The sequence below is a fragment of the Phacochoerus africanus genome, chromosome 11 (genome assembly GCF_016906955.1).
Source record: "Phacochoerus africanus isolate WHEZ1 chromosome 11, ROS_Pafr_v1, whole genome shotgun sequence".
Taxonomy (NCBI): Eukaryota; Metazoa; Chordata; class Mammalia; order Artiodactyla; family Suidae; genus Phacochoerus; species Phacochoerus africanus.
Window position 1 is genome coordinate 73,482,687 of NC_062554.1, and position 72,089 is coordinate 73,554,775.

At 36.9% G+C, this 72,089-nt stretch overlaps 1 protein-coding gene across 1 annotated transcript; it reads left to right on the forward strand.

Annotated features, from left to right (window-relative positions):
• The first annotated feature begins 4,538 nt into the window (after positions 1 to 4,538).
• Positions 4,539 to 40,339, forward strand: COL1A2 (collagen type I alpha 2 chain). The gene is made up of 52 exons (XM_047752035.1): positions 4,539 to 5,077; positions 7,558 to 7,568; positions 8,161 to 8,175; positions 8,807 to 8,842; positions 9,959 to 10,051; positions 11,582 to 11,635; positions 14,440 to 14,484; positions 14,572 to 14,625; positions 14,717 to 14,770; positions 15,079 to 15,132; positions 15,661 to 15,714; positions 16,237 to 16,290; positions 17,832 to 17,876; positions 18,170 to 18,223; positions 18,325 to 18,369; positions 18,742 to 18,795; positions 19,346 to 19,444; positions 19,559 to 19,603; positions 19,712 to 19,810; positions 20,211 to 20,264; positions 20,424 to 20,531; positions 20,901 to 20,954; positions 21,064 to 21,162; positions 22,066 to 22,119; positions 22,567 to 22,665; positions 23,048 to 23,101; positions 23,594 to 23,647; positions 23,806 to 23,859; positions 24,088 to 24,141; positions 25,108 to 25,152; positions 26,616 to 26,714; positions 27,950 to 28,057; positions 28,718 to 28,771; positions 29,724 to 29,777; positions 30,481 to 30,534; positions 30,633 to 30,686; positions 30,783 to 30,890; positions 31,242 to 31,295; positions 32,215 to 32,268; positions 33,265 to 33,426; positions 34,147 to 34,254; positions 34,923 to 35,030; positions 35,421 to 35,474; positions 35,564 to 35,671; positions 35,808 to 35,861; positions 36,240 to 36,347; positions 36,821 to 36,874; positions 36,997 to 37,104; positions 37,436 to 37,694; positions 38,100 to 38,284; positions 38,866 to 39,108; positions 39,880 to 40,339. The coding sequence occupies exons 1-52, from the start codon at positions 5,008 to 5,010 to the stop codon at positions 40,024 to 40,026; spliced, it is 4,101 nt and encodes a 1,366-aa protein (XP_047607991.1). The 5' UTR covers positions 4,539 to 5,007; the 3' UTR covers positions 40,027 to 40,339.
• The last annotated feature ends 31,750 nt before the right edge of the window (positions 40,340 to 72,089 follow it).

The window sequence follows — 72,089 nt, forward strand, 5'->3', positions numbered from 1 at the left end:
AGTGGTTGTCTATTTTATACTTCTAAACATGAAAAATGGGCACTCCAGATGACTTCTCCAGATTAAACTGGGATTCAAAAACTATGACTTAAATTGATTGGCTACACATTTTAAAGGCAGGTCCTGAAAAAAAAGATGATCATTCACTACCAAGATTTTTTGGGTTTTTTTTCCATAATCTGTAAGCACTTAAGTGCTCCTTGTTTCAATACTAAAAAGCAAACGAGGAGGAATATTATGTAGGAAACCTAAGGAAGGAGAAGAATATTTCAATGGAAGGCTTTAAAATGGGACTTGTGTTAAAATCAAACACCTGCTTAGGAGGGCCTCATTGTAACATACATAATTCTCTTCCATATTAATCCCAACATCACCCTTAAACTATATCCCAGCTCTCTTCTGACTCCTATTATATTCCTGATGTAACTTAAATTCTACTTTAGATGTGTTTATTTCTTCACTCTTCCACTTTCTCTCAGCAAGATTCCACTTCACTGAAACCACCCTCACCAAGGTCACTAATGAACACCAACTTGCTATTTTATGTCATCTTTTTCACCTTTACTTGACTGACTTCTCTTGTTCTCCTCCTCCCAAACAACCTTTTCCCTTGACTTCTGGGATGGAGACACTATTTGTTTTCCTCCGTTCTATGTGGCTGCTCCTTCCTAGCTGCCTTTATGGATTTTCTTCTTCTACTGTCCACTGCTTCCATGCCGGAGCTCTTCAGTCTTTTGTCCTGAGGTTTTATTATTATTTACTTCCATTCACACTTACAACCTGGGGGATTTCATCCACTCCTGTGACATCAGTAATCTGCTGGCTTCCTTATTCCTAAATCTAGGCCAAGTATAAGTTTTGGACTTCAGACCTAAATATCTGAACTTCAGTGAGCCCTATCCACTTGAGTGGTCCATTTCACCCCAAACGGAACACACTCAGATTCGACTTCCTCATACTCTTCTCCCTCACCCCAAATCTCCTTTGTTCAATGGATGTTACCTCCAGGCAGCCAGCTGCTCAGCCAAGAAACCTGATGATGCTCCCCAAGTCCTTCTCCCTCACTCCCTGCAACCAAATGTCAGTCTTTTTCTTCTACTCACAAAATATTTCCAAAGTCTACCACCTTCTCTCCAACTCTACCTCCACTACCATAGGACACCATCATTTTCCTTCAGAATTACTACTGCAGCCTCCTAATTGGTTTCTCCTTCTAATGTTTTCCCTACACTGCTGCCACAGTCATCTTTTTTTAAAGCACTCTCTCATTACACAAGTTTTCTGCTTAAAATCATCCAAATTCTCCCTATAGCATGGTCAAGAAAACACAAACACCAGAACACCTGAAAGGGTGCTTTTTGATATGAATCCTGCTAAAACCAACAATCTCATCTCCAGCTCCTTCCTCTGCTCTCCCCAGTTCCCTCCACAAACCCACCCTGGTGAAATGCTTTTATTCCTCATAAATCCCAAATTTTCTAATGGCTCTGTGCCTCGATCTCTCCCTCATCTCTTTAAATCCTATTCGTATTTATGCCTTGAGCTTGTGCCATCCTCTAGGAAGCCCTCTTTGATGCCACCTACCTAACTCTAGACTAGGTATCCATCTTAAATACTCCCATAAATAGGTAAGAACCCTGTACTCCCCCATCCCAGTACTCCTCATATTGTTCTCTTAATCTCCAACACACTATAGGCCCCCTAAGGGCAATAACCATGTTATATACCCACCAAGCAGCACAATGCCTGGTACAACACTAAACAGTACTTGAATAAATATTAATCTGGTCTTACATAATCATGGAGAATTGGATGACCCAAGTGATGTGATGCAGAGCAGGCATCTCCGAGCCTTCCAAATAACTCTCACAGAGAGAAGTCAGACGTCAAATCTTCTCAGCTACCACCTTAATTATCAGCTAATACCATCTTAGCAAAAACCCAACTCAACTAGAACTAGAATAAGAAGTGTGGTATTAGCAATTCCCACAGGGTAGAACCTCAGAAATGCTTGAAAGGAGATGTCAGTCAGATGCTAAACTTGATCAAAGAAAAGAAAGGAATGAAAGCTTAAAACAGCAAAGTCTTATCAGGCTGTTCCACATTTTTTAAATCAGTGGAACGCTCAATCCTCCTCTTGCCATACTTCAAGGTATAGCTCGGTTTGTAATCCATGAGTTGCAGTAAGCTGAAGAGAGAATGATTTAGGAATAGGAACCCAGGTGTTAAATGTCTAATAGCAAAACATGGAGGTCTTGATCTCTTCTTCCTTCTCCCCACTCCTCCACTCTCAGTCTCTACCCTACTCTATTCCCTTACTCTTTTTTCCGCCTATTTAGTCTCCAATCTCCTCTCCACCCGAGTCACCAAGGCTTCCCCTACACTCACACACATCATCACAGCCATCCCCCAAACACTCAGTTTAGGCTTTGGGTCACCTCCCTTCTTAGCCCCACCCCTATCCACTCACAAAGCCTCTCACTGTTTGGAGGCACAAAATATTTAAGAGAGACCTAAACGTAAGCATTAAAGAAGCCCTCTGATAACACAATTAGTTAACTATCTTCCCCAGTAAGTGACAAGTAAGAGAAAGAGAAGATCAAAATAATGTGTAAAAATTGCTGGAATGAAAATCTGTCTCCCACTTAAAAAAAAAAAAAAATATTCCCTTTCAGTTTTCTCCATTTTCATTGTTTCCTCTAGATCCAGGGCCTCCCACCAAATGCAGACAACTGACCTAACTGCCTGCTTCAAACCCTGCCACATCAGCAGGGAGGGAGCCCAGCAGCATTTGGTTTGGTATTTCCATCAGTTTCCAGGAATGCTTTCCCAGTTATCAGTTTACTCTGCAGAGATATTTTTCCTTTAGTTTATAAATGGGTGCTTGAATTTCTCTAATTCTCAAAAATTGCTGAGCATTTTGTTATGCTAAAAGTGAAATTATAATCACATTCCCAAAAAATGTTCTACAATTTCAAAAAGTCTTTCAAAGTTATCTCCCAAATCAGTGCTCTTAATTAGAATAAAAGAAAAGTTAATTACAATTTTTGGTTGTTGTCTTTTGTTTCTGTTAATTTTTTGTTTGTTTTTAAGCTTAGAGGAAGAAACTAGCTTAAGAATATTAAATCCCTTTGGTTTATAGTAGCTGCTGATAGAGTTAATTTAGGCAGAAATTCTTCCTTAAAGTGTGGGGTGGGGAGGGAAGAGATGGGGGAAAGAAAGGAAAAAAGATTAGCGAAGAGCTACGGCCCACTCATTTCTATTTGGTGGCAATGAAACTGACCTAAAGATGCCCTTTTGCATTGACTTCTGGGAGAGAATGGCTGCCTCACTTGGGGTGCTGGGCAAGCAGAGGCACAGCCCCAGAATGATGGCCTTTCCGCTGAGACTGCTGGAATGAATCTCAAGAGGGTTGGGAAAAGGGCCATCCACTGAAGTTGACTGCACTCAGTACTCTGGATTCTCAGGAGCTCTGGCCTCTCAATTCCAGTGCCTCAGGGTCAAGGGCCCAGTTCCTCCTCTCCCTGCTGGGGAACAGAGTGGGAAGGGGAGAAGGAGGCTGGGTGTTAGGGAGAGAGCTAACAGCCATGCTGGTGGGAGTGCTGCTTGAGGTATTACCAGACAAGACTCCCTGTATCCCAAACTCAAATCAGAAGTCCCTCTATACGGGCTAAGCTCTCTCCTCAAGGTGTGGAGAGGAGCTGGAAGGTGCTTGGGTGTCTCCTGTAAGAGTGGGGTAGATGAGTTGGCAGAGGGGACGAGAGTGATGCAGGGACTCACTGGAGACTCATCTGAGTCCAGCTCAGGATGGAGCTGGTAAACCCAGACAAGATGTCTGGGCAGAGGAGGAGTGGGGAGATCGGAAACCTGAAGGGAAGGGGCTGGATTTTCCATCGCAACCTCAGAAACACTGCCAAGAGAGGTCTGTCTCGGTTCATCAGGTGCAATCACTTGGCAGGGCCAAGTAATCCCCACTGCCTCAGTTTAGAATCAGTCTCAACAGAAGGGAGTGGGGAGGTTGCAGAATTTCTCCGATGGCATGGTCTAGTCGGGCATTCCCAAAGTACATCCACCCTGATGGAGGATGCAACATTGCCCCTAGCCTGCTCCCCTCCCCATCCTCCCAACAGCGGGCGTCCTCAGACTCCCAACTCAACCCTCCACAGATAGAACCCCCACCCCCACCTCACCCTTTCCTGGAGCCAGAAGAGAGAGGGAGCGTTACTGCTGAAAAAGTGGGTGCGCACACGACCCAAAGCTGGAGAAAAGCTGGGCGGGGGTGGGGGGCGGGGTGCAGGGGGCGGAGGGAGGGCGGCCTCCGGCTGCGCCACGCTGTCGGATCCTTGCTCCCTCTTCCCTAGCCCCCTCCGCGCCTGCCGGGCGCTCCACCCTGCCAGTGGCCCGCAGGGCACAAGGTAGGTAGGGCTGGACAGCTCCTGCTTTGATCTCTGGGCTCCCTTCCCCTCTACAGCTGCCCTGCTGCCCCGAGATCTGCAAACTCTGCCCACGTTGGTGTCAGCAGAGCTCTCCGACGTGTCCAAAAGTGTTTCCAAACTTGGAAAGGGCGGGCGAAGGCCGGGGGGATGGGGAGGGCGGAGGTATGCAGACAGCGAGTCAGAGTTTCCCCTTGAAAGCCTCAAAAGTGTCCACGTCCTCAAAAAGAATGGAACCAATTTAAGAAGCCAGCCCCTTGGCCACGTCCCTCCCCCCTCCTCCTCTCCCTCCTCTGCGCCCCCGCAGTCTCCTCCCAGCTGTGGCTGCCCGGGCCCCCAGCCCCAGCCCTCCCATTGGTGGAAGCGCTTTTGGAGGCACCCTCCGGCCAGAGAAACTTTGGCCGTATAAATAGGGCAGATACGGGCTTTATTATTTTAGCACCCAGGCGGCAGGAGGTTTCGGCAAAGTTGGAGGTACTGGCCACGACTGCATGCCTGCGCCCGCCAGGTGATACCTCCGCCGGTGACCCAGGGGCTCTGCTACACAAGGAGTCTGCATGTCTAAGTGGTAGACATGCTCAGCTTTGTGGATACGCGGACTTTGTTGCTGCTTGCAGTAACTTCGTGCCTAGCAACATGCCAATGTAAGTGCCTTCAGCTTGTTTGGGGCAGTCTGGGAAAGAGTTAGATGGGTGGGCATCCTGGTCTGAAAAGGAAACCTTAAACAAAGTTCTAGATACAGCTTGGAGGGAAGGCTTTCTGGCATGTGGAGGAAAGCTGGCAGTGATGAAAAACATGGAAAAGACTTTAGAAATGAAAACAAAAAAGGCTCGACTCTTGCCAGAAGTTAGGTTACTTTTAACTCAGAGACTGTTAACTTGGTCTCACTCTTCCCGTTAATGAAGCTCAAAGGCTTTTCCTTAAGAATGAGATATTAACTGAAGTGATGAAGGCAGGCAAAGGCCTCCGCCTAAAACTGCACCGATGCCCACCTTGTGAAACTTGGGGCTTAGTTTACAAAGCCCTTTAATTTAGTAATTAAAAACTCACCCCCTAAAGGCTTTTTCTCTTCAGGGTGTTTTAAGACTAGTCTGGATGATGACGACTCTGAGGCGCCCTCTGGAGGGAGGACAATGAGAGCGCTGGGGCCGAGACTTAGGGCTGATGGAACCCCATTTAAAGACTGCAGGTTTATACTGAGAATGATCTTCATTTCTCATTGAAGCCAATCCAAATAGCTAGTAAGTGTATCCTGGGGAGAAAAATGGATACATTCTGAAAAGTAAAATTAACTTCTCAATTCATTATCTGGTCATGGAAATGGTAACATTATTTATCTAAAATCTGCTCTTTTATTGAGCCTGAGAGTTATCTCTTTAACATGGTCCCAATAGCAGACATCCTGAACATACCAAGTTGGGAAATGTCAACACTGATCTGAGACTCATGGGACTGGGGTTTTTCCCATGACTTTGCCACTAATTTATCATGTGACCTTAGGCAAGTCAAACTGAGCCTTTCCTATAAAATGCAGGATAGAGATTAGATGGGCTCCAAGGCTGCTTTCCAGCTGTAGGTTATAAAACCAGATTTCCAGGTCTAGATAGAATGAAGAGTCTGGTTTTGTCTTGAAAATGGCCGACTAATTACCAGACAAAGATATTGGCTTGATGGGGTAAGAGGAGTATCTGGCCACACCCAACAATTCAAAAATGTTTGCTCCACCCACATATGCCACGGTGTCTACCATTGCATCATTACTTATGTATTTCTGTGTGCGTGTTTTCTCCCTCCATCCACTTTTAGTATACACACTATGAATACTAAACAATAACTGCTTTGAACAAATTCACACTACCAAGTTCATTTTTTATGAAATGAGAGTGAGGGGTAAAGAGTTGGCTTCTAGAGAAAAGATGAAAATAGACCTAGGGAAGTTTGAAGGTACAAAGGGCAATGGGAAATTCACCTTCTGATCAACATCCAGCCACGGTCTGGAATAAAAGTTACCAAACACACATTCTTCAAAATGGCTCAGTCTGAATAATTAAAAGGCAAATTTCCAAAATCATAAGGACTTCCATTAATCAAGTCCAGGCATAATTATTCTTCCTACTGATGAACACAATGAAGTAAACATATCATTTTCCTAAATTAAAAGTAATTCTCATAAATTGCCCTTAAATGTCAGTGCTGGATGTGGTCCACCCCCCTGAATTGTGACTGTTGCAACAGATGTTCTCACTCCAAATGACACAATTCTTGGCCACTTTAATTAGAGCAATTTTTAGGGGTGATTCATTTTGTTGCCAGCTTGGCCACACGTATATCCTGTGTTAACCTATAATTTTTATACCGTAGGTGAGGAATTCAGTCTTTAAGGACTTATAGCAATTATGGCAAAGGGGGAGGATATGACTTTAGTATTTTTCCCATTATTTTTCTAGATCTTTAATCCACAGTTTTTCCATTTATACAGAGCAATTCTTTATCACAGACAAAAGTGATACATATTGGTAAAATGACCTTACCTAATTTAAGTGAACTATTTAAAGCAAAATTTCAGATGTCCAAATGAATCAATTTTCATGGTGACTAACTGGCAAATTAGGCCTTTTGAAAAAGGACATTAAGAATGGTACAAACTCAGTAACTTTAACGTTTTATGAAAAACAGAGCCTACTTTAGGTAACATACTTTCCTAAAATTTCCCCTTTTTAAAATTTTAAGTATCAAAAATTATCTAAACTACAAATAATTTTCTCATCAATCTCCTGTTTTTGCTCACATTCAATGATTCACCTGTGCAATTTACCATCTTAATTACTAAGCATTAGAAATATCCTTTAGACACATTAATATTTCACAGCATTTATATAATTGTAAATAATTAATAATTTAATTCAAATATATTTACATATTAATATTGAAAAAAATCACCCCTGCTGATCCCTGCCATAATTTTGACCTGCATAATTTCTAAGTCATTAGAATATTCTTAATAAAAAATAAAAATGGTTCTTTAAATCAATTTTATAAACTAATATATCCATTTGTTAATCACTGCCAGTGGTCAATGAAATAATACTAATAATTCTTTCTTTCTTTCCCCTTTCCTCTCTAGCTTTACAAGAGGTGAGTCAAATTATATTTAGAAATTGTTATTTTAAACTTTGATTGCCTTTGCCACAGTAATGTCTTCTCAGGGAAGGAATGGGAGGCTATATCAGTATTGACCAACCTGAATTTTCAAAAAAAATCATCAAGAGTTATGGCAGCCAAACCTCTCTGGCTGCCTTAGAAAGTACCCACCCCAATTTCCCAAATGGGCAGGGCCACTGAATAAGACCACCCTAAAATGAACACCAATAAGAGAGTAAATAATCCAGTGGAAGTTTGGGTTTTAGCATCAGCTACTACAAAGTAGAAGACTTCACCACACTAGAGAATCTTATCGCTCCCTTGGAATCATTTGCAAGAGTATTATGAATAAATTCTTAGCTTGTGAATTGAATTTGAGGCATAATTACAGATAAGTATATATCTTGGTTCTGTGCATATTTAATTTAATAGTAAAATATGAAATTATTAATTTGAAATATTAAGATAATAGTAATACACAATATATATACTCTGTAGGTATGTTTGTATACTATACAGAAATGGGAGCCATTTTAAAATGTACATATACAAATCTCATAATAATCTTTTATTTATTCTTTTGTAGGCAACTGCAAGAAAGGTAAGAGTCCATTATTTTTCCATAATATCTAAAATAATCAGAGATAACTTAGAATTCAACTAAATTTATAGTAGACTACGAAAAAATACTTTAAGATTTTGCCAATATGAATGTGCATTAGCTAAACCATGAGATAAAGTAGCTCTGATGATTAAGATAACAAAGCTTTATTATCTTCCAGAATCATCTCTAATTATACTTATACAATTGGTGCTTTACATGCTAAAGGGAGAAAAAGACTTATTTTTTATTCTAGAGATAGAATGAGTATTATGCTAATTATGAATAGTAAACAAAAGTTTATTTTAAAGGGCATTGACTATGTAAATATATTGTTATGAATGTTACAAAATGACTTTATCATAGAAATCATCTTTCTAAAAATTGTGGTTATAATATTGGCCTAATGCTAGAGACTACAGCCTCCAATCTCCCAGTTTAAAAAAATTACACGTAATTATAATAAAAACAAAATACTTTCATCTATTGTCTTGTACCATTTTTATAGCTACTGTCTCATAATATTATGGTTAGATCAGCCTTACCAACTAATTATTATCAAGAATGCTTTGCTCATTCACTGGAAATTGCTTAGACATTTATTATTGTGCTATTTGTATCTTCCTTGTAGGGCCCAACTGGAGATAGAGGACCACGCGGAGAAAGGGTGTGTAATTTTTGAACTATTAAAGGGCTCTGGCCCATATTTTAATAACTACATATTAGAATCTACAGGAGACTGACAATTTATAAGAATATTATGTATCCAGATAATTGCCTACCTTTTAAGCAGATAATGCCTTACAGAAGAAGTGAATGAGCATTATTATATATAATCAATATTCTTTTTAGGTCAAGATTATCCTTTAAAAAAGCAGAACTATTATAGACAGGCATATTCTTTGCATGGTCTATCTTTCTTTGTTTTTAGTTGACCTATCCAACATATACATAATAGAAATGTATCTACCTACCACCACATGGCCCTTCTCTTTTTAATGTGCTTTGTTTGCTTTTCAAGTAAGATCTCTTATGTAGGCTAGGAATAATAGTGAAACAGCAGTCAACAATATGTTTCTATCTAAAGTAATAAATGTACAAGTTAGGCTTACATTTTCTTCATGGTATTCTTAGATCTCCGTGCTACATTCATGTGGCATGTTCAACCATATGGTTTTCATTATATGACACTTTTGTCAGTCTATAAAAACCTATATCTTGTATCTATTGAAAAAGAACAGACTTAAATCTCTTCTACTCAAGCAATCTGTTAGAGGTAGGATTATACCAGTAAATTACTTTAACAACATAAATAGGGCTAATGGTAGGAAATCTGCAAGATTTTCTACCCTGTGATGAAATAATTATTAGTTAACAATTAATTTACTTTTCACACATAACATACCAAAACAATTAAGTAGTCAGAAGCTGATAATCAATATATACAGTACATCACTGTGCACAAATTTGTAACTATAAATTTTAGCTATAATTGTTATCTTTATTTGAATACTGGAGCTTCGATATGAATTAATATCAAATGGCTAAGATATTCCTATTCTAAGAGGAACTATCTTGTCTTGCATCTTCTTCAGATATGAGTTACTAAACCTCCTTCTCAAATAGACCCATGTCAATAGTGACAAATCTGACATTTTAAATTTCCACACCACTTGCGCATTCTGACCAACTAATATTACTACATGTATTCTGAGGTCTCTTTTTGGAAGAACAGGTTTCTACAAGTCTGTCTAATGCTGAAAATTCACTTTTTACCTAACAGGGTCCACCAGGCCCACCAGGCAGAGATGGTGATGATGGTATCCCAGGCCCTCCTGGTCCACCTGGTCCTCCTGGCCCCCCTGGTCTCGGCGGGGTAAGGTGTCTTAAGTATTGCTAACATTTAGCTATCTTCAGCTTCTCATACCTCTATGGAAGAAGACTTACTGTAGAAATTATTTTTAGTGGTTTTAAGGGAGAGTCTGCTATTTGGATATTAGTATAGTTATTTTATTTCATTTCTTTGCTTTCTTCATTCAAGATTCTGCTTTGCCCGATCTCTTTGTGAGCCCTTGTCAATTACAGGACAGATCTTTGTGTTCACTGAAGGTAGCTGCAGTCCTCACGACCTTTATTTAATTTGGGGATTTAATATCTTTTATCAGTAGGGCACAAATAAGAGGTGTTGAATTATTAAAGAGTTTGATTAGATTGAATTATAAATGAAATCCCTGATCTTAAGCAATTTCACAAACATCCTACTCTTTTTATTCTCCTTGGCTTGAAGTCTGATGAACCAACATTCAAAGCAGTTTTTGGTTTAATTTGCCTGAAACTAATTTGAGAAAAGTACATTTCCTTTTTTCATTAATATCTTCTTTTAGCTTTATGTCTTTAACAATGGTATGAGTGCCAAATGGCCTCACTGCAGGAAGGAAAACATATTTGCTTAATTGGTTAGCACTATGAATCAGAAGCCTGATTCTAATACCCAACTGTACGCCAGTAAAATAAGACCTTTCTCCCCCAAAGATCTTATTATGATTGCTTATCTACTGAGTGCATTAAAAAGCACCTTCTTTAATAGATCTACCACTATAAGAAAGATCTTTAACAGTAAAGCCATTACTGTGAACTATTTTTTAAAAGTTTAATCTTCCAAGGGGCATTTTAATTTAATATTCCTCTAAACTTGAAAAGTCTTTATATCCTTTTTGAAACTCTAGCAAGAAAAAGGTCTCTTAGTCATTTTGTGTAGTTCTGGAGGAGCAGGGCAACAGGTAGAAATGCAAAGTTGTCCTCTTGGTTTCTGCTTAATTTATCAGGGGCCCTCACAGACTCTTAAAGTTTAGAAAGCTCTCTTCTTCCGTGTACAAGCAGGGAGTGGGGATTTGAGTGAGCGCAGGAAACGTTTCAAAAATAAGGTAAGAAAACTTCCTATTTCAAACTAGGTGTGGACTAAATTTTAAACATATTTCTCCTGAATTTTTAGGAATTTAGCTCAATATGGAATTCTAAGTTAATAATTATGTCAAAAAAATATTGCTCTCTCTTTTTTTTTTTTTTGTATTTTTAGGGCTGCACCTGCAGTATATGGAGGTTCCCAGGCTAAGGGTCGAACTGGAGCTGTAGCTGCCAGCCTACACCACAGCCATAGCAACCACAGGATCCAAGCTGCGTCTGCGACCTACGCCACAGCTCACAGCAACAGCAGATCCTTAACCCACTGGGTGAGGCCAGGGATTGAACTCACGTCCTCATGGATGCTAGTCAGATTCGTTTCCACTGAGCCATGACAGGAACTCCCCTATTGCTCTCTTTTAAACAATAGAAAAATCTTTAGAAGTAGAATGAGGAAATGAACTACATGGCCAATAGTTACTATATTTTTTTTTCTCCCATCTAGAACTTTGCTGCTCAGTATGATGGAAAAGGAGTTGGAGCTGGCCCTGGACCAATGGTATGCTTATCTCTTTTTATTTTAGCCAAAAAGTTACTGAAGAGAGAATTTACTTTATATATTGCCATTTATTTAGCTATCTAGATTAACACCCAATACTTAGATCAGATAAAAACAATTATTTTTGTATTGAAATCCATAAACATCTAAGCCTAGGTTGGTGGGTTTAATTTTCCCTATCAATGTGCCTCATTAGGATAGATTAGATATTTATATCCAAGAAATAATCACTGGTTATAGTAACCATAACTTAGGTAAATCAATTTACTTCAGAAGAGTGATCACTTGGATTATTTTTTAAATTAACATTTTAACTTTAACATTGCCTAGAATTATAAACAACTCACAGAGACCCAGAACTAATAAGTTCTATAAACTTGCTGGAAAGGATCAGCAAGTTCTAGTCTAGCCTGTTTATGTTCTTTGTAGAGAGATTAAGCCCTTTTCCAAGGTCATACATGTGGTTAATGACAGAACTAGGACTAACCACCAGGCAAGTTGTCTGATATTCAAGCAACATCATGGCTCGTGTATCTAGTGCTTGAATAAAACCTTACTTTGTTCAACAAATATTTACCAGTTGTCTTCAATGAAACCCAAACTGCATTATGCATCTGGGATATAGCAGTGATATGACAGATTCTCACCCTCCCGCGAGGAATTAACAATATAGGAAATATTTCTTTTTATCCATGTTGATAAACATTTCTTTTTAAAGCCTGATTTATTATAAATCAATATAGGAGCGAATATGATAATGATGGTCTATCTTTAACAAGTGAACCTTCTGACAAGTATTAATGAGATGTGTTGGGGGAAAAAACTGATAGAGGCAAACAAAATATATACTAGTATATATAGAAAAGAGGAGAAAATTGCTGGAAGTAAAAACGTTAAGTTGATTAAACACTGCAGTTTAGCACATACCTGCACATAATTTAGTGATTTTAATTATTTCCAAACACAGGTATTTATTTGCCTCAAGTTAAATGTCTTTAAAATATAAATTTTACCTGGACAATGAATCCAGTGCTCTGTCTTCAAAAGATGTTCTGCTGGAGCTAATGGTCCGCAATAAGCTAATACACTGTAAGGACAAGACAATATTTTCTGTAAATTAGAACTTTCACTTGAGAAGTAATATGCCTTTAATTGATGATTTCCAATTTCCTTATTTTGCATGGTAATTTTAAACATTCATATCTTCAATGAAGAAGTAGAGATCTTCTTTTGGCTTTGTTTATATTGGATATTTGAAATTAGCCATTTCAGCTAACACTGGACATTAGTCAGTTTTAAAGCAGCACCTATATCTCAAGAAGAAGCTAAAAAAGAAAAAAAAAGTAAAGCATTAATAAAAAACAAAAAAGGCACATAAGCCTGGAAAATTAATATGGATTTCAGATTTCCCTGACTTTGGAACATCTCTCTGGGGAGCATAAAGCTGAATGTTTTACTTTTAAATATCAGTGAAATATAATTTAAGCTTGCATATCCACACACATTCACAGACATATGTAATCAACAGATATGTGTTTCACAAATAGGAAAGATAGGCAGCAATAAAGCATTAAAATAATTTTCCATGTTGGAAAATCAATAACTATAAAACCCCACAGGGTTCGTCTCTGAATTAATGAGTAATCATCATCTGTCTCACAGCCTCCACAAAATAAACTACCTTTTATGTAAATGAAATTGTTGCAAATACATGGAAAAATGAATAAATATAATTAAAATTCATGATGTCAAGGAAAATTATTTTTAATGTATACCTAAAATATTATTTTGATGGAAAAGTGACAGTTTCTTCTAACATGTAAGTAATTTATAAAACCAAATAAATAATTCTTGTAATTAGGATGATGTGCTTTTTAATAAAATCCGCATTATTTCATTTTAGGCATTAACACAATGGGGCAGACTGCAGAGTCCCCATGGTTGATGTGTCATGAACAAATTACCCAAGACTTGTCTGTGCAACATTTGCACCGTTAGAGGAATGGCCCCTACAGAAGAGTTTGCACAGGCACTGGTTATTGCAAAGAGGACTCAAGAACATGTATTTAGCTCCCCAATTAGAAACACTCTGTTTTACTCTGTGAGCTACAGAATGAAGAACAAAGGGGAGAACAATTGCTGTCATTTGAACCATATCTTCAATAATAGTAGCATATAATAGATTCTTTCAGTAGGATGTTTCAATAACATTTTATTTTTCCTTCACCCCTCGCTACATCCACTTTTGTTTGACATTTTTATCAGTCACCAATAGCCCTTAAAGGAACTATAAGGTTATAATAGCCCTCCCTTTAATCATTAAGAAAGACTTTTGATCCTTTTTGATTTATGCTTCTTGTGGCAATAAAAGTATCAATTTCTTAACTAAGTATGATATGAAGAGATGATATGTGATCAAGTGAATCCACATGGAGATGCTCTGTCAGCTGTATGGACAGCAGTTGTATATCCCATACTGCGCAAAGACTGAGTCATTTCATTGCATTACAGCAACTTCAATATGCCCAACAGTGTATATCTTTAAGGAACTTGTGCCCAACTCATCCAAATGAGTTCTGATTTGAATTAGGAGAAAAGGTGAAAGAAAAGGTAGAGAAACAGTGGAGGAAATTTGGGTCCTTAAATGCTTCCTTGGGAGGAACAAAAACTATGAAATTAAACCAGGACAATTCTGTTCATTCGTCCATCACAAAATGTCTATGGCACCACTAAGCAAATCCTGTCTATCCCAATCCTAGGTCATGCCAACTTGTCAGTGCTAACTATATCTGTCCTCTTTACAGGGTTTGATGGGACCTAGGGGCCCTCCTGGGGCAGTTGGAGCCCCTGTAAGTACCAAAATTTGTAATCTCTCTTATGTAAAAAGATGAAGAATTAAAGAAAAGCTTGAAGTGTGACATACGGTTCTCTTTTAGGGCCCTCAAGGTTTCCAAGGACCTGCTGGTGAGCCTGGCGAACCTGGTCAGACTGTGAGTACATTTCTCCCTTTCTAATAAATATTTTTTCAAGAAGTTTATTAACAGAGTATTAACACAATGAGGGGGTCTCTCATTTTCCTAGGGTCCTGCTGGTGCTCGTGGTCCACCTGGCCCTCCTGGCAAGGCTGGTGAGGATGTGAGTATTTACTCTTAAGCATTTCCAAATGCCATTTAAATACTCTTGCCTCAAATGGGAATTTCTATATTCAAATTAAGTATTCTGCCAAAAGCTGAATATGCCTGACATAATTCTCCCCATATGGAAAATATCACTGTAATGAAATAATTTTCTTATATATAAGGAAATATAATTGTTAATTAAATATATATTTGGATCCACATTTTTATGATACGTTTCCCGCCATTGTAAAAACCAAGATGCCTCTACTTTCATTTGAGGCTTTACCAAGAAAACATTCATCCTATGATGGTTTCATGTTTTAGGGTCACCCTGGAAAACCCGGACGACCTGGTGAGAGAGGAGTTGTTGGACCACAGGTGAGATACTTTACAACAGTACATAGTCCAAAGATCAGAGGTATCTCATATACAGGATAGCTGCTAAAACTAGAATCAGTCTAAGTGGCAACACAGACATCTGCACACTTAGAACATTTGTTGAAGGCATCTGCCAAATAAAGGAGCCTAGTTAAGAATGCATATAGTTTTAACTGAATCACTTTGCTGTAGAGCAGAAATTAACTCAACATTATAAATCAACCATACTTTAATAAAAATTTTTAAAAATTATTTTTTAAAAGAATGCCTACAGTTTTTATTAATGCAAATACTATAATATTAATGACAGCAAGCATACTGTAAACAACTAAACTGTGTGTTCTACAAATACCATAGTATTAATTATCAAATTAGAGCCACTTATTTGGGGCTCGGTGCTTAAACACATACTAGTCTTTGATTCCAAGCTTGGACTGTGATGAGGAGAAACACTTTAGAGGGAAGAACTCATTGTCTTTTTATTTAGGACAAAAACATTATTTGACTTCTTCTGTGTTTCTTTTTAAGGGTGCTCGTGGTTTCCCTGGAACTCCTGGACTTCCTGGCTTCAAGGGCATTAGGGTGAGCACATTCCTTACCCACAGGAGAGAACATGTTGATTAGTTTTAGTAAATTCCTGGAATTTGACTAAATAGAAAGTGAATTAATGAGTAAAATGGCTGGAAAGTAAAGCAGGGTGTAGTCTGTTTTTTTGTTTTTGGTTGGTTTTTGGGTTTTTTTGTTTTTTGTTTTTTGAGTCTGTTCATGGTTTCCAAGAAACAAGGATCCCTACAGAGAAAATTGTATAAAATTGGTATAACTTAAGAGGTATTTAAAGCCCTCTGAAGATTGTAGAATTATTAAAGATGGAAAGACTGTGAGAGAGCATCTTTATCCTTCCCTTTCAAGTTCAGGGAGGTTTAGCAACTTACCTAGGTAGGGCAACAGAGGGAATTTGCCCAGCGCTGGGGCACTTAGGGCTCCATTCTACTGAAGCAGTCACAAGATTTACCCAGGGGATAGTAACTGCAAAGACAGAAGATGTTTGAGTTGACCAAGCACTGTAATGGAATAGCATTTTAATAATATGGACTTGCCTTTCAGGGTCACAACGGTCTGGATGGATTGAAGGGACAGCCCGGTGCTCCAGGTGTAAAGGTAAATATTAAATCAAAAGCATTTTTTTAAAACAATTGATTATGATTCGCAATCACCATCAGAAAGTATATTTTTACTGAAGGCTACACATATTCTGAAGAGTATCTTATTTCTTCTTCAACACTTTAATTCCCTTAATGTGAGGACTATGGGATTCTATAACAAAAGGCCAATTATTAATAATATTTCTTTAATTCAATATCCATTAAACAATTGAGATAAAAATGTCAATAGCTTCTTCTTCCATTTCCTTTCCTTCTATAATTTCAGTCAATCTCTGCCACCAAAATAAAAGTAAATAAACATATAATCATATATTAGAACACTATATTATTTTAAACCGTAAATTCTCCTTTGCCATGCACTAATTAGATAGGTACATTCATGTCACAATACACTTTTCAACCTCTTTCCTGTGATTTATCTGTGCACACTCAAAAAAATTTTAATTAGGTAATTAAAGTCTCAGAAGTGTGTTATCTCTTGGCTGGGCTCTTCTCTGACAGCGTTTTCAACTCTAAAATGTTCTCTCTCCTATTAAGGAGATAATGTGATATTAAAGTGAATACCAACGTAATTACAAATTAATGAGTAACGAATACTAGCGGGACCAGAAATGAACATGAATATGGAGAATCTGTTCTAACTTTCCAGCTGCCACACAAATGGATAAGGTCAAACTCATTCTCCCTAGAGCCTAATATAATAGCTCAGACTACTAATCACAGCATCATAAAATGTTAAGAGCTGCAAGGAGCTTTGGAGACTCTCTCATTTTGCAGACGAAGGAAACTAAGGCTTAGAGAGAGCGAGTGACTTGCCTAAAGTCACACCTCCAGTACTTAGAAGGGCACAGGCTAGAAATCCTTTCTCCCACTCTAATGCTTATTCATAGAGAATACACTTCAGATAAAATCCTAGAAATGAAGAGTCTAATGGCCTCCCAGTTTTTTTCTATATCTGAATTAGATTACCTTGAAGGAAAGTTCTTTTTCATGTGCCATTGTATTATATTACCACCTCCACTGTCCTCCACCATCACCAAAATAGTTTTTACTCAAGACAAGAATAAAGATAGCAAATAAATGACAGTTCTATAAAATATTATGAAGCTTTAAATTTTATACATATTTTATGAAAATGAAAATACTGAGTGTTCAAAATAACTTTAAAGAGGGTAAATTGTTATGGTTATGTTGAAAGCAGATTATCCTCTGGCATTTCTTTCTATGATATCATTCCTAATATATAAGTCTGGTCTAAATGATATCCAAAATCTATGGGGAAAATTGAGGAAAGGGTAAATAACCCTCAACCACTCCCTAGTACTGTGATATTTGGTATTATCTCAATAAAAACCCATATTTTATAATTTTTCTATAATTTTTAAAAATTTACATGACTAGCATAATGGAGAAACAGTCTATGTAAGAAATGTTACAAAATACATAAATGGTTGAAACTAAAGTAACTGGATAAAAATTATCATAAAAAATCAATATAGATAATGAACAAAAACTCAATCTTTCGTTTCCATATAGGGCGAACCTGGTGCCCCCGGCGAAAATGGAACTCCAGGTCAAACAGTAAGTATTGATTACTTTATTGTAAATCAGAATGTGTACACTCTTTGCAAGCTGGAACTTCTTTAATGTTTTTGCTAATTACCATTTCCCTTGGCATTGTATTCTTTGATATTTTTCTAATAGCCTTCTGCATACTTAATTGAAATCCATTACCTTTTAGTTGGAATTAGAACAAGATCTATTTATTTTTAGTGGATTCTTGCACATGTTGGAAATTGGACAAAGCAAATGATGCCTGTAACTTTTTCTTAAATTAGCATTCTGGATTTCATTGGAAATATTTCTGCTTCTAGGGAGCTCGTGGGCTTCCTGGTGAGAGAGGACGTGTCGGTGCTCCTGGCCCAGCTGTGAGTGCTTCTACTTTTGTTCATTTTTATTCTTTTTCAGAATTTCCTAATATGTGCCATTTAACTTCCTACTTGACTTTTTTTCTTTATTTTCTTCAAAGGGTGCCCGTGGAAATGATGGAAGTGTGGGTCCTGTGGGTCCTGCTGTAAGTTTTGATACTGAAGAATCTGGAAGGGGTTGAGAGTGTGGGGTGGGAGAAATCTTCTTTATTAATTACCTATGAAATAATATCATTTTAGACACCTTACCAAATGTTCTGTGAGGTCATCTGAAGGTTCAAGTTATAAAAACTACTATCCCTGAGGCTTGTATTGATATACAAAGTAAAATCTACCTCATCTTAGAGACCTAGAATGTCTTCTCTTTGATAAGATACCAGTGACAAGAAACTAGCTGTCAGTTTTCTCTTTGCCAACATTAAGTAAGATTAAGCCACTCTTAAGCACTCAATCTTCTGTTGTTGTTGTGTTGTTAATAGTGGGAGGAAATTTCTTACCTCCTTCTACTTTGATTTCAGGGTCCCATTGGGTCTGCTGGCCCTCCAGGCTTCCCAGGTGCTCCTGGCCCCAAGGTAAAAACACTGGTGACCACTGTCATCATCTTGATAAACTTTTTATTATCATGTGAAAGATAGAGACTGTGTTCGCAGATAGGTAATTATAGAATAGGCTGCTTAATTAGTCCCTCCTTCAAATGGATGTAGAATGACCAGGTTTCTCACTCCCAACTTGAAATAGAGACTCTCTCTGAACCTGAGCACTATGAACAAAGATATAGATGGCAACATAGAAATTGATTCTGTGAGACCCCTCTGGGATATACTCCCAAAACTAGTTGGGACTGACAAGCTGAGAACCAGAGTCTCTGAGAACCAGGCCAGGAATATAGGAATGCAAACCCAAATCTTGTGGTTCCAGACCAAATGAGGGAAATTATTACAATTCTGAAGAAATCTCATAAAACTTGGTTACCTTAAAACAGAGATGTGCTTATAACTGATTTAATTCGCTGGTACACCTGAAATTAACTATATTGTAAGTCAACTATATTTCAATAAAATTAAAAAAAAAGATATGCTGTTTTGTTATTTGCTAATGCCTCAGTGTCATTCCCTCTTTTAGGGTGAACTTGGACCTGTTGGTAACCCTGGTCCTGCAGGTCCTGCGGGTCCCCGTGGTGAAGTGGGTCTTCCAGGTGTTTCTGGCCCTGTTGGACCTCCTGTAAGTAGCCATTGTCATTAATCATCTCATTGAGTGGAAGGAAAGAAAAAAGAGTGAAGAAGAATAGAAATACTCCTATGAATTTGTATTTTTCTTCCTTCCTTTTCTTCATAGGGCAACCCTGGAGCCAACGGCCTTCCTGGTGCTAAGGGTGCTGCTGTGAGTATTTGGCTAAAATGTGCTGCTGTGGTTTTAAAGGTATTTTAATGAATGATGTCCCTCCTGCCAGTTGCCTCATGATGGACCCATGCTGCATTTCTTTCCCAGGGCCTGCCTGGTGTTGCTGGGGCTCCTGGCCTCCCTGGGCCTCGAGGTATTCCTGGCCCTGCTGGTGCTGCCGGTGCTACTGGTGCCAGAGGTCTTGTTGTAAGTGGTCATGGCTGATGCTTTTATCATCCCGAAATACAAGCGCTGCCATCATTCCATCCCCATCTAGACTTCCTCTTGTTGTTTTATAATCCTTATTTCTTCCTTAGCATTTTTAGTTTGTATTTCTTCTGTAAGTTCATGCACATGTATGTATACTCTCTAATACACAGATACACCTTTCCTGCTATCCTAGAACATTTCCCAAAGGTCAGTGAGGCCCATTCCTATATCAGTCTTGTCCTTTCAAGACTGTTCCTCTGTAGTCATTTAAATATGAACTGAGCATATTTCTTAAAGACCTAGAGCTCTCTTTAATTGATCCCTAAGTAGTCCCTGATATTTGTCTGCCAGAGTTGTGACAAATGTGATTTAACTACTGTTTTGTATTGGACCCTAGGGTGAGCCTGGTCCAGCTGGTTCCAAAGGAGAGAGCGGCAACAAGGGCGAGCCTGTAAGTAGTTATATAATGACAGTTTCATGGAGTTTCTAGTTTTTCAATTCAGAAAGTAATATTTTTACTTTTTTAAGTTATTATTCTTTGTCTAGATGGGTATGAAACCAAATTTTATTTTTCCTCTCCCTCCTTTTTATTTTTTCCTTCATTAAATAGGGTGCTGCTGGGCCCCAAGGTCCTCCTGGTCCCAGTGGTGAAGAAGGAAAGAGAGGCCCCAATGGCGAAGTTGGATCTGCTGGCCCCCCAGGACCTCCTGGGCTGAGGGTAGGTTCCAAATGCTCTTAACACCCAGACACACAAGAGGTACCCCTTCCCTGGGAATTGGTCAGAATCACTGAGTGCATTTTCTAGACGAAGAAGACATCTGCTTTCCATCTGCTTTATTAAATACCTGACTCTTAATATGATATGTTATAAAAATCGGTCTGGAAACAATGTTGACCTACTTTTGCAGAATGTTTTCTCTACACATTCCTTTGGGGTTGGATGAAGTATTTCGGCTTCGCTTGTAATTGTATCTCCTCCTTAAGGGAATCAAGATTTCCTGCATGCATGCCATATTTCAATAAATTCTGCTCCTCCTGATTCAAGAATTTTCTCCAATTCTCTTCTGTTTCATGTACTTTCTTACAGGGAAATCCTGGTTCTCGTGGTCTCCCTGGAGCTGATGGCAGAGCTGGTGTCATGGTAAGTTGACCATTAGTCATTTCCTGGGAAGGAACTTGATGCTTCTGGTGGTTGGTATGTCAGGTATGTAATTGGCTTTAGTAACCTCCCTCTCCCTTCTTTTTAATAGGGCCCTCCTGGTAGTCGTGGTCCAACTGGCCCTGCTGGTGTTCGAGGTCCCAATGGAGATTCTGGTCGCCCTGGAGAGCCTGGCCTTATGGGACCCCGAGTAAGTTTCATATTGATTCTGAACAAGACACACCCAGCACTGTTTCCTTTTTTAAAGAGATGATTAATATTTAAAGACAGAAATTAAAAAATCAAAAGTTAATTGTTAGACATGCTGACAGTTCCCTTTTTAATTTAACTTTATCAAAGCCCAGTAGCTACTTTGACAAATTTGGTTAGTTCATAAATTCCCTATTACTTGATACAATGGCTATGAGGTTTTGGGAAGAAGAGATTTATTTTAATATATCCAAATTAGGGTGGTTCTTCTATCAGCATGAATCTTTTATCTGAATTTGGGAGTTTTATATAAGGTGTTCGTGAAACATATTAGGACTATACATTATCAGTTTATTAGATTCATAAGTGAATCATTTTTTCAGCAATCACAAAGTGCCATAATGTATTCAGCATCACACTAGCTATGGAGAAATGACCTTTAGATCTGTAGACACTCTAACCCATAGCAATATAGTAATTTTTTGCCTCTGTTATCTCTTACGGATGAGTATTAACTGTAATTGCATCATAAACAAGTAATAAAGATACCAAATCTAACAATAAAAAAATCTACTTTGAAAATTGCTTACTGAAAGTATTTGTTTTTGTATTATAAGGTAAATAACATATACATTTTTCCCACATAGTATCTTGCTCAAGTGTCTTAAGATATCTTTAAGTGGATGAGTTGCACTAATAAAAAGAAAGGCATAAAAATATAAAGAAGAAAGATTTCACAGCTCTTTTCATATTTCCCAACTAGTGACTAATACTCCTAATGATCTTCCCTAGGCAACCAAACAAAAACTGGGGCAAAAGTGCTTTTGTGAGATTTCAATTAATTGGAGCTTTGAACATATGTGTTACAGTGGCCAATATGAAAGTGTCCTCATTTGTTTTACAGGGTTTCCCTGGATCCCCTGGAAATGTTGGTCCAGCTGGTAAAGAAGGTCCTGCGGTAAGAGTTGCTCATTTTCCATTATATTTTCAAAGACAAATTGCATCCGTATCAAGTCTACTCCATAGTTTATTTACATGTGAACACACTGAAAGTAAGTGTCAGCTACATAGAAATGTGAGAACACAAAGTAATGCATTGTGATTACAGACTCCAGAGGAACACAAGAGTAAAAAGAGAAAAGGAAAAAGAAAAATATGGCAGGGAAAACTGAAGAGGGTGACAAGGGTATGAAAAGAGAGGAGAAAGAGAGAATTGCACACATGAGATTGACTCGGCTGTGTGTGTGCCGACATCCTATTTAGAAAAGGACATAATATTTGACACTTTATTCAGGAAGCTCTGTGAACTCAGAAAATAATTGTTTCATCCCATGGCAACATCGCACACTTGAGGCCATGAGATCCTTTTGATGCTGAATAAATTCTAAATGAACTCTGGTTTCAGGGCCTCCCTGGTATTGATGGCAGGCCTGGACCAATTGGCCCAGCTGGAGCAAGAGGAGAGCCTGGCAACATTGGATTCCCTGGACCCAAAGGCCCCACTGTAAGAATCACTATAACCTCCTCTCCCTCAGCACTTTCTTGCAACAGTTCACCAAAACTCTATTATTTCTCTCCAGCCTCAGTCTACTCTAACTCATGGGGATTCCTTTCAACACAGTGAAACTGCAAGCCACTTACCACATTAAAAGTGGACTCCCAGTGTATCATTATACCCCTGCTGAAAATCCACATCCTGAGTTATATGCTCCTGCAGACACAGGTGTACTCTATTGTTCATGGAGCTGAATGATGATGGATCATGCCTTAGATTAAGGAATTAAAGGACTAGGAATCTAAAAAAAAAAAAAAAAGGCAAGAAGTTAACATTTTTAAATTGTCATGGTTAATTTGAAATTAAATGTATTTTTAAATGTTTATTATAGGGTGATCCTGGCAAAAATGGTGAAAAAGGTCATGCTGGTCTGGCTGGTGCTCGGGTAGGTATTAACTTCTGTGTGGGTCTATCCAAGGAGTATTCACATAGGATACACATCTTTTGAGGCCATCTGATATTATTCCATCACTTTCTTTCTAAGATGGCATTCCCAAGGGTCCTTTTACCATCATAAAGTGTCTTTTTTTTTAACCACACTTATAAGGTAGTAAGCTATAACAAATCAGAATATATACTAAATCAAAAATATTTATGACTGCATTTGGTTTTATTTGATTCATTTTGTGATTAAAAGGCTATAATATACTAGTAGCATTCTTTTACCTTAATAAATTGCCCTTCATCCGTAGACTTCCATGAGCCTTATCAAATGTAGTAGGTCATATCTGGGCCTTGGCTGGGGACCCACAATTAGTTTAATTCATGCTGAGATGACAAGCTTTGTTTTGAGGAAGTAACACATAAGGGAGGCTTTGGGGCATCTTAAATTATCTGACTCACAGTTAACCCTGAGCTTTTCTGTTAAACATTTTAGGGTGCCCCAGGTCCTGATGGAAACAATGGTGCTCAGGGACCTCCTGGACCACAGGTGGGTATTTCTCCTACTCGTGTTTTTTTCTGCCCTAAAATGAATCTAGTCCCACAAAAATGACTGTCTTTTTTTTTTTTCCAGTCCAAAAGTTATGTAACTAGACAGCAATGGTGACATGTATCTCTAATTTATGTTATCTCTCTTATCACCTTCAGGGTGTTCAAGGTGGAAAAGGTGAACAAGGTCCCGCTGGTCCTCCAGGCTTCCAGGTAAGTCAGTGAAAACACACAGACTATCCATCTGTAAATCACTACACCACTCTTCCCCACCACACAAAACATGATTTTAGAACTAAAGCAAACTTTTCTGTAATTCTTTAGTAACACCCACTAGTTAGTGATCATGTTCCTATTAGATAGAGACCCAAAAACAAATTATTAGGAAATCCCCCAAATACAGCCATAAAAATTGAGGTTTGTATTTTTTTTTTTCAATAGGGTCTCCCTGGCCCTGCAGGTACAGCTGGTGAAGTTGGCAAACCAGGAGAAAGGGTGAGTAAAACAAGTGATAGTAAATTCTTCTAAACTTAAGATTTCCTCTCTGTTTAACACTCTACTGAAGTGCAATTATAATATGCAAAAGGAAACTTCATATTTCATATGTTAATGATAGTGTTCTACATATGCTGGTACTGATGGAGAGAATGAGCCAAGTTACTCATTTTCATTCAAATTACTTTGTCTTAAGGACTGAATGAAACATCACATTATGGAAGTAAAATATATCATGAACATTCCATTTAATAGCCTTACTTTTTGTTTTGCTCTTGGTAATGCTAAAATACAAATTATTTCCCTCTCCATAGTGAAAAAGTAAATGCACTGATTTTCTATCAAACTAGACCCTGAAAAATTGCTTCTAATGTTTTTCTTGGCATTCAGACATGACACTGCTATTCACAATCAGGGCATGAGTTCTGAGTCATTTTATCTGTAATTGTGATGAATGTGCTTCAATTCAGTTACATTCTGTGGCCTGCTCTCCTTTGTCAACAGTGGGGCACATTAAGGAGACAGCTGGTCAGTAATAAAGGAGATACACTAGGGTATACAATTAACTAGGTAATGTGCAGAATATGATCATTTCTATTAAGAAGGCAGTCTGTTATATAACTAAAAATAGGCAATGTCTGATATTGTTCATTATTTATCATATTATCAAAGGAGATAGTCTTTTGTCCAATAAACTAAATAAAGAGAAAATTAAAATTTCTGATTCTAGGTTCTAGGATAGATCTATCTTTAATATCAGTGGAATTCTCACTTTTTATATCTTTTCATACACCTCTGAAAGTTCTCTTGTTCTTAGAAGCTTGTGTATTTATACACTCATGTAGGTAGAGCCTATCTGGTTTTATTTCACTCTTTCAAAACTTTTCTAAATATCGTAAACATAAGTAGGTTTAGAGAACATACATAATAACCTTTACACTTTATTTATTCTTGTGTTTTGCCTAGGGTATCCCTGGTGAATTTGGTCTCCCTGGTCCTGCTGGTCCAAGAGTAAGTGTTGTTTAACTTTCAACTTCTGGTGATGTTTTTAAAACAAATAGAGCTTTCTCCTGAAAACTATTGATGACCTCTTAATAACAAATTCTTGGAGTTCCCGTCGTGGCGCAGTGGTTAACGAATCCGACTAGGAACCATGAGGTTGCGGGTTCGGTCCCTGCCCTCGCTCAGTGGGTTAAGGATCCGGCGTTGCCGTGAGCTGTGGTGGAGGTTGCAGACGCGGCTCGGATCCCACGTTGCTGTGGCTTTGGCGTAGGCCGGTGGCTGCAGCTCGGATTAGACCCCTAGCCTGGGAACCTCCATATGCCAGCAGGAGTGGCCCAAGAAATAGCAACAACAACAACAACAACAACAACAAAGACAAAAAAAAAAATTCTTGACACTTTACTGTAGTGAAACATACTCTGCAGAGAACATTCAATTTCTAAATTGACAATAGACTTATTTAATTGCTCATATTTCTTATTCAAAAACCACACAGTTATAAGAAACATAAATAAACTAATATATGTATTATATCCAGTGGTTTTTACAAACAAGCATGATATATTTATGACAGTGGCTCGACCTGAGCTAAGGAAAAGAAATATCTTACTAAGATTTAAAGTGTGTGATTTCCATCTCGGTAAATTATAATTTCAATTTCTGCAGTGTGTATTGGTGTTCAAAGTCTAAAAGCTGAAGTCATGAGTGTACTTACATTTTAAAAATTAAATGGGTGTAGTTTGTCTTTGGCTATTAGAATAACTGGAATGATTAGCTGGCCTCTAAAGTATCCTGTTATGTGGCTAATTACCAAGTATCTAGGATGCCCAAACAAATTTTGTATCATAGAACCATGGTACCATAGAACCAAGTTGTAAGAAGGGCCTTTGAAAAAGCTGCAATGCGGACTTACATGTTAAATATTCTGGACCATAGAATGCATAGTGATATTTAATGCAAATTGGGAGATATTTAGATAGATAGACATATATATATATAAGCACACATTTTCATATGTATTTTTTTTCTCTATTAACTATATTATACTGAGACATCACTCTTGCATGCTATTGTAAAAAGACAGCATACACATGAGAATATCTAATCTTATTTATACCTGGCATTGCTAGTCACCTAAAATAATGCAGTCTTTCCTTTTGAATACTATGCCTAACTGGCATCCATCACAAAAAGACCAAAAAAAGGAAATGAATTCCAAAAATTGAATATTATACTCTAGAAGCAACAAATTTTGGAGTTGTAGCCATAGAACATTAGAGCTGAATGATACTTTAGAGATTATCTCATCTCTTCCCTTCATTTTACTAGTAAAAAGTTAAGGGAAAATAATTATAATTTTCTAATAAATGACAGAACCAGGATTCAAAAGCTAAACAAGTGTGAACTCGTGAAAAATAGTATGTCTCAAAGTGATGAACAGTGCAACACTTCTTCTAATCCCTTTTTCACAGGGGGAGCGTGGTCCCCCAGGTGAAAGTGGTGCTGCTGGTCCTGCTGGTCCTATTGGAAGCCGAGGTCCTTCTGGACCCCCGGGGCCTGATGGCAACAAGGTAAAATTTTATGTTATATATTGCTGGTTTAGCCCAGTATATTCTAGAATAAGTAAATCCTTTACACTAGCAAATGAGTTCTTTCTCAGATTTTTTTTAATTTATTTCCAGTTCTGTGATTATTCCCATCTCAGTAAATTACAGTCTGATTCCAACAGACCTGAATCATTCCAAAAGAAGCAAAACCCCAGTGTTCTACATACATAAATGAATTAGTATGGGTTTTCACTCTTTTCTCATCACATTATTTATACTTTTATCTTTTTAAAATTTTTTTATTATAGCTGATTTACAATGTTCTGTCAATTTTATACTTTGTCTTAATCTAGATAGAAACAACATACTTATTTGGACACTATTTTTAGAGAATGAACTTCTATCTTCCCCAAATCCTTCTTTATAGAGTAAAATTTCAAAAAGTGATACAATAATAAGAGAGTTTATGATGATAAAAATTAACTGGAAAGTACATTCATTCTTAAAACATAAGCCTGAGAACTTGTTTCAAAATAGAATCTGTGGTTTATATCTTAAAATAGATGGAATTGTACATTTCCAAAAAAACCGATTACTTCAACCACAAGAAAGGCAATTTATCTTACTTCTAATTCTTACCTTTAAGGAAAAAAGTGTAAAGATTAGCTGTAAAAAGCTATTTTGGTATATGGAAGGATATTGGGGAAAAAAAAGGTAAGAGGGAGAGAGGAAGTAAGAAAGGAAACGTTAGTTCTGTGAGAAAGTACTTTCAAAGGGTTTTATCGCAGAAGCTAGTCAACAGGTTTTGTACGGAATTGTAAAAAAGCTTTATAGAAAAATGAAAGCTACAGCCCCAACACTTAAAAAGATTAAAATGTAAACATCTCTCCAACTGATGAGGTCTCTTTCCATATTTCCTGACCTAACCTTGAAAAATGTTTGTGGGCAAACATTTTTCACTCTGCCTCCCATTGTCCTACCCTCTTCTTTTCCACGCCTGCCTTCCTGAAGAGGACTGGGAGCAGGTGATAGAAAAATCACAGCCACCCACTCCCACTACCTCTTCTCTTTAGTCACCCTGTCATTAATAGCATCTTCCTCAGTTGTATTCTCCCTCCTTTCAGCAGGCTTCCTTTGTGTCTCTAAGCAGGCAAGAATGGTATCTATTAACTGTTTAAATTGGAATTCTTCAAGAGTTTTACTCTTCATTTTCTTCTTTTACCACTGAAATAATTGATTTCACATGTGTTTGATTCAAGGGTGAACCTGGTGTGCTTGGTGCTCCAGGCACTGCTGGTCCATCTGGTCCTAGTGGACTCCCAGGAGAGAGGGGTGCTGCTGGCATACCTGGAGGCAAGGGAGAAAAGGTATCCTCTCGGTGCTCGACCTTAATGCATACTGTTGATGAACCCTAGTAACGAAGGCTGCACAAGGTTAACTGGTTTTTTACAATTCTTGGCAGGTGGTCTGGTAGCATTTTGATATCTATCTATACACATTTCCCTCTGCCACCTAGCACCTACACATTTCTAAACTCACTAATCTGGCAGAATTCCTTGCTACCATGGAATTTCACGCAAACAGATGGTGTTGAGTAATACATGAGGCTCATTTTAATGCCACTAACAATAATGCCTCAGCCTGCCCTAATTAATGGGAAGAAGCTATATTGAACAGCTGTCAACCGTGCTGCTGCATTAGTTATGCCGTAAGAGTGATCAGGCACTGAAGCCCATTGTGATGTTGCCTTATAATTCTGTCCACATGAATTTGTACCTTGCTTGATTATGCTTCAGGAGGGTGTATGGAAATTAGAAAAGAATATTAATCTGGAAAGATCCCTGAATTATATTTCCCTTTTTTACCTTCATTCAACATTTTATAGAATGGTAGGGAATCAAAACATTACTAAAAATCTTAAATAAATAAAGGCATTACAGCATCTTCTGTAAAAAAACACTTCAGATTAATTTTGACTCAGAAATTTTGTCAGAAAACAAAAAGGTGTTCTTGCTTTATACTTTCAGGGTGAAACTGGTCTCAGAGGTGAAGTTGGTAGCCCTGGCAGAGATGGTGCTCGTGTGAGTAGAACTGTTTTCACTTAGATTGGGTTTTGTTGTTTGTTTTGTTTTGTTTTCATTTCATTCAATTTGAGTTGAGAAGCTTTCCAAAATCAAACTGACAAAAGAAGGAGTCAAGTTTAGTAAAAGAGTATTCCAGTCCTTTCTGGATCTATGACTAATAATATCAATGTTCCAAAAGAAAAATTCAACAGAACTTATCCCCTTGAAAAATCACAGCCTGAATTTTTTTACATTCCTTAGTGTTAACTATACCACGTAAAACTATAGTCCAAAACCTCTAGGTTTAATAGAATGTTAAATGATTTTTTTTAAGTTACTACAGGGCTTTAGAAAAAAAAAAAAAAAGTAATTCTAACATTTTAGGAAGCCAGGACCTCCAGCAAGGTCCTATGTACTCAAATGTATACCCTAAGAATTTATCACTCAAAGAGCAGCCCCAAAGATTAACTCTTAATGCCATGGAGATGCCAACAAAAATCACATAAAGGTATAATAATACTGCCTAGAGTGTTGGCATCATGGCTCTTCCAGGCCATAAGCTACTTTGGTTTTTCTCACCTCTCCTTCAGTGCTGATAAATTTCTGTGGCACATTCTCAATAGTCCTTTCTCTGAATCACACAGTCCTAACACTTCTAAACAAGGCTAGTCACTTGCTGGTCTCCTGGGAATTTTAGAAGAGCAGAGAGTTGAGATCTCCCCAGTTCCTAACCTGCCTATGACTTAGTCACTTCCATAACCCTCACCATTAGGGTACTCTCCTCCTTAGAGTGGCTTCTAATAGTTGATAATTAGAACTGAAACGCATCAAAGGCTTTCTTGATGTCCACCTAGAGTGCCCAGTAAAAGTGTTCAAACACTTTATAAGCATGCAAGGGGAAATGGCAGGGGTCACTTCTAATAGTATGAGGGGGAGTGATATTAACGAGATGTTTTCTTTTTGGTACTAGGGTGCTCCTGGTGCTGTAGGTGCCCCTGGTCCTGCTGGAGCCAATGGGGACCGGGTAAGCATACATTTTCACTGAGTTGCAGCTCTCCGAGCCCATAGCAGTATCTAAAATTTCCTGTTGCTCTAGCCCCAAAGAGCCCCAGCAACTCATTTTTATGGCTTGGTATAAAGCCCACTTATTTAAAAACCTATCTGTTAGATGGGGCATCAGGAAACAAATGCTGTGCGTTTAGAGTTCTCTTTCCCTTGTTATACATGTGCCAGGCATCTGATCTATACTTTAATTCCTATCATTTGTTTTAAAATCTTTTGGGGTTGCCCATTAACAATATTCTAATGCACTGAGCCTTCTTAAAGCCTTCAACTGTAAAAGAAAAAAAATCAATAAAATACAGTGTGCCCATTTCACATCGAACAGCTCACTTAAAACTTATTGTATTGCACAGATAGCAGCAAATAGATCAGCCCCGTGTCCACCTAAAAAATAAAATATCCTCCTCCTGGTATTGTGGGCACTGATTTATAATGTTTTTGCAATTGTATGACCAATACCCCTTCAACCTCCAAAATGAATACAGTATTACACAGAGTAAGAATCCATTTCATTTTACTCTGTGAGATGTGAATTAGCTATCCTTCTGGATATAGTCACAAACTCTGACAAGAGCCCACTGTCTACCTCTGTTTCCTCTTCCTCATCTCTCTTTGAGTATCTATGTGAGGCATATTAACAAACTCATTTTTTTGTGCCCTGATAGGGTGAAGCTGGCCCTGCTGGCCCTGCTGGCCCTGCTGGTCCTCGTGGTAGTCCTGTAAGTAGAAATCTGGGTCATTTTGGATACTTAGAACTTTTAGACATTGATGAATCCAAGATTTTGAAGACATTTTTTTAATACCTTCTCCTATCTAGGGTGAACGTGGTGAGGTTGGTCCTGCTGGCCCCAATGGATTTGCCGGTCCTGCTGTAAGTATCATGTAATGAAGGTTAATCTGAAAACATCCCAAATTAGCAAGTAGAGAGAGTTGGAGTACCTGAACTATAACTCTTCCTTTCTAACAGGGTGCTGCCGGTCAACCTGGTGCTAAAGGAGAGAGAGGAACCAAAGGGCCCAAAGGTGAAAATGGTCCTGTTGGTCCCACAGGCCCTATTGGAGCTGCTGGCCCAGCTGTAAGTTGAATTCACTGGTGGTCGACACAGCCTGTGCAATAATCTATGAAATTTTGTAACTCAACATGAATCAATCAAGTGCCTACCATACATCAGGGAACATACCAGAGAGGATGATTTTTAAAATAAGAGCTAACATTTGCATACCACTTTACACATTATAAAAGTTTCATAAGCATTATCTCACTTTTTTGATAACCCCATAAAGGTGGTAATATTGAAGTAAGGACATTTATTTAATGCAAATAATTATTTTAAATTTCTAGATATGCTTCTAATAAACATGGGAAAAGAGTAACAATTATAAAGATTGTCTTGTGATATGACTCTCTCTTTTTTGTTGCCATTTAGGGTCCAAATGGTCCTCCTGGTCCTGCTGGCAGTCGTGGTGATGGCGGCCCCCCTGTGAGTACTTAAAATGGATTCTGATCATTTTTCTTTCAAATCTATTATGGACACCTTGAAAGTTTAGAAAATTTTGGTAATTTGGATTATAATGAGAGACTTGAGATTCAAGCTAACTCTGTTTAGAGAAATTTTTATATTGAAGTTAAGGTCAGGTTCATGGAATGTTAACTTAATACCAGCTGGAACTCAGTGCACTGTACGCTGCACTTCACTTGAGGTAGTAATAACCAAAGTTAACCCCAGCTTTAACTATGAAACAGGTAAAATATTTCTGTGGCACATTTTATCCTTTTGTTGATGCCCCCTTCTTCTGCCTGATCACTTCCTTTCCCTTGGTGTTCAGTGCTGTCACACTGATTCCCTAAAGACCCAAAGTTTCCCAGGAATGAACCCTCTGACTCGTTCCTTCTCTCACTGAACAGCAGTTAATCTTGGTCTTTTGTTGTACCTTCTCCCATAAACAAATTACTTATTCAGTTTCCATTCTCTTAGCACCTAGCCAGGTGTTTAATTAATAACATATATATATTTATATATATACATTTATATATATAATCTCATATATTAGTGTATATATAATCTCATATATTAGTATGTATATATAAGTATATATTAATAGTATAGTGTATTATCTCATTGCTTTTACAACTATCAAGTAATATGTTAGCATTTTAAAAAGAACCATCAGAGCCCTAATGCAAAATGTGAACATTGCACCTGAAGGCATGATGGTCAGTAGAGATGGAAGGTCTTTGGGGTCCTGGTTATATAATACCCTATCTGAAACTGTCACTACCTACTCTTTAGTCCATCCTTGGTCATGTGTACTGAGGATCTGCCAAAGGAGAAATTTCCTTCTTACCCAAATTCCTGAAGTTGGTGCTGACTGTGGAATTTTAATGTGCTTGGTTCTTAGGGTGCTACTGGTTTCCCTGGTGCTGCTGGACGGATTGGTCCTCCTGGACCTTCTGTAAGTAAACCACTTCAGAAAAAGGTGTTCATTTACTTACTCTAGCCAAAAGACCTGGCCTCTAGTAAGAAATTGGTGAGAAACTCTTTATGAAACATATGCTGTTAATATTTTGCTCTTACTTTCCTAATATAAAATCAGTTTTTCTGAACTATTAAGGCAAAATCATCACAAATTATATTTTATAATATCAGTCAGGAGGCTTTTATTCATAAGAATACAAGTCCCTTCATCCCTTTTTAGGGGCATGGTTTCTTTCTTAAAAATAAAAAACAGAATAGTTTTAGTCACATATCAGATATTTTTATATCTAATTACCCTTTATGGCCAACATTTTGCCTCCGTTGTTAAAGTATAATTGTTCCTGAATTTAAAGGTGGTTTGGCCTCTAATTTAATTCTGATTCAGACTCTCCTGTCAGGACTCAAGAGAATTTAATTAATTACCAAGGATTAAGTCTTCCGGTTAAGGTTTCAGGGAAAAAAATAGCAAAGATGTTGATTTCTTGGGATCCTTTCACAGGTTCATAACAGAAAAATCTTCATTCCCTGTAGGCATTTAATTAAGCCTAGTTGAGAGCATATGCGATTCCTCAATTATGAACAAAATGCCTGTATTGACTTTCTTCAAAAAGGAACAAGCAGAGTCCTCCAAAAGCCAAAGTCCCATTCATTTACAGCTAACTCTTAGAACTCAACATAGCTCTGACTCCAGTATGCCAGGTGACCAGTTGGCACAGCACTGCTTTTCTTCGCAGACATTTGTCATAGCCTCTGCCAAAGTTTTTCACTTTATTACAGTCTCAGGAGAAGAAAGATAAAAGTTCTTTCTTTCTACAAGAAAGATTGCTTATAAATCTAAACATTTTCCAAAATGACTAAGATATTATTTTGTTGCTTCAAATTGTTTGCATCTTAATATTTAAAACCTCAGCTGCCCTCTTCCAGGTCAGCGATGATTAACAGAAAGTAAATAACCTTGTACATTTGCTTATAGGGTATCTCTGGCCCCCCTGGACCCCCTGGTCCTTCTGGGAAAGAAGGACTTCGTGGGCCTCGTGGTGACCAAGGTCCAGTTGGTCGAACTGGAGAAACAGGTGCATCTGGCCCCCCTGGCTTTGCTGGTGAGAAAGGTCCCTCTGGAGAGCCTGGTACTGCTGTAAGTGATTTCAAACTCCTCCTTCTTATTACCTTGTACTGAGTTAGAATAAAGCCCTTATAAAAAAAATCTTCAAGTGGCATATATTGATGAGTACTGCAGGCTCCAAAGTAGAGCTCAGTTGAACCAGAAAATCTGTCCAACAAATATTTAGGTGTCATGGCTTTCGCAGATGCTCAGAAGGCAGTAGATGGTGATGACAGTAAGTGAGGGAACTCACTGTTTTATCAATACAACCCTTTAAACTGTTGAGGATACTTTACTGGTACTGGGATTAGAACAGAATCCCATTTCTGTGGTCATTCTACTATAAATTAATCAATCTCAGTAAGCTACCAATTTTTCAAACATGCATTGTCCAGTATTATTGTTACTCTGATGTGTGGCTTTACTAGATCTGGTTCAGTTAGAGGCCCAGGTCAAAATTTGCTTCCCAGCATAAATCCTATAAAAATTCTATTCCCTCATTCCAATTTGGCTTCATTAATCCCAACCACATGTTTCTAAATGTTACTCCAGTGGTCTCAAGGAGGAACGAGACACAAAGAAATACATATACCCAGATGTAAACTCATTGTATATCATGTATACAATGATATGTCCTAGGAGAACATTAGCCTTCCTAAACTAAAGATAAACTCATTCTCAGAATCCCCAAGCCAATCTGTGTTACCTCCTAGGGTCTCACCAGTAATACTCAGTATTTTTACTCTTATTCAGGGACCTCCTGGTACCCCAGGTCCTCAAGGTATTCTTGGTGCTCCTGGTTTTCTGGGTCTCCCTGGCTCTAGAGGTGAACGTGGTCTACCAGGTGTTGCTGGATCAGTGGTGAGTGTTTGACACCATTCTTATTCTCATTAACATAACAAAAGATTTTAAAAGCTGCCACTTCAGCTGTGACAGATTGCTCACTGAATAACTCCACTTAAGATTTTTTATTCATGGCATTTTCTTTATACAGATCACATGTCACTTATCTAAGAAGCTTTAATACCACCTTACTTAGACACATGCTGTAAAGACACAGCTTAACATTATGCAGAATGATTTTTGTTCTTTTTACATGCTTAAGAATGATATAAGCTCTAATTGCATTTACTCCTCTGCAGTATGAAATGCTGGCATCATTTATCCTGTAGGAAGAATGAAACTCTGGAAGTTCTGAATCATTCCATTAAACCTAATATGTGACAGCAACTTAGAATCATCTAATCTCCATAAACTCTCGCAACTTTATGAATTCATTTTATTTGGTATATCAGATGAAACTAGGCTCACCTTGTACAGAGCAACATTACAAAATGACATAAAGCTGTCCATCTAAAGTGTGTAGGAAGAGGGCAAGGATGACACAAATGACACTTCTTACTGTTCTCTGGCCCATTCACTTTCAACTTCCCTTCGAAAACCAGAATCCCCTGGCTAGCACTGTTGTGGGAGAATGAAAGTGGCACTCAATCCAATGAGAGGAATGTTTGTCTTCTCTGCCTCTCTAGGGTGAACCTGGCCCTCTCGGCATTGCAGGCCCACCTGGGGCCCGTGGTCCCCCTGGTGCTGTGGGTAATCCTGGTGTCAATGGTGCTCCTGGTGAAGCTGGTCGTGATGTGAGTCCAACATCTGGTTTGTAAAATAAAACCTAGCAGTACTTCATTGTGTGCAACTTTGTATCCTGAGCTGAGGTTCCCTTGTTCCAAGTTCCAGAACAAGATGGTCTGTTTCTGCATATTATCTACATGTGCTAACCACTCCTCAAATTGAAAATATGAAAAATAACTTGGGTTGAGGAATGATCCTTAAATAGCACTTTTTAAGTTGACCAAAACATTAAAGATACCTCTAAAAAAATCTCAGTTGGCAAATTCCTATTTTTGGAAAGCCTAAAAGGAGTTTCTTTATTAAGCGCTGGGAATAATGAAGGCAGTTAGCTGAACTGCGGGGGCCAGTGGGCTACAAGAGACTCCCTAAGTGCCTTAATTGGTGTGGTGTCTTCACAGGGCAACCCTGGAAGCGATGGTCCCCCAGGCCGAGATGGTCAAGCTGGACACAAGGTCAGTACACCTCTTCATTTTTTTCTCTAACTTAAAGGGGACTAAAACATAGGCCAGATTGATGCTAAGCTTCATTTTGTCTTTGGTAGGGCGAGCGTGGTTACCCTGGTAATCCTGGTCCTGCTGGTGCTGCAGGAGCACCTGGTCCTGCTGGTGCTGTGGGTCCCGCTGGCAAACATGGAAACCGTGGTGAACCTGTAAGTTTGTAGATACCAGTCTCTTAATGCTGTCATCCTCAACAAGCTTTATCTGTGACCTCCCCACACTTGGGAACTGTGGAGGGAGGATCTTGGGCTTGGCCAATAAGTTGTGTTTTTCTTTTCCAATTCACAGGGTCCTGCTGGTTCTGTTGGTCCTGCTGGTGCTGTTGGTCCAAGAGGTCCTAGTGTATGTACACGGGGAAGATTTCTGTACAAATCAACATTTAGGGAGGATGAGTCCAGACTATCCATTGAGAAAATAATACATAGACTAGACTTTCTATTTAAAAAAAAAAAAATTAGTCCATGTTGAGAATTGCTACCAATAGCTTTTAATCAATTCTGTGTCAAATCTCTTATTATTTGTATTAAATAATCACAAAGATTAGCCACTTTATAGACAGCTCAACTAAAGCAGGTTAAGGGAATAGATGAGAGTAGCACCCACATGGCTTTTAGACCTTTGTATATCTTAAATTATCTTTGTAAATAGATTGAACAATATTTGTGTAGAAGTGAATATCTTTTTTTAGAGGTAAATTTATTTCTTTCTCTTTCTTTATAGGGCCCACAAGGTATTCGAGGTGAGAAGGGAGAGCCTGGTGATAAGGGGCCCAGAGGTCTTCCTGGCTTGAAGGGACACAATGGATTGCAAGGTCTTCCTGGTCTTGCTGTAAGTAAAAAATGCGGACATCCAGCATGTGTACAGATCTTAAAGTTCTTCAACTCAGAATAATCTTCCTCAAAATTTCACTACTGTTGTTATAAAATGTCCTACATCATATTCATTTCCCATTCTCTGGCTTACACCATGGCTCAGAGATAATGCTTTTTCATCCCAACATGAAAAGGTGAAGGTTAAGGAAGAGAGAAATATACATATATTAAAAATCTCTCAGCAACAATGTTCTTCAACCCCATTTAAAATAAATATAATTAGAGGAATGACTAATACTGCACCACTGAAATAGCTTGTAGAAAAAAATAATTGAATATAATAGACATAATGAGAGAAAAGAGCCCCATTTTACATTTTCAATTTTCTCAATCCAGAGTTCATCAAACTAAAAGTTTCCATTCAGTTTTTTAAAATATATCTATCGACACATGTTCTGAAAGTGTGATTTTCCTCTTCTTTCTTTAAAGGGTCATCATGGTGATCAAGGTGCTCCTGGCCCTGTGGGTCCTGCTGGTCCTAGGGTAGGTCAATCTAAGAAATGTTTATCTCTGAAACAGAGCCTGTGGCAGGCAGTAAGCCCCAGGCTCTTCTCCCTTGTGGGATATTCACTGGCTCACACAGACTTGGTGTCCTTCTTCCCTAGGGTCCAGCTGGTCCTTCTGGCCCTGCTGGCAAAGATGGTCGCACTGGACAACCGGGTGCAGTCGGACCTGCTGGCATTCGTGGCTCTCAAGGAAGCCAAGGTCCTGCTGTAAGTATGATTTGGGGAAATTAAAGGGTATCACTGGCCTAAGGGAATATTTTCTTTAGACTAAACCAAGACAATTATAACACAATAAAGTAATCCCCCCACTTCCGTATGTTTTCTAAAATATATTAAAATTGTCTGTTTGTAGTGAGCTCTTCAAGAGCATCCCTGCATACAAGTATGTCTGGGAGCAGGTTGTTATTGACATGAACTTGACTCTATTTTACTTACTAGAACATGTTTTTGTGTGAATCTCAACTGAAAAACTGCTGTCACTGTTGTCTTTACTGTAACCAAATACAAAGCCTCCTCTTTCTCACTTTCATTTTTTCAGGGTCCTCCTGGTCCTCCTGGCCCTCCTGGACCACCTGGCCCAAGTGGTGGTGGTTATGATTTTGGATATGAAGGAGACTTCTACAGGGCTGACCAGCCTCGCTCACCACCTTCTCTCAGACCCAAGGATTATGAAGTTGATGCTACTCTGAAATCTCTCAACAACCAGATTGAGACCCTACTTACTCCAGAAGGCTCTAGGAAGAACCCAGCTCGCACATGCCGTGACTTGAGACTCAGCCACCCAGAATGGAGTAGTGGTAGGTAGAGATGTCCAACCAGACCAACTTGTCTCACAAGTTGGGTTTTTCAAAATCAGTTCCCACTTATATTTAGAATAACAAGATATTTGGGTAAAAACTGCATTATGTGAAATCATTTCCAGTTAATGAAGCATTTTCTTCTCCCAACCAGCACCCATTCTCAAGCTTCTCTTGATATATATTTCTGTCCTTTTCATAGTAATATGTACCTTGACTTGATTTTCATGGAAAAGAGAAAAAAATATCTAATACTGAGAATAGCCTTTCCTATTAGTATGGGGTAAACAATATAAAAAGTTCAATCAAATATCTTGGGGAATCAAAATCTTTGACTAATAACTATTAGAACTTACTGTTCCACTCAATGAGGTTTTATGATTTGGGGTCTTGCTTTCTTAAAAGGTTACTACTGGATTGACCCTAACCAAGGATGTACTATGGATGCTATCAAAGTATACTGTGATTTCTCTACTGGTGAAACCTGCATCCAGGCTCAACCTGAAAACATCCCAGCCAAAAACTGGTACAGAAACTCCAAGGTCAAGAAGCATGTCTGGTTAGGAGAAACTATCAATGGTGGTACCCAGGTAAGGAATCCTATAAACGGTCCTTCTCCTACTAAATAATAGCTTGCTTTTTAATTGTTTACATGTTAGCCCTTTACCAAAGGTAAAACTTTAAATACATTTAAAGTTATTATTCAAATGTGACTTACCTGATAATCACTGGAGAAACTGACTAATTTCATTTAGTGTGAAGGAGTACTGGCCAGGATATAGTCCAGTACCCATTTTTACGATATGTGCTTCTCAACTTCTGATGAAAACTTTTCACCAGTTTTATGAAATGCCCACCGATGAAAATTACAGAAAAATAAAGGGTCTGAAATCTCTATCTCCTTGCTCTCTTATTTTAAAAAAGAAACAAACATACAAAGGATTTATCTGAAACAGGTACTTTTTTTGAGATAACTTGCTTCAGACTGGTAGTTCCTATGTCCCTTCTAGGTAGCTAATACTTCAAAAACAAGTGAATTGAGTTTCCTTTAAAAGTACAAGTTCAGATCTGAGTCCATTTTGCCTCCCTATACCAGACTATTTTTTAAATTTGATTCTTAGTACCTGAGTCCTTCTCAACTTAACTGGAATTCCCATCTTATTCTCTGTAGTTTGAATATAATATGGAAGGAGTTACCACCAAGGAAATGGCTACCCAACTTGCCTTCATGCGCCTGCTGGCCAACCATGCCTCCCAAAACATCACCTACCATTGCAAGAACAGCATTGCATACATGGATGAAGAGACTGGCAACCTGAAAAAGGCTGTCATTCTGCAAGGATCCAATGATGTTGAACTTGTTGCCGAGGGCAACAGCAGATTCACCTACACTGTTCTTGTAGATGGCTGTTCTGTAAGTAATACTGAAATATAGGAATAACATTTATTTGGGAAGTGGGACAGTGGAGCTTAGACCATTAAATGAACAGATGAATGAGAGATCTCACTTATTTGATTTTTCTTTCATAAATGTATTTGTTTAAATTCAAATGGTAAATCCAGAGTATTCTTATCAGATCTTACCTTCTGAAATTCTGTGAAATAACTAAAATGTATACTATGTCCATTATTAGTCATTTTTCTTTTAACATGAGATTTTTAAGTATGGCCATAACTTAAAATCACTTGAGGTTAAAAGGGCCCAAGATATAGTTTGTAGTGACATGTATTTTTATTTTACTTATTAATATAGCCTACATTTAATTTTTCTTTATACTTTCTCTATAATATGCTAAAATTGAAGGAGGAAAATTTTAAATTCACTAATAGTACTACATATCAACCCTACTCTTCCTACCTCACACATCCTGAAAATTATAATGTATAAATAAACCACTTAGAATATGCATTAATTATTTTTAATAAAATTAGACTTGTAGAAAACCTCCATAAAGATACCCCTGATTCTACTGTTTCAAAAATAAACTTGTTGATCTGAGACACACAGTTTCAGAATGACATAAGCCAAAAAGTGGTTTTTATAATATCTAGTATATATTATATATTACATATCACTACATATTACATAATTGTATGTAATATATAATTTATAATGTTATGTAATATAATCAGATTCCATGATAATGCTGCTTTATGTATATCTTTTCTTCCTTTTTTTAAACAGAAAAAAACAAATGAATGGAGAAAAACAATCATTGAATATAAAACAAATAAGCCATCTCGCCTGCCTATCCTTGATATTGCACCTTTGGACATCGGTGATGCTGACCAAGAAGTCAGTGTGGACGTTGGCCCAGTCTGTTTCAAATAAATGAACTCAACCTAAATTAAAGAAAAAGGAAATCTGAAAAATTTCTCTCTTTGCCATTTCTTTTTCTTCTTTTTTAACTGAAAGCTGAATCATTCCATTTCTTCTGCACATCTACTTGCTTAAATTGTGGGCAAAAGAGAAGGAGAAGGATTGATCAGAGCATCGTGCAATACGATTAATTCATTCCCTGTCCCTCTTCCCCTCCCCAAAAGATTTGGAATTTTTTTCAACATTCTAACACCTGTTGTGGAAAATGTCAACCTTTGTAAGAAAACCAAAAATAAAAATTGAAAAATAAAATAAAAACCATGAACATTTGCACCACTTGTGGCTTTTGAATATCTTCCACAGAGGGAAGTTTAAAACCCAAACTTCCAAAGGTTTAAACTACCTCAAAACACTTTCCTGTGAGTGTGATCCACACGATTAGGTGCTGACCTATACAGAGATGAGCTGAGGTACTTGTTTTTTGTTCAAAATACAAAGGTGCTAATTAATAGTATTTTAGATACTTGAAGAATGTTTATGGTGCTAGGAGAATTTGAGAAGAAATACTCTTCTGTTTTGAGTTGTATTGTGTATTTTTTTTCATCTGATTTAGTATCAGTACTTTACATCTTATTCCTGAATAAAAGTAAAGTGGATCATTTGCCCAGCATTGTCCTCTTCTTTAAATTCAGCATTTGTTCTTTGCCAGTCTCATTTTCATCCTCTCCCATGGTTCCAAAGAAGCCTTGTTTCTCAGACAAGCAGAAAAATTAAATTGTACCTATTTTGTATATGTGAGATGTTTAAATAAATTGTGAAAAAAATGAAATAAAGCATGTTTGGTTTTCCAAAAGAAAATACTGAGTAGAATTCCTTGCTTCAATGCTCTTTTCAATATAAATATGGACTATAGCATCTCTACCAGCCATTAGACTTAGTGTTTCTCTTTAGATGTGGACTATGCAAAAAGGGAAGTTTAGTATGTTAGAAAGAGCAGAGAAAAAGAACCCCAGAGACCCGAGCTCCAATTCTGGCTTGGCTCCTTTTAGCTAAATGACCTTGAGCATTATACCTTTCTGAGTTCAAGTTTATCAGCAATATGGGGTAGATTCCCTCTCTGAACCGTTAAACATTTGCCCTACTCAGAATACATAACACCTAAGCAACAAGGCAATTGTTCACCTACGTTTATTCTAAGCAGAGGTCCATAGAACCTTTTGGTTTATTATCCGCTAAGCACTTTGAAATAGTGTCTGAAAGTTGGTCTATGCACAATTAATAATACTATTAACTAAAACAGTTTCAAATATTCAGTAAAAATGCCATACACTCAAATCTGATGCAACCGAGTACAATGCCTATTAAGAGGTAATGTGTGTGCTGTCAATCAACATAGACAGTTGTGGATAATAGTACCATGAACACTTACCTGCCAAATCAAGTTCATTTTCCTCCCCTGTACCTTTCAATGACATCTTTAATACACTTAAACATAGTAATGTGTCAAGTAAAATGTTAAGATTCGTTTAGAGCTTATTTCCTGTTGCTGAACATAATTGTGATTGTAATATTTGCCTCCTGTTATAAGTCATCTCAAGATTCAATTAGTTTTAAAAGCAAAAGACTGAACATGATGAAAATCTAAAATTAACTCTAAAAAGTTAGCAAGGTCTACTAATCAAATGTAACTTCAAATTATTGTCCTTCCACTACCTAAATCAGAATACTGGGATGCTTATTGAAGTAAAGATTCCCAATCCCCATCCACCAAATTAAGATTTAGTAAGGAATCAGTATTCTTAAGCATCTTGAAAAATTCTTATCTGCAACAATTGAGAAACCAATGGATAAGGGGATTTCCACAATCCTTTGTAGTTTTAAATTTTATGTCTGGCAAGGATGAATCCATATACCTGACCACTCAACACAATGTGAGAAAAAAAGAATGTATATATGTATGTGTGACTGGGTCACCTTGCTGTACAGTAGAAAATTGACAGAGCACTGTAAACCATCTATAATGGAAAAAAATAAAAATCAATAAAAAAATATATTGGTACAAAAGCAAAAAGAAAGAAAGAAAGAAAGAAAACTGAGAAAACTGAACCTCTCAGATCAGAGTACCAGTATTCCCCACAAATTAGTAACTGAAATAGCCAAGGCAATCTTACCAGTTAGAAATCTCTGACTTAAACATACATTATGCCCTTAGGCTCACAATACAAGAAACAACCATAAGGTTTGTATAAAGAAGGGAAGAAAAGAAAGAGAAAAAAAGCCAACATTTATTGAGTACCAATTCTATGAGCCAAACACTATGCTACATGATAATAATGACCTTTGTCAAACTGTACCCAAACTTAGGCAGATTTCCTAAACCGGAAGCCACTTAATAATCATTTAATCATCAGTATGAGACTAGTACAGAAAAATAGTTAAATAAATAATGGTATATCTGATAGATAACAAGGAGGAAATAAATGATAGCATATCCAACAAATACCAGTGAGGAATAAATAATGATACCTCTAATAGATAATAATAGGAAAAGAGTGAAATAAATTTTTGTATGCCAATAACATAACATTGACAAGAATAATTAAAGAAAAAAATGCTTATAGTATAATGTTACAGCCTTTAAGGTATAATATCCAAGGACACTGTCATCAAAAATATTTTAAAATGCATATAAAAATACTGAGTAGGTACATTAATGTAGTAATGATAGAAATGATTTTGATATCTAAATTATCCAAGATTGCTATAATGTATCTTACTCATAACATTTACAACAAATTTACTCTTAAGGTATCATAAAAAGAAATAAGGAGTCAACAAGTAAAAACAATCCTGACTGAGCAGTGACCAGCTCCAGGGAAAGATGGTCATCCTCCCACTCACCTACTTTCTGAAAGAAAAGGAAAATCCCAAACTAAAAGTCATCATCTGCCATGTCCTAGCCACTCTGGAGGACACTGGGAAAGAAAGGGTGTACAAAACCATACCTGGCAGCAGCATTCTCAGAGATCTTGTAGTTTATTTGCAGGGAGAGAATAAAATAATGTGTGAACACAATTTTTTTTTCTTTGGTTTTTTTAGGGCCACACCTGTAGCACATGAAAGTACCCAGGCTAAGGGTCAATTGGAGCTACAGCCAAGAGCTATAGCCACAGCCACAGCCATGCCAGATCTGAGCTGCATCTCCGACCTACACCACAGCTCACAGCAACACGGGATCCTTTAACCCACTGAGGCCAGGGATTGAACCCGCATCCTCATGGATACTAGTTAGGTTCATTTCTGCTAAGCCACAACTGGAATTTCTGAACACAATTTTAAATGAAGTGTCCTCCAAAGATAGCAGAGGACACTATTAATTAATGAGAGGGAACCTCAGGAAATTAACCTTAGCCTCATGCAGTAATAGTGATATTTGGACAGAGCTGGCCAGCTCTTGCTGAGGATATCATTTCACCCTCAAGCTTTCTGTCTGGCTAAATGTTTCTTCTCTGGAAGTCACATTATTAGAACAATCTAGTACTTACCAAACCAGGAGGTCCACTGTTAGTGTTCCCAGGGCCTGGGCAAGGTACTGAAGGCTTGACTCTTGAATAGTAGGTCCTCTCTTTAGAAGCTAATCACTAGGCTCAAGGGACTCCTTTGCACAACAGCTCCACGATCTTGGTCATATGAAGGTCAGCCACCTCTAAGTTGTGCTGGTGTGAGTGGGAAAAAAATTGCATACAAGAGGATGAAGGATCTAGGTAGCCAAGTTGGGGGAGGAGATACTAATCAAGTCTGGTTTAAAAAAAAAAAGTCATTTAAAATTCTAAAATCAATATAGTTAATGCACTGACAAAAAGCAAAGACACCTGAGCAATGCTGAACACATTTATTATCTTTGGTGCCAAAGACTTTTTTATGCTATTCCACTAAATATCACTGAAAAGGAAGTTCAGAAATTGGATTATATATAAGAAAACTTGGAAATGTCATTCTGGGTCAGAATAAAAATCCACCTAGATGAGGACTTTGCCTTTGACAGTGGCACCAGGAGAAATCTGGGAGAAAAGAATAGTTGGTACTACCCATGAAGCCAGCTTAAAAACTTCCACTTAATAACCCATTATAAATCTTTTTTTGTACATAGATGTAGCTAAACCCTTCCAGAGCCCTCTATCTGTTTTGAAATATGTTAGTATTATAGTACCAACAGGAGAGAGCTAACGCTGAATTGTTAGCTCAGCTTCTGGGCCCTCTGATCAAGTAGCTAAAATATGTTATCTATCTCTGTGTCTGGATCAACCAGGGATTCAACAACTCAGTGTCCTCAGTGAGCATCAGTAACAATGCAACAATGGGGCAGCCCATAACAATTGACTTAGCCTTGTAGTTCAGGGAAATGAGCACATAATTTGTGGTCAGCAGTCAAAATTATGAGCACCAGTTCCACCACTGACTAGTCAAGGGCCCTTGGGAAAGTCTCTCAAGTTTCCTGAGAATGTGCTTAACATACCTGCTCTCAGAAATTTCTATCAGCATACAAACTCTTCTCTACATATTTCATAGAACTACAGAGAGGGCCAGATTGGTCATGTGTGAAAGTGCTTAATAAAGTATGGGCAAATGTTACTTGTCATCATTAGGTCCAAAACTTCCAGTCACTCATAGTCACCTCTTGCTTTAAGCTCCTATCCCTATTTCTCTAATTTAGGGAGAGGAAAGCCTTGAAATTAAATTTAATTAGCACTATTCTCTAAATCGGTAGTCTATCAATTTTGAGTTCTATCTCCCTATGAGTAAAAATGTGAGGTCTTTACAACTAATTTTGTTAACCTATTAATATATAAATGTTATACATTTATATGGTACTAATATGTGCAATATAAATCCTACATGAAAAAAATTTTAGGACAGGAAATATATACAAATAGAAAATTCCACACTCCAACGGATCATCTGGCCCACACCTCACTGGGTGCATTACCTCCTCATTCCCATTTATATACTATGGCTTTAAACAAGGACTCACGGTGGGCTCCAGGAAAGGGCAGAACATCAACCAACTCCTGAAACAGAGTGCTAAATTGTGTGTGTGTTTATACGTATTTCTTGGAAAAGAGTCCACAATTTTCTTCATATACTCCAAGGGATCCATGATCAAAAAAGATGTTATGGACCACTAGCCAAAAGAAGTACTACTTACTTCATTCACTTGGATTTTTCGGAACTATGAGTTTCATACCTCATCTTTGGTCTCACACTGAAAATGCTGCTTCTCTTATCCTGAGACCCAAGAGAATGAAGCAACAAATGGCCCAAATTAAAATAGTGGTTTGTCATTCATGGTTTTACTTCCCTCCTATGGACCCTCTATCCTAGCTTTAACTAGGCTTGGTAGATGCTTTATGATTCAGCCTTGTACCTTGAAACATTTAAATTCATCTGTCCACATAAACTTTACAAATGAGAACAAATTCAATAACGGAGATAAATTAATGAATTTTTCCTTTTATGAAAAATATGCATATGCTAGTCATATATTTTTTAAAAAGAAGACTTAACCTAAAAGGGGTTGAAACTCCTGGTACCATTAAAGGTTGTAAAAACAATAATAGGAGCATGTTTTTCAGGGACTCTCAAATCACCTCATAGAACCAAATGTCTTTTCATCCAACTGCTCACAAGCAGAGCTATTATTCTAAGTCCAAGGTATAAAAGTAATCTTGGCCAGAATTAACAATCCTAATGGATCCTAGAAAGGTATCTTTAAAACTGCAACTCACTACATATTTAAAGATGTACTTTACTACTAAACATAAACACAAAATGTACTTTTCTACTAAAGTAAATATTTTTTCCAGTGCACCATTGCTCTTAGTATCCAATGACTTAATTAACCATAAACAGCATTTAAAAAAAAAAAAGAAACATTTTTTTTAATGGAATCAATGACTGCCAGGCAGGATAAGAACACTTACTCACAAACGACTGTGATGAGTGGATGGCCCTTCTCTCCCTATGGGATATGACTTTAAGTTCACTGCTCCCCCTGCTGATGGGATAATAGAACACCTCAGTCTTTTAACACTGCCACATGCGTACCATCAGAAAATGAAAAGTCAAATTTAGGGGGAGAAAATAGAATAGCTTCCTGTGCTCATTTCCTGTCCACCCCAGATACACAGCTTTCTTGTAGATGGTGGGAAGAGAGTGCCCATAGTGGTCTACCTTTATGTCTCCAATGTTCCCCCCCCTTTTTTTTTTCTTACTCTCTCTAATCCATCCTTAATATCTCTCCCATAGAGTAAGTAAATGGAAGTTCCAAGGAGACAAAGCTCAAAAGGAGAATGGCCTTTGGGGTGAACAGAGCTGTCTGATGCTGTAAATGTTGCCCCCAAATGCAATGAGTAATCCTTCAGGTTTTAAGCAAGGGGTTTTAGGGATTAGACGGAACAGAGGGAAGAGGATGTGACAGAAAGAACAGGGGCTTAGTAAGCAGAGCTATCTGGATTTAAATATGGTCTCCACCATTTCCTCATCTATAAAATGGAGATAATGATGACACTACACATCAGACTGCCAGGATGGGAAATAGGAATGCATAGCAGCCTGTAAGGCTGGTGTAGAACGGTTCCCACCACCCGTGCTATCATTATCCCTACAAGGCTGGATCTTCCCTTCCTTTAATTTATATTGCTTAGAAAAGTAATCACCTTTCTACAGGTACTATCTTCTCTGACATCAGTGACCTAAAATGACATCACATCTACAGTTCAATTACATTCAATTTCTTCTGCCTCAAGTAGATTCCAGCAAACGTCCATTACATTCAATTTCTTCTGCCTCAAGTAGATTCCAGCAAACGTCCAAACCCTCACAATTTTGATGAGTCCTTCTTCACATTCCAATTTTTAGAATTACTTTATTATTAAAAGCTTGAAAAATCTTTTCAATTTTTTACAACAATGAAACAATAATTTCCACCTCAAGTTTTATAAAAAATATTAGGAGCTCCCGTCATGGCGCAGCAGAAACAAATTCGACTAGGAACCATAAGGTCGCGGATTCAATCCCTGGCCTTGCTCAATGGGTTAAGAAGGTCGCGGATTCAATCCCTGGCCTTGCTCAGTGGGTTAAGAATCCAGCATGGATCTGGCGTTGTTAGCTGTGGCGTAGGCTGGCAGCTACAACTCCAATTAGACCCCTAGCCTGGGAACCTCCATATGTCATGCGTGTGATCCTAAAAAGACAAAAAATAAAAAATAAATAAAATTAAATAAATTAAAATAAATTAAAAAATATTAAGGTTCTGACAAATAGAACAAATCTGCACTTAACCAGTCTCTGCCCTATGCCATTAGGTGCTACCAATTTAGGACAGAAAGGTTTCTGAACATAGAAATGGTCCTTTTGCTAACTCAGAAGCCTGTTCTTCTACATAAATGGACCGTAACTCATACATGTTGAACTGTCCAAACTTCTGACACATAATTTTCATAATTTTATTTTCTAAAACTTGGTCTCTGACAGTGGAAATCCCAACTAAAGAGTTATCAGTATAAGAAATGATCATAATTATTAAATTCATGTCCTTAGGAAATTTCTTGGCCTATATAAATTTATTCAAGGGCTTTAAACATCATTAAATCACCTATTATCGCCAGTGCTTTGAATATCTATATAAGTAATATTATAAGTGGATCCACTTCAAAGAAACATAGAACAAGTTTGATTATGGTTATTTTCTACATGGTTTTTCTATCACTGATTATAAGCCTCCTTTCCTTTATAATAGAGAAGTCTAAAATAATTTCGAAAACTTTATCAATGGAACTAAATTAAAGTTTCCATCTACTACTTTGCTCATCATATGTTCCTCATCAAAAGGAAAAAAAATACCTTCTTTTGATAACATCTAGAAAATTGCCCATTTAACCATTTCTCTAGATTATTCACAACAAATATTTACTTCTAGTTATTACTACGCATGCTATTAAAATATAGTGAACCAATTTAAAATGCCACGTGTTTTCTTAGATTTTCTTCAAATAAAATAACACAATAAACACTCATCTCACTACCATAAATTATAAAAAGAACCTTGTTTTTCCTCTCTCAAGCTTGGGAGGGCTATCTATCAAACAGAGTACAAAGTCCACTAAATCCTCTGGACCTTTGAAGAGACAAAGACAAATCAATGCCAAAAACAATGTGCCTTCTCACCAACACACAAATTAAACTGTGTATTTTGTAAGATTTATAGGGTAACTTGGCTTTTTTATTATCATTTTTGCTGGGTATCTGTCAACTGAGTCTAATTCAGTAAAATTAATTGATACGTTGGGGAAAATCTCTAGTCTCCATTCTGGGTTGGGTGAAAAACCATGCAGACAGTTTAGTCACCCTATACCACTCATATTATGATTTAAATGGTCTGAAATATTATTTTAAAACTCCCTTGGTGACTGTAATATGCAACCAGTCTTGAGAAAAATTATACTACACTAAAACCACAGGGTTCTGAAACCTTCCCTCCCTTAAAATCACTGGTAAAATTGGAAGTATGTGAATATATGTCTTTTTCTAGGAAGAAAGTATGCAATACTACTCAAAGTTTTTCCAGACCCCACATAATAGCTGCCTAATCAAAATGGCTGGGAGGAGGGGAGCCAAGGTAGCTTACATTTTCAATGAGTAGCAAGGTGATTTTCATGTACTCTCAAAGTTTGGGAACCACTGGTTTATTGTTGTCACCATATTATTGGCATATTCCTGGATGATTCTGTGCCCCTCTTCCCAAAATACTTAGGACCACAGCTCTAAAATCATGGGCTCTAGAAGCTGCTTTAAATGAGAGCATGTAATGGCTCATTGAACATGTGAGCAATTAATCTGGGACAGTTGTGATTACTTATTGCAAACCCAATTAATACAGTCAGGAGAAATGTTAATTACAAAGGAGTATGGAAATTAGCATGAGTGCATAATTAAATGTCTATATTCTGACCTATTATATTGTCTTTCTGGTAATTTACTTTAAAAATATTTTCACAGGTGGTCTCATGTATTATATATATGTGGGCTATAAGGGCTATAAGGTAACATTACTCCATACTCCAGGGCTGATTAAGTAATCTTGGAAATACTCTAATTATGAAAATCCATAGCCTTAGAGGTGGCTACTCTGGTGTTTCTAATAGCATTATTTAAACCTACACTATAGGATACATTAATTAACAATGAAAGATGTTAAAAATAAATTTTCATTGTTGAAATAATGAAGATATACTAACTAATAAATATTAAATACTAACATAATGAAGATATACTAACTAATAAATATTAAATACTAACAAAATTTAGGCTAAGTCTTGCTCTGCTTATACCATTCCACTTAATAGCAAGATTGACAAGAAATGACATATAGGCCAATCTATTTTCAACCACAAGAGGCTACCTATATTTACCCAAAACTCTTGAATCACTACATTGGCTTTGATTAGTTCACAAAATGACTCCCTCCAAAACTGAGAAATGGTAGAAGATGGCCAAGAAAACGACTCATAAAGCAAAACTGTATTTAATTGATTTAAAAAATGAAATAATGCTTAAAACAATAAATATATTTCTCTATGAACAGTGAAATACCAATCAAAACAAATCCAGATATATTAGAAAGCAACTGGGAGGCTTCCAGATCTCCCAAGAAACTCTCTCTCCTAATTTGGGAACAGTCAATATTTATTAGGTCTGTGTGCTTTTATGCCCCACCCCGACTTTGGGCATAACTGAAAAGTCAGAGGCAGAGCCTTAGCTAAACTGGGCCACTTGACTCCTCTCTTCTGACAACTTAAAACTTGGAGTGAAGAATGTCAGAGACTGGGAGCCACTGAAGTTGAGGCATAATAACAGCGACACTCGAGAGATACTATGAACTTCTGCTGATGAGGTCCCAGAATAGCACTAGTTTGGGGCTGTTCTTTGAATTATGAAATCAGTATACTTCCACTAACTTCCTTTTTTCCTTAAAAAAAAAAATCTGAGTGTTGTTTTTTAAAGTATCAAGATAAAGAGCATTGTTGGAAGACAATTCTCTATGGGTTTATGATATTTCTGCAAAATGTCTTGCAAGCAAAAACATTATCCTTGTTTTGGACTGTCTTTCAAGGATGTTTGTACAGTGAGAGTGAACAGCATTGGAAGAAAGAGGTAATATCTCCCTCCAGAGTGGAGGGTGTGTTACTCTCCACTATAAAAAAAGATGCTTCCATATAGAGAAAATGCCAGACAGGTTTGCATAGAGTACACTGTAAAAGATCTGGGTTTCCTGTGTTTGACACCCCTCAGTTGTGACACATTCACTGAGTTGCCCCGCACGGCCCCATGAGACTTGAGGGCAAGAAGAACAGAAGTAAAGGTAAAGCTTAGTTGCTTGTCTTGCTGTGAGTAATAAAGTCCTTTGTCTCTGATCCAGCAGTCACATGTCCTCTGCCAGGAACTATTAAACTGTGTCAGGCTAACATCTTAGCTTTACAGAAAATTTCAGACCCTTCACAATTCTTGACAAACATTTTAGAGAAGAATTCATATCATAATGAAGCTGCATCAGCTCTGTATTCCCATCTTTCAAGTTGCCTAGCAACTAGTTGGTCACCATTGATCTGACAATTGCCAGTAATGAAAGACCACGCTATGTAGAAAAGTGTGATTGAACTATACGCTTCTAGATGATGAGCTGTCTTATTCGTCTCTGTATCTCATTTACCACCTAGTTCAATACCTAACATACACTGTATGCTCAATGATTTTATGTTGAACAAATTGTTAAATGAAAGAATTACTGACTATTAAAATAACTCTGCTGGGATATGTAAAGAGTTGCAGTAAATAAGATAGTTTTAAACCTGTATCATAGGTATGACCCCTAAAAATCATTCTGTTTCTTCAGGTTCACTTGAATGTAAATAATAGAGGTCTATGGAAGGAAGCTTAAGAGATAGGGAGATGCATGCAGGAATAAGAGCAGAAAAGTCAAAAAGCCTTGATGAATCTGGAGCTGAAATGTGTCTATTTAAGGTGGCTTTAGGGATCTCAGAAGCAGGATTTTGTGTTTCTTTTCTCTACAGCTCCATCACTAACCTAGTTCATTCATATTCTGCATGTTTGTCCTTTCAGATCTGCTATTAATTGACAATGTCTTTTTTTTAACTTGCTATTCTAATTCCCTAAGGACACATTCCAGTGCTCTTCATAAATCCCTTGGCAGCCTATTAACTAGTGACCTTTGGGTAGACATCCCATCAACTATGATCATTAAAGTCATGTGGTATAATACGTGGCCACCTAGGCATCAGAAGCCATGGGTGGGGCTATTTTCAAAGGGGGTGAGAGCATGAAAGGCCGTAGAAACCTCTCTACTTGAATGTCTGTTACCTCTCTATCCTTTTCACAATCTTCCTATCACCTCTTTCTCCTGAAAAATGTCTTATTTCATGTTGCTTTAAGTATTTGTTTAGGTGAGAACGAGATGTTCTTACCCATTAATTTTATTTTAAAATGCTTGTACCAAAAACTTGTGGGAATTAAAAAAATAAAGGACAAAAGGTCATTCATTAAACATGCAAAAAAAAATGTTCAATTCCTCTAGCAATTAAATAAATATGAAGTAAAACCTCACCTGGTCTATAAGTAGGCTTCTTTCAGAAATAATAATGGTTTGCCCAAAATATCAGTATTATATATAGTTAATATGAGTATAAATTGGTACAAAATTTCTAGAGAGCAATTTATCAGTTATGTATCAAAAGCTTTAAAAATGTTTACACTTTTGACAAGTTATTATTCCATATCTAGGAATGCATCCTAGGAAGTGAATCCTTGATTTTTCTAAAGATTTTTAGACAAGGAGAGTTCATGTGAAGAGTATCTCATAAAGCTGAGAGAACTTGGTTTTCTTTCCACTGCCCAAGTCAGAACAACACACAGCTATCCTCCAATACAGCTGTTAAGAGCAACCTAAGCTTCGAGGGAGAGCTAGGCCAGTCTGAAGGACAAGCGCATGAATCAAAGAAGTCTTTGAGAAATGCCATGGCTATCTGCAGAATGAAGCCAACAGAAAAAAATCAAAACACTGCAGCTCTCAAAAAAAAAGCCACAGCAAATACATTCTTTGAACTAGCTCACATGACTAAGTACCAATTCAACCCTCTGAACAGGAAATGACATGGCAAGAAGTCTCCAAAAAATACCAAAGATTGTATGTAATATATATTTTTTATTGCCTCTTCTTCCATTGAAGGTAATCCCCAATTAGCTATTGTGAAGTCACTTTTCCCTACCTTCTATAATCTACCAGCATGAAAGTGTTAAAAAATGCCTGAAGGAAAAGAAAGACACTACAACAGCAGTAAGTACATGTGCAAAAATAATGGCTGACCATCACATCATACTTGAGGTGCAACAGTTGTCGTAGACTTGTTTATGGAAAAACATTGGAAATTAACCCAAATGTCTAAAAACAGTGGATTGGTTAAAGTAGATATGGCACATCCACATAATTGACTGCAATATAATTATTTTAAATGTTCTCAAAGAATACTCAATGATATGAGAAAAATTAATAACTACATACCAAAATAAGTACACTGCAGTGAAGTTTTATCTCCTGCAGGAAATAGGTTTTAAAATCAGCACATAATGGGACTTCTCTTGTGGTGCAGTGGGTTAAAGATCTGGCATTGCTGTGGCACTAGTTCCAACTCTGGCCTGGGAACTTCCATGTGCCATAGCAAGCCAAAAACATTTTTTAAACAAAATCAGCACACTGTGAAAAAAAATCTCATACAGGTAACACTACCGTTGAAAATCTCCAGTTTGGACATCAAATACCATAACTTCAACACAGTTTTCCTTTTTAGTGTTAGAATAGATAACTGTTTCTGATTGAGCATCAAAGCAGTTGACTTGAGTTTTGATAATGTTGTAGGAAAAATATATCTTTCTATCATTAGAATCATAGTCACTGTATTAAGATGCACATATTATAAGAGACAGAGAAATTGGAGTTCCCGTCATGGTGCAGCAGAAATGAATCTACCTAGGAACCATGAGGTTGTGGGTTCCATCCCTGGCCTCGCTAAGTGGGTTAAGGATCCAGCATTGCTGTGGCTGTGGTATAGGCTGGCAGGTGTAGCTCCTATTCAACCCCTAGCCTGGGGACCTCCATATGCCATGGGTGCGGCCCTAAAAAGACAAAAGACAAAAAAATAAAAAAAAATAAAACATAAATTTAAAATATTTTTAAAAAGAGAGACAGATGGAGAAATTGAGACTGAGGAAAGAGCAAATTCCTATCCCCTAACTCATGCATATTCCCGGCCATATACTCTTGAACAAAATGAACAGGAAATTTTTAAAATCTATTTAAATTGTTCTCTCTCACAAACACGCAGACCAAAATTCACATAAATTAAAAGTAGTGATTATCTGCATAAATCATTATATACATCCCACTGTATTTAAAATTTTTCACTTTATAGAGATATGCATAAAAAAACCAGAAAGGATTGTATGTAAAAATTGTAGCAGCCATAGCTTCTAATGAGATATGTGTATTGTTGGGTTTCTTTATCTTTCTGAATTTTTCCAAAAAATGTAAATGAACATTTAATGCTTCCATTATCCAAAGAAAATTGATTTTTACATGGTATTCAAAAAACCATAGATATCTTAAAAACTAAGCCTTATTTTTTATTACAAATGCTTAACAATATGTAGTTCTTAATGTTTGATTTCTGTATCCAAAGAACAAGCATTTAGTTAAACAAACTACTGCTAAACACAACAGAAACCTGAGAACACATCTATAATGCAGGAATTTTAATCAACAGAATTCTATTTGTCTACCTCAGTAAAGCAGTGCTATTAGGCGCTATTGAACAGAACATGAAAACACCTCCTTATATTGAACTAGACATGAAAATGTACCTGTCAAAAGAAGAAAAAAGGGGTTCTATCCAGACATGGATTACATCAATATACATACAGAGTCTACAGTAAATTACCTTAGGAGGTGCCTTCTGAGATTCCATAAATTCTTACCCTTTATTGTGCTTCCCTAAAATATCATTAAAATACCTAGCACAGCAATACTTTCCTTCATTCATAAAAGATGCATAGATGCATTCGTGTAGTAAAGGAAATTTCTCACTGAAACACATATATCACTCTAGTAAGGCTGTTTCAGTGATTGAAAAGAAATAAATGTCTCATATGAGAAGGATTTAAAGACAGGTCAATTAAAATAGTTCTTTGATTATGTAAAATTACTGGTGGTTGATCCATTGTGTCAGACGTGAAATGAGATCAAACTGTTAAAAGTTTTAAATTCTCAACATTAAACTGAATTAATAATTTGAGTAAAGACATGGTTCAAGTAGCATTGAAAGGTTCTACTAAAACCACACTGTTTAGATCCATTAGCAACACAGCTACAAAGACCAAATATCTTATCAGAGAGCAGTATAGGCTGTGGAAAATTAATAGAGAGTGCTAGACCCAACCTTGGTGTAGAATTACATGGAAGGGATTAGGAAGTGAGGGGAAGGTAATTAAGTAGAAAGAACAGCTGGAAAGAACTGAAAAGGGAAAGATCAGATGGTCTGAGTTTGAGCCCCTCACCATCTGTTGGCAATCATCAAAATTTATTTGATCTTATTGTGTATTTACTTTGTAAAGGGGAAAAAAAATAAAACCTCATTCTAATGAATGAATAGGTGAGATACAAGACAAATGCCTATTATAACAGAGCTCATTATTACAGCAAGTAAAATCATTGCCATTGCAACATAACAAATACAATTAATTGCAATCTAATTGTTCCATCTTTGTTCACATCTCTGACATCAGCATCATAAAAAGGTTCTTATGTTTTCCTGGCCTTTTGTGATTTGGTTTGGAGGGCTTTGTCTGTAATTTTACTGTCATTGTTTATTGTATGTCTGTCCATACAATTTGCTCTTGTAAAATTTCTGAGTGACTGCATGTATCTATTAGGAAAGTAGGTCAACCAGCCACTTATGTTTCCCCTTCTAGTCAGCATCAGCACCTGTCATTTCAATATCAGTTAAAGAAAGATGTTACTTTCTTTCTACCCAGTTAAAGAAAGTTATATAAGGAAGAAAATGCAATTTTTTACTCTGCTTTACCTCTGACCCCAGATTCATTCAACTACCAAATCTTTCTAAATATTTTTCCTACATGCTTTACCTTTTAAATACTTTGGTGCTTCCTCCTCTCTCTTTCACCTGTGTTGCTGCCTTCTGCTTTAGGCTTTCACTATCTTTCACCTTAACTACTACCCACCTCTTTTCCCATCCCCCTCAAATTCATCTTCCATCATATAAGAAAATACAAATTTGACCTTTCAATTCTCTGTTAAAAGATTTCTGCTTCCACAGTACTTATAGCATAAAGTCAAAAGACATCTGTGTGGTATATGAAACTCTTAACCATGGTGTCCCCTGACAATTTCATCCCTCTAGCTCTTCTCTTCCATCTCACAGTTTATACCCTTCAGCAAAACCAGAGTGAGAAATTTATAAAGCAACTACTAATAAATAATTAAGCAATTTTTATTATAATCAACTCATGACATGCCTCAGGGATGAGTATTTTCATTCATTCTTTAGGCCTGTGCCATGCACTACTGTTGTGAAATTGGCTGCTAGGGTTTGGGAGGGAGAGCCTTGCAAGTAAAGCAGAACAGACTACACAGCCAGCTGTCACACAGGAGCATCTTTCCGCACATCTCAACAAGACTAACAGATACATCATTGTACCTAAGGACACATATTAGTATTGCCCTGCCAGTCAGGTAGCATGCAGCTACACGAGTGAGCTGTATATTTTCCTTTATTAAACAAATGATTGAGACAATGTTGTCCCTTGTCTGTATATCATCTTCCATGTACCCAGCAAAATACTTTTAACATGCCTGATATTTGAAAGCTTTATCAGAAAGGGATAGCTGCCTCAAATCAAGGGTTTCATTTAATTTAGTTCTGAAGTTGCTTAATGAAAATAAATTCATGTCAGGTTTTTAATTTTAAAGATACAGTTACATTGCAGATGGACTATTTAACAGTTCACATAATCAATAAAATTACTGCTGAAACCAAGGTTGTGTTAATGAAATATATTAATATCTGGGTAAGTGGTTTCATTCTGAAAAGTCAAATCATGTTGGCTTGCTTGCTTAAGTATGTTAATCATAAGAAACTACCTTCTTTTACTGAAAAAACAGTTGAATATTTCCACAAAGTAGTCAACTCCTTGCACATGATGTTAATTTCCTTTTAGGGACTATCTTGATAAGTGGAAATATTCTACCCCACTTCCCCCATCCTCCCACCCTAGAAAAGAATGTGTGGATTCAAATTTGCGTAAACTGATTTTAAATGCTGATTCATTACCTACCGTGCCAAATGCCAGTAAAGAAAAATTTTTAAATGGATAAAACAAACACTGAGTTAGTAAAATATGAACACTCCCCATTTTTTTAATTAATTTTTCTTTTTAGAAAGGAGAGTTATTTTGTTATTGGACAGTAGTTTTTTACTGCATTTTTTTACCATATATTTTAACAGTTTTATTGAGATATAATCAATATACAATAAACTTCACATAATTAAGTATACAAATCAGTGTACATATTTGTACTTAACTATTTCTAGTTAAAAAGTTAGAAATAAATATAGAAGGAAACTATCAGCTATATCAACTATACTACAAAAAATCAAAATTAAAACTTTAGAACATACCTTTCCAAGTTTTTAAAAATCTATTCATATACATGTATGAATAAAACAGATACGTTTCTATTTCTATTTTTGAATAAACTACATATACTGCACATACTTTTCCATCTTTTCAATTAAAGTTTTTGTGAATATTTTTCCACATCAATAAATATCTTCCTAAAGAATACATATATATATATGCATACATATATGAAATGCACATTTTTATCAGCAGTAAAATTATTACAAAATGAGTGATAAAGAAAACAGGAGTTCTCATCGTGGCACAGGGGAAACAAATCCGACTAGGAACCATGAGGTTGCGGGTTCGATCCCTGGCTGTGCTCAGCGGGTTAAAGATCCAGTGTTGCCATGAGCTGTGGTAGAGGTTGCAGATGCGGCTCAGATCCCGCGTTGCTGTGGCTCTGGTGTAGGCCAGTGGCTACAGCTCCAATTCGACCCCTAGCCTGGGAACCTCCATATGCTGCGGGAGCGGCCCTAGAAAAGGCAAAAAGACAAAAAAAAAGAAAAAGAAAACAATCACCTCCAACCAGAAAATATGATCACAGAAATAACCATACAAATAACCACTATTAAGAATCTCAATTTTAATCTCTATATATGAATTACAAATATAAATGTGTACATATCACATATGCTTTTACTTTTATTAAAATAGTAAATAATCTACATATATGATTTTATACCCTCATTTTAGAGGAATTTTAATAAGAATTTTATATATTTGTAATTTTTTTGGTTTTTAGAAAGCTAAAAAATACAGAAATGAAGAAGGAAATTATCACCAATAACTCTGGTAGTACAGATAATCACTATTAAAACTTAGGAATAATATCCTTTTGAAGAGATAGATACAAATGAAATTGTTATTATTTAAACCCTATTTGTAATCTAATTTTTCTATGAGTGTTTCTCCATGTTAATAAATATCTTTTAAGGAATAATTTAAATAGCAGAATAGTTTTATAACATGTCTATCATCTTTCATGTATCTAGCTACACACTGTTAAAATGTCATATATGTGAAAGCTTTATCAGAAAGGGAAATATTTATCAGGAAACACTATAATAACATTTTAAAAATCTTGGTCAATTTTATAGCTAAATTTTTCATTTTTAAAAACATGTATAATTCTTTGATTAGTAATGAGGTTAATTTTTTTTCAAATGCTCAGAAGCTTTTTTTAAAAAAATCTTAGTTCTGTATGCTATAAATATTTTCCCCTGTTTATCATTTGCTTTTCTGGTGATATTTACACACAGAAGTATTCAATATTTTCCTTTATAATTTTTTCCTTTGCATTTTTGCTTAGCCTAGCTATTAATTTATATCTTTTAATTTATTTCATTGTATATTTTAATTTTTCACATCTGGAATTTATTTGGTAAATGATGTGAGGTAAGCAAGCATCCTTGCACATGAATGTGAAATGGCATCTTTATCACATAATAAATTCTTGTGTATGCATTTGAATTTAAAATTTGTGCTAGTGGAGTGATGAAAGCTGCAGTTCAATCTCCGGGCTTTTGTTCCTTTTGTATCTGTTTAGTTAAATGTGGCACTGATTTAGGGTGGTGCTTTTTTCTTTTTAACACTCCATAAAGCGCCGTTATAAGACTTACATTTCCAATTATATACACACATATAGTTATTTTTCCTCTTCAGATTCACATTTATTTTAAAGTAATACAAGCTTGCTATAGAGAAAAAAAATGTTACTAAATAAAAGTGTAAGGTAGCAACAAAATTATTTTCATCCGTCTTAATCTCAGTACTCAACAGTAACCACTGGTAACATTTGGGCATATTTAATTCTGAGATTTTTTTTCCCCACTTCTCCCCTTTGTAGGAGCTACAAGAGATATAAATGTTTTTAAATTGTTTTGAAATTATGATTTTTTAATTTTTCCAAAGTGTTCTATAACAATGAAATTCTTTATTCTTCTAGTGAAGTTTAAAATATATTTTTTAAAAACCTAAACATATAAATTCATATTCTAGAAACAAAAACAAATATGTTTTCCTAAATTACTCATTAAAATGGAAATTCTCTATTTCACCAGCGGGTGGCAATCTCAACATATACACAGTTTAGTATTTTCAACAGAATTGTTTCTTGCAAAGGGAAAAAAAACTACCTAAAATGTCTGACAATCCTAACTCCAGCAGCTGTTTGTTGCCCTTTAGTTGTTGTGATTAAAAAAAAGAAAAGAAAATGAGCAACCTGCAGGAATAATCACAAGTGAGAACATTACACAACATGGAACAAAATTACCTAGGCTTAGGTTGGTTTGGTGAAAATAAAAACTATGTGTTAAAATATTATTCCTCATGTGCTCCCAAAGAACACAGTGTTTTAAATATCTCCAGATAGGACTAAGAGTTTACAACAAACAAATGTCCTACAATTACCTGAATTACAACTATTGCTAAAAAACAAAACAAAATGAAAAGTAATGGAGAATATAATTGCGATGGGAAAACAGCAAATTTGAATTGTTAGCATAACATCCAAAACACAGAGCTGAGCTACCATTATAGTTAAAGGCAGTCAAGATAGCAGAAAGCGTGCAAGAGCAGGAAAATCCACACGGGGAAATAATTGCAAATAGCAGTCTGAAATTGCACTTATCTCTGGTTTTAGGGGGAAAAATGAACATAAAATCAAAGTAATTGATTTCTAAAGTGAAAAATTCAGTAATCTCAAATATCAGATAATGAAAAAAATCGGGTTTTGGAGCTTTCACTGACTTTTTTAAATCTACATCTTTACACAGTCTCCAAACCAAGCATAATATAAATATGGCAATTTTGTTAATTTTATAGAAAAATCATACTCTTTTTTGCACTGGTAATTTAAAATAAACTGAATAGAAAAATCACTTGAGTGAGAGAGAGAGAACCCTCAAAGTACAGGGCAAAACAAAGCACATGGCCATAAAAATTGAGGGTAGAGTTAGTAGCACAATTGTAGAATTTGTCTTCGAGCCAAGGGCATGCTCTGAGATAAGAGCTTTGAATCCTCTCTCTCCACCCCAGTTCCCTCCTACTGACCATGAAGCCTGGCCCCTTGGCTATCTACGGTTTGTTAGTTCCCACTTCCCCCCTGTTTCTATGCCACAGCTTCCAATGTTCCCATTGCTCCCACTGCTCTGGAGCCTACAAAGCCAGGGGTACAGGGCACAGTGAGAGTTTGACTCAGGATTTAGCAATACAGAAGACCTCTGGCTAACTAGTAGGCACTCCCTCAAGAAGCTTGTAAAGACTTAGGAACCTGTAGGGAGAACTATTTCAGTGGGAGGAAGCAAGGACAATGAAACTGACATAGGAACAAAGCCTAGGTAGTAGCTGGGAGAGTAAAGCTTCTAAAATGGGTGACATTTGATGGTAACTACCTCCAATCCAGCCTCGGGGACCCATATAAAGGCTTGACTACAAATAGAAATCTAAAAACTGCAAACCTCTCCAATAGCACCTAACATTAAAGAGAGAAACATTCTCATCCTCTCCACCATCTAGTACTTTCCACCATTCCTCACATAGCATTAAGTTTTTAGACTTCTCTATTTGCTTCTTGCTAGCAGTGTCATTCCCATGGTATAGATTCCTCTAACTAAACCCAATATTCTAGAAATGAGGAATAAAGCAGGACTTCTATAAGCTAGACACTTTTTCTCCATTCATAGAGTACAACATTCCTTTAGCTTTTTTAGTATTGATTTAGAGATTTGAGTAGATATTTATCAGACATCAGTTTAATAAGAACAGCACTAAAATAGGCAATCTGCTATCTTAAACACTGTGAGCCATATTCAGCTCTCTAACGGGAATTAAAATCACCTCAATAGATGGTGATAGATGAATTAATGCATAATCAAGTGCCAAAATGGGCATGGCAAATTCCAAGAGCTTTAGTAGTTCAGAGTCAAGGAGTAGTTATGGCAGACAGGACTTAACAGCTAACATTCATTGTTTATTTGGTGCCAGGTTCTGTACCCATGTCCTTTTAGCAGCATGATTTCACTTAATCCTCAAATCAACCCTATGAGTTAGATACTATTATTATCTCCATTTTATAAGCAAGGAAACTAAGGCTTAGAGATGGTAAATAATTTATACAAAAGTACACAATAGTAATTGGGAAGATCTGGTCCTTAAACCCAGACAACCCGACTCCATTCTGCTATGCATTTTCTCCACACAGCTGTGGTGCCTTTGGTTTCTCAGTCATGCCCAAAAAATCAGAGGTGTCTCATTTAGCTTAGTTCATGGTGGCTGCTTTCTGATCTTCAGGGACTTACACTTCTAGGCTCCCTTTTTTATGTGAAGCCAGGCAAAGTGGCCGTAATGAAACAGTCTGAAGCTCTGTCACATCTGAGTCCACCGCATTCATGAGGAACTAGCCCACGCTGACAGGTTAGGGCTCCGTGAAAATGAGCAGCATAAATATCAAAACAACCCGTAATAGAAGATTTATGAAAAACATTGATATTATGATCCATTTCTGATTTGCGGATAGTAACACAGATAATTCAAAGCATTTACATCTTTGTCGCTCAAATAATAAACAAGAGAACAAAAACTGTGCAAGGCACTGTAATAGATGCTATGGGTATTCACTCCAGGGCTTGGGAAAAAATGTCTGTGGATCTTTAGAAGCTTTATAATTTACACACTACTGCTTAATATTTTAATTATGACTCAGTTTTTAATTCTAATCACACAAGTCTATAGTGAGAGAGGTCAGTATGGAAAGTACTACATACCACCAAAAGGAAATACACCTAAAGGAAAAAAAGCCTCCATCCAAAATGAGTTGAGGATACTTACGTTAATTGGAAGCTAATAACTCTAGACCTACTATGATCATATTCACGGCCTCAAGACAACAGTGCTATAAATAATGATAAAATAAAATTCCTTCTACAGCAGTAAAACATTTAGTCTTTTTAATACTGTTCTTGGTTGGGGGGGAGAAAAAATTGTCAACAAACATACGAATAATCTCTATTAAACTACTGAAAAGTGGAAAAAAGCTACCAAGAAAAGTGATTTTCTATCCTTTGTTAAATAACTTAAACATTTATCTAGACAAGTATTACATTTAAGGAGCCAAATTCTGCCTCAAAGGGAACCCAGCTGGCCATGAAATATAATCTCTTTAGCTGGATGAAGGATAAACAAAGTTTAGTCCTTCGTGCAGAACATGCAATGAAGACAGAAAGCACCCTGCCCTGGGATTTGTCCAGAGCAGGTGTCAGCAGGCTCTAAGATGGCTGCCAAGTCTTTATTTACTCACTCTCTCATGAACTGGAAGAAGGAAGGATTCTAGTATCTGCAGGTCACTCACACACACATGCCCAGAAGTGGATGCACTTTGAGGCAGCTAGGTTAAATCTATAAGCAAAAACACTGTGAAAAGCACCTAGTTTATGTTTGCTACTCCACCAAAAATGTTGAGGTAGGGCCTCCCCCTCCCCAAGAACCTCTCTTCCTACAATTCCAGTTACTGCTCCTAAAGCCTCTTTAGAGTCCTCAAGAATTTCCTTTCATAATGCAAATACCCTTAAGACAGACCATGCGTACATTTATTATTGTAAAAGCCTTAGAGAAGCTGAAAGACAGCTAACACTCAAGAATAGTTATGATGTTATAATCCAAGGGAAGAACAATTCAGTTCTATGATGTTTTTATCTGGTCCCACTGGTGTGGGTATAGGGGGCAGAGTGACAGGGGAAGGCAAAGAATGCTGTTGGTGAAGAAAGAAAGTAGCTGCTTAGTTTTTTTCTGTTCTATGTTTATCAGTGTTAAGATCTCAGAGGAATGTGTAATAAATCAGCTTTGAGGCCAGAATATCACAATTATATTTTACATGCATTTATACTACTGCGCGGGTCAGTAAACAAGAATAATTGACTTCCGACCAGAAGCAGAGCACTGTATCCAGGATTTATAGGAACAGCAAACAGTATAGTTTGGTTTGCCTCTAGTTTGCTAGAAAACATAATTTTTTACTACTATTTACCTATACACCAGAGCCAAGTGGAGCAATGCAATTAAAGTTTTCTAGGCCATAATGAATAAAAAGAGTGTTACAGGTACTTGGGTCAATTAAAGAAACATTTACTTTTTCTACTTAACTCCTTAATATATATATTTCTTTTCTTTTTTTTTTGTTTGATCCTAAATAAATTTTCTTTAGTCTATATATAAGAACAGAAATAACATATAATAATATATAAGATCGATGACAGAATATTAGAGAACTTTAAAAAGCTTTATAATTTGATAAACCCTGTACAAATAGTAACTCACAGCTACCTTCAGACTCTCTACAATTGAGGGGTTTTAGCCTATTCTCCTAGTTTCTCTGTCTTCCATATCCATCCATATCTGTAAGACATTTTGTTGTTGGTCTTTGCTACCCAATAGCACCTCTTGCTTCTTTAAGTTAAAGTGCTCAGTTTTCTTTGGCAAACTATATACTTTCCAAATCTCAACCTGTGTATTTTGGGAGGCATGCTATCCTGGTCCCTGATCCATCAGAGCAAGAGATATCTCTATGAGACTGGGTCAGGGACCACATGAACCAAGCTGGTCCCATTACAATGGCTCCTGGAATTTATGTGAAATTGCCAGAGAAGACAATTTCTTCCATTTCTTCTGCACTTGAACACTGCAGAAGTTAAGCCTAGAGCCAGTGTGAGAATGAAGCCTACACAAGGGAGAGCAGAATGAAGAGATATCGAAAAACTAGGTCCTAATGATATTATTTAAGTCTTGCATTAAACCCCTAGATTTTCTGTTACATGAGCCAATATATTCTTTTTCTTAAGCTATTTGGAGTTAACTTTCCTTTTCTATGTCATCAGAGGAGACCTATCTGGTAGAACAATTTGGTTGCTTATCTTATCCTATGACTATTAGATCCTTTTTATTTCTATTCTCTAATTCAGTATATTAGACATTTAATAAAAATGCCATTTTTTTTTTACTAAGACATATCTTTTTCACATTTTGTGTCCAAAGAAACTTTGATGAATAAGTTATGATGCCATTGCCTGTAGGAACTTATCCAAGTAACGGAGTTTCTCATCCAGTTATCCTGGTTTTTTTGCACTGGTCTCACACACTACACATTGCATACTGACTTAAATTCAGGTTTCAAGTTTTCACTCAACCTGCTCTCAAAACAGATACATTATGAAACACCACTGAAATGAAAGATTATTGTGATAGAAGAGGATAAAGATACCTGGCAGAAGTCAAGTAATACAATTGAAGGCACTGGAAATTGCCAAATCTTTTTAACATGCCATCAAATTTTCAAAGCTAGGAGAGATTGGTACAAATAATAGAGGCTTATAAAGAATCATAGTCAGGCCCCCAAATAGTTATCTGTCAAAAATTTTTGGCTGACTTTCAAGAGAAGTTATTTAACTTCCTGAAATACTTAACTCAATTAAAGATAAAAAGAAAATATGAGTTTAATCACACAAGAAATACAGACAAAATCCCAGGGCTCTCCCATATTATAGTACCAATGTATCAATCTTAAATATATTAGAGTTAGTATCCTAGAAAGTGTGTTTTCCATATGGTGCTACATATGAATGCTCATGGATGAGAATTATTCAGAAAAGCCTTTAGACTCCAAAACTGAAGAAGAGTTACTCTATCTTTATGAAGCAAAAGACATAAAATGTCATTGTTTACATGAATTAATTAACATAAAGATACTAAAAATTATTTATAGATTCTGGTTCTAAGATGCAGACTATCACATGAAACCAGAGAATAAGAGAGAGAGGAGAAAAGAAAGAAAAAAAGGAAGAGAAAAAGAAAGAAAAAGAGGAGGGGGGGAGGAGGGGAGAGAAGGGGACGGGAGGCAGGAGGAAGTGGGGAAGAGAAGAGGAAGGTGAAGGTGGGTGGGAGGGAGAAAGGAAAAAAAGAAATTGATTCTAAAAAAGAAAGGGAGCCTTCAGCAGGCAAGAAACTGTGAAGTATCATTTAAAGAAAGACTGGTAATCATAGCAGTGAGCAGTGAGCCAAAATCATAGGCACAAGTTTAAGGGCTAGCCATTGCATGGGAAGCCAATATACTGGGAATTCATTACAGGTAGAAAATCCTTGGGCCCTTTATATCTGAAGCATGTCACAGCTGCTAAGTTAAGAAATCAAGAGAGTCATCCTGAAAGAAAATACTGCCCCTTGATAGAGCCAAGTCATGTGACATCAGAACTCCATCATTTCCTGTGGAAGTCAATTTGGATACCACATAGGAGACTGCTACTGCCCAGCAAATGTGCAGAAGAATTCTGTCACAGAAGATAAATGTCCAAAAAAGATTTACTAATCCTCTGGCAAAACCATGAAAGACTGTCAACAAGCTCAGTCCTTTAACTCACAAGAAAAAACTTATACCTAAGGAAATGAGTTAACAGATCTTCAAAGAACATTTAATACTACAGGAGAAAAAAAGCAGGAAATTCAATAAAATACATAAAAACAAGAACAAGAGGTTGTTCTCAAATAGAATAAGACTAAATTGTAATAAAATAATTAGATAGCTTTTAAAATAAAAATATACTCATTAATATATACAACCTAATAAATAGACTGAATAACATCTTGGATCTACTGCAGAGCAAATTGGTGAACTGGAATATACTGCTGAGGAATTCTTCCAGAACCTTATACAGAGGTAATGGGATGTAAGCTCAGGAGAAAATTTTAAGAGACATAGCAAAGAGGTTCAGAAGTTCTAATATCTGACAAGGATTTCCCTGAAAAGAAAAACAAAAAGAAATAGCCATGGTTGCAGAAAGAGAGGCAAAGAATTTCTAAGAACTAAGTGGCAAGATTGTTTTGTCAAAAAAGTTCACCAAATGATACCAGAAAAATAATTCAATAAGAAAAAAATCCAGATCTAGAAACATCAGAGTAAAATTTCAGACCATGAGAGCTAAGAAAAATCCTTTTTCTCCTCTTCTTCCTCTACCTAATTGGTTTCCTTTCTTCCACTTCTCTTTCTTTAGCGACAGTAGCATGGCCGAATGCACAGGAGGCAGTAGTAGACCTGGGAGTAGTCAGTGAAGATATGGTTGGACCTTGGGGCAAGCAAAGGATTCAAGGAGGGGCAGGGGAGACAGGGGCCAAGTAGACATGAGGTGGTGTAGGGAAGTAATGGAAAGAGGAGTGATGAAGAGTTGATAATGGAGCTAAAGGCCAAAGATATGGCTCCTATGGTTGGGAGATTAGTTAGATACGGGAAGACTGAGAAGAGAAGTAACTGTATTAAGGATGATAGGAGTCAGATTTTGTCAGTGTTGGAGAAATAAGTTACAAATAGAAAAGGAGAAGGGCTAAAAGGGGCCTAAGCTATTAAACTAGAACTGTAGATATCAATGTGAACTCATGCTCATTTTGTACACTTCTATGAATAGACATATAAAGACATAGATATGTATGTATCATATGTCTATATATGTTTATATACACTTGTATATTTTCTACCTTCTATTGAGAAAGTCTAGAAGCAGTGACACCCTAGTAACTAACAATGAACATAAGCGAGTGCCCAGATTTTAGTCTGAAAATTCTATCTTCCTCTAAAGAAACTCAAGAACCTTGGGGAAATAACTGATCCCAGGATAAGGGCAAGAAAAGTACAAGATTGGAGATCCTGTCTGTGGCTCAGCAGTTAACGAACCCAACTAGTATCCATTAGGATGCAGGTTCAATCCTGGCCTTGCTCAGTGGGTCAGGATTCTGGCATTGCCGTCAGCTGTGGTGTAGGTCACAGATGTGGCTCGGGTCTGGAGTTGCTGTGGCTGTGGTGTAGGCCAGCAGCTACAGCTCCAATTAGACCCCTAGCCTGGGAACTTCCATGTGCTGCAAGTGAGGCCCTAAAAAGACCACCCCCCCCAAAAAAAAAGTTCAAGATGACTGGGAGTTTGGGATTAGCAGATGCATGCTATTATATATAGGATAGATAAACAACAAAGTCCTACAGTATAGCACAGGGAACTATAGACAATGTCCTGTAATAAACTATAATGGAAAAGAATATGAAAAAGAATAAAAATTTCTTAAAAGTACAAGATGACCCTGGAATATCTTGGTGCGCCATAATATAAGAATGTACTTAAAGAATAATGGGGCAGGGTGTGGGCCACTTCCATAATGGAGAACATGTCTGAATTCAGATCAGAAGAATAACTGAGCATTTCAAAAGGACATAAGGGCCAGTTTTGAAGCAGTTTGTAGTGGTCAAATCTTAAACAATTTGAACATTAAAATAATGATAGAAATCTATTACAATCTAGTGAATAAAAATAAATTCCTGAGCTCAAACATATATGCATACATACATAAAAAGGGCAATAAGGGAAAAGCTCTTTCTTAGTAGAATTCCTGTTAACAAATGCTAGAAAAAAGACAGAAATAGAAAATTACCATATGGCAACAATCATAGTGGTAATTTATTCAGGTGGGAGTAGTCAGTGGTTGTTAACGCTTCTGGGTTTGATGAAGAACAGGATATTGGTATAATTTAATATCTTCCTCCAAAATACCTAACAATTACAAAGGGGAAAATGAAAACTTTATAATGGAGAAATAGTGTGGAAACCAACATAGGGTCAACATCAAAAAGTTAAAAATATTACTTTCATAGAAATACAGAAAGAACACATGTCAAAGATTTATAAACTGTTTATTTGTAAGCAAGAAAAATGTTAGAATAAAATTTTAGTTTAGGCAATATTAAGAAAAATTATCCAGAACGTGGAATAAGGTAGCACATTCTTTCAGTGTCATTAAAAAGCAAAGATCTACCTAAGAATTATTTAAGGCAGGGTTCTGTGATTTTTTTTTTTTTTTATGTAAAGGACCAAAGAGTATATATTCTTATCTTGGCGGCCATGAGGTCTCTGTCAGAACTACTCAGCCCTGTTCTCACACAAAAGCAGCCATAGACCCTCTCAATACATAAACTAATGGGTATGGCTGAATTTGACCAATAGTAGGTTGGATTTGCTCTTCAGGCTGTAGTTGAGCCCAAATTTAGAGAAACATACCTTGACTCACTGTTTATTATTGATTACAGATTCCAGATCAGTGAATTTACATATTAACCTACACTTTTTTCCCAATGGAAATGCAAATAATTTCTTTTGTTAGAAAACATAACCTCAGAGGCATGGTTTGTTGTACTATAGAACATTACCCCATTTTATATTTAATCCAGAAATTTTATTCTAACAACAATTTATTTAAAAGGTATACGTATATAGTTCCTTAAATATTCTTTGAACTTGTTTAAATATCTCCTTGTTTCCCTCACTAAGTTGAATAAAATCATTAACACGTAACCATTTTTAATGGAAATCATAATGTTATTTTTTTGAAAAGCATACTTCAGCAATATAAAGTTTCCTACAGGACAAAACCAAAAAAAGGTAGAGTTATCATTTCTAGTAGACAGAAATCTACAAATTAACGTGTAACCTCAAAGTGCCTAGATTCTAATCAAAGAGTAAAGAGCAAAGTTAAGCACTAGTACATTCCTCTAGATTACCACATAATTTACCCTGATATCATGAGGTATGAAATGAAAGGATATGCTTCATTCCCTTCTGCTTTATTTCCCAGTTTTGGAGAAAAAAAAATGTAACAGGAAGGAAAAAAAAGGGAAACACTTTATTTAATGTAATATAAGAGATGGGGCAGAAAAAGAAATAAGAACCATAATAAATTGAAATTTCAATACAAGAAAGCAGAAATAGTAGTTCCTACAACCCAAATGTCCATCGACAGATGATTGGATTCGAAAGATGTGGTATATATACACAATGGAATACTACTCAGCCATAAAAAAGAATGACATAATGCCATTTGCAGCAACATGGATGGAGCTAGAGAACCTCATACTGAGTGAAATGAGCCAGAAAGACAAAGACAAATACCATATGATATCACTTATAACTGGAATCTAATATCCAGCACAAATGAACATCTCCTCAGAAAAGAAAATCATGGACTTGGAGAAGAGACTTGTGGCTGCCTGATGGGAGGGGGAGGGAGTGGGAGGGATCGGGAGCTGGGGCTTATCAGACACAACTTAGAATAGATTGACAAGGAGATCCTGCTGAATAGCATTGAGAACTTTGTCTAGATACTCATGTTGCAACAGAAGAAAGGGTGGGGGAAAATGTAATTGTAATGTATACATGTAAGGATAACCTGACCCCCTTGCTGTACAGTGGGAAAAAAATAATAATAAATAATTAAAAAAAAAAGAAATAGTAGTTCCTGTCATGGCTCAGTGGTTAACAAAGCCAACTAGCTTCCAGGAGGATGTGGGTTCAATCCCTGGCCTTGCTCAGTAGGTTAAGGATCTGGCATTGCAGTGAGCTGTGGTGTAGGTCGCAGATGGGGCTTGGATCCCTAGCTGCTGTGGCTCTGGTGTAAGCCAGCAGCTACAGCTCCAACTGGACCCCTAGCCTGGAAACCTCCATATGCCACGGGTTTAGCCCTAGAAAGACAAAAAGACAAAAGAAAAAGAAAAAGAAAGAGAAAGCAGGAATAATTCTAAACATAACAGTAATTATAATAAATATAATTAGATTAAACTCTCGAAAACAGATTTAAACAAATCGAGTTCTATTAACAATAACAAAATACCAGGCTACTTATAATAAAAAGAAACCTGATAATGTAAGATAAAAAAATTAAAGGCAAAAGTCATTAAGAAATAAGGGAATGACTACATTCATATAAAAGCCATAAAGAGTTAAGCACCAGGAGTTCCCACTGTGGCACAGTGGAAACAAATCCAACTAGTAACCATGAGGTTGCAGGTTCAATCCCTGGCCTCACTCAGTGGGTTAAGGATCCATCATTGCTGTGACCTGTGGTGTAGGTTGCAGACCCAGCTTGAATTTGGCATTGCTGTGGCTGTGGTATAGGCAGGCAGCTACAGCTCTGATTTGACCCCTAGCCTGGGGACCTCAATATGCCGCAGGTAAGGCCCTAAGGAGCAAAAAAAAAAAAAAAAAGTTAAGTACCAATATAAGTACCAGTTAAGTTAAGTACCAGTATAAGTTAAGTATCAATATAACATATACCAGAATGGAAAAAAAAAAAAAATTCAGAACTCCAAAGAGAAACTAACAGCTTCATTACAATAGTTGAAATTTTTAAGATGCCTGTTTCAGATAGCAACAGACCAAGTAGACTCAAAATAACTATGGACAATGTCTGAATAATATAACAATATTTGTTAAGATATATATAAACATATGTATCTACATATATACTTATATATATATACACATACATACATATGTATATGTATATATATGTACACATTCAGAGAATAAACATTCTTTTCTAACATAAGAAATTTATGATAAATAATTATGCGCAACCCACAAAAGAAGTTTCAACAAACATACACACAAAACCAAAAAACCAGAATCATGCACACTATGTTTACTGCCCATAATGCAATGAGATTGAGATATATATAACCAAGATAGGAAAAACACATGAAACAATAGTAAATAGAACATTTATTTTCTGGCTTTCGAAACTACCATTAAATGGATAGCACATTTTAAATTGATAGCACCTTAAAATTGGAAAATATAAGCCCATATCTTTTATTCAAAATTGCAAATTCCAAAAAGCTATGAAAAGTATAATTTTTAAATTGGTTTGGCAGCAAAATATAATATGATCTGAATTTTTTTAGTAGCAAAAGCTGTTCTGAATTGACAGAAGGCCATTTAAAGACTGTATTCAACAGAATGTGAATATTTATATGTTGGTGGAAAAAAATATATGTTTTTGAGTAATCAGTGCTGCCCCAGGCCCTTCTGAAAGAAGTTACCATTTTAAAATCTAAAAATTTTTGAACTCCAAAAACACACAGACCTCAAGTGGTTTCAAAAGGGACTGTAGACTGGTACAGTATTTCTTCTGTATTCTCAGCCTAAGAAAAAAAAGGTAATAAAGGTAGACTGTCCACTCTAATATCTGTTTTTCTACCTCCTAAAGCATCCCAATCAAATATTTTTCTGTGGCAAGACTCCAATTTTATGACTATTATAATATACAAAATTAAACCATTTAATTTTTTCTTTCTTTCCTTTCATGCAGAGAATAATGGAATGCAAATATTTTCCCTTGCCTAGAGGCAGGGTTTGAATACTTAGAAAGAGAACTAATATTTTGATTGTTAATGATTTAGCCTCTAAGGGTAATGAGCCATCAAAGTTTATTATGAAGGGAAAAAAAGGGTGGGGATAAGTGCCTGTGAGAAAGTCTGAAGAGAAGGGAATGTATTTCCCACTACCTCCCCCCGCCACCCCCCCGCCACTTCCCTGGCAAAAAGGAAGTTGGAAGGAGGTGAGTAAATGAAAGGGGGGTAACTGAAGGAGCCGTGTATGCTATGGAGCCCAAGAAGAGAGTTTCCTATCTGGGAAGAAATAGGTAGGCAGACCTAATTAAGGACCATTGCCAAGAGCACTATTCCAGTGCCCAGATGGTGAATGGAAGCTGAGTAACCAGGAGAGTTCACCTGAGTAAGCATGTCACTACTCCAGCTGAGCCTGTCTTTAGCAACAAGAAAGGACTTTAGAACTCAGTAGTTCACCTATTGATTTTAAGTAGTAATGATGCCTTCTGGAGTATAGGATTTTATCCTGCCCGGTTTGAATAATCCAGGGAGGAAATTTTCTTCCTGATTATGATACTTTAGGACCTCAAGAACCTAAGAGAGGAGAGAAGAAATCCTGGACAACTAGTGTAGTAAGTAATAGCGAGGGGCAGGAATCACTCCTTGCACTTCTGCTACTGGTGAAGGGGTACAGAACTAAACAAGATTTTATCAGAACTGAGCAAGATTTTATTTTGTAAGTGGCCTAAGAGACTCTCCTATATTTGAATGATGTGTAAATATGTAATTCCAAGCTCTTAGGTATACCAATTCCTTTTTACTGAGAGTTACCAGAAATGTGGACAGTTTTAGTTACTGAACCAATTTTTGAAATAAAGAAATAAACCAGGAGTTCCCATCATGGCTCAGCAGTAACGAATCTGACTAGTATCCATGAGGAACACAACTAGTATCCATGAGGAACACAACTAGGATCCATGAGGATGTGGGTTCGATCCCTGGCCTTACTCAGTGGTTAAGGATCTGGCCTTGCCATGAGCTATGGTGTAGGTCACAGACACAGCTC

Coding starts and splice junctions, on each gene's coding strand:
- COL1A2 (XM_047752035.1), top strand. CDS start 5,008: ATGCTCAGCTTTGTGGATACGCGGACTTTGTTGCTGCTTGCAGTAACT. Junction 18,224..18,324: donor TCGGTGCTCCTGGCCCAGCT/GTGAGTGCTTCT, acceptor TTTTCTTCAAAG/GGTGCCCGTGGAAATGATGG. Junction 20,955..21,063: donor ATGGCAGAGCTGGTGTCATG/GTAAGTTGACCA, acceptor TCTTTTTAATAG/GGCCCTCCTGGTAGTCGTGG.